General features: G+C 38.4%; 2 protein-coding genes across 2 annotated transcripts; both read left to right on the top strand.

Annotated features, from left to right (window-relative positions):
- Nucleotides 1-51,006: 51,006 nt before the first annotated feature.
- On the top strand, nucleotides 51,007-53,620 carry LOC116145200 (glutamate receptor 2.8-like). Its single transcript, XM_031430628.1, has 4 exons — nucleotides 51,007-51,858; nucleotides 51,955-52,267; nucleotides 52,714-53,111; nucleotides 53,540-53,620. The coding sequence occupies exons 1-4, from the start codon at nucleotides 51,007-51,009 to the stop codon at nucleotides 53,588-53,590; spliced, it is 1,614 nt and encodes a 537-aa protein (XP_031286488.1). The 3' UTR covers nucleotides 53,591-53,620.
- A 7,352-nt stretch (nucleotides 53,621-60,972) lies between these two features.
- Nucleotides 60,973-68,018, top strand: LOC116145199 (tRNA (adenine(37)-N6)-methyltransferase-like). Its single transcript, XM_031430627.1, is given in 5 exon segments — nucleotides 60,973-60,981; nucleotides 61,062-61,154; nucleotides 62,023-62,082; nucleotides 66,964-67,032; nucleotides 67,768-68,018. Coding segments are annotated over 5 exon segments (465 nt in total). The 3' UTR covers nucleotides 68,002-68,018.
- Nucleotides 68,019-72,089: the final 4,071 nt, after the last annotated feature.

The raw sequence follows: 72,089 nt of genomic DNA, 5'->3' as shown, positions 1-72,089 counted from the left end.
TTTGTTGGTTATAGCTTAGTACACAAAGGTTATAAATGTTTAAAACCTGATGGAATAGTAATTATCACCCCTAGTGTACAATTCAATGAATGTGAATTTCCTTTTGCAGTCAATAATATGTTTTCTTTCCCACACCCAAATCTGAACTCTTCATCTCAAACCAGTGTTGACACTTGTACAAGTCCACAAGTTTTACATTATCCTTATGACTCTAATTCTGGTCATTATCACCCTTCAGCTCCCCTTGGTTCCCCTATAGTAATTGACTCTTCTGATTAGTCTTCTTCAGACAATGCAGCAGTAGGTAAGACTTCTTAATTCGTTGTGTTTCCTCCACACACTATACCAGCTTCTACAGCACCAATTCCTTCTCCTAATATCTCCAATATCCCTACTATACCTCATTCTGACCATAATCAAACCACAATAGATACTCTTCCTATTATTCCTGCAGATTGCTCTTTCTCACCATGTCAACTTCTTGTTGATCTCACTTCATCACAAGTTGCTGCTGACTCAGATGACAGTTGTCTCTGTGAGACCCTTTGTTCCAATAAATTAGAACCATGTAATTCACCACAAGTTGCTGCTAAACCAACTGATAAGTCAGTATATGAGAATATTCATCCAATGGTGACTAGATCTAAGTCAGCTGTCCAATCCCATATGGTTTCTTATAGTCAAACTGGTGAGGATAATCATTTTGCACTTCTCATTGGTAGGTCTAGCAATACTGAACCTGCTGAATCAGAACCTGGTACAGTCTCTGAAGCTCTCTAGAGCAGCAACTGAAAAGCAGCCATGCAGTGTGAGTATGATGCACTTATAGCCAACAACACCTGGATGCTTCTTGATCCTTCTTCTGATATGAACATAGTGGGAAACAAATGGGTTTTTCACACAAAATTTAATGCTGATGGAACCCTACAGAAATAAAAGGCCCGGTTAGCTACAAAAGGTTTTTAACAGACTCTCGGTCTTGATTACTTTGAGACTTTCAGTCTAGTGATTAAACCAGCTACTATACGCATTGTTTTCACTCTAGCTGTGTCACATGGATGGGATATTCAACAGATAGATGTTAACAATGCATTTCTTAATAGAGTTTTAACTGAAACAGTCTTCATGAAACAACCACCTGGTTTTGAGAGTTTTGTTTTTCCTAATGTAGTTTGCAAGCTGAACAAAGCACTTTATTGTCTCAAGCAAGCTCCAAGAGCTTGGTTTGATTGATTGAAGGCTGCTTTACAACTTCAAGGCTTCCAAAACTTAGTATCAGACTCTAGTTTGTTTATCCTGAAACAAGACACTGGTTCTATTTATGTTTTAGTGTATGTCAATGGCATACTGATCACAGGTTCTGATCAGGTCTTTATTAAGCAGTTGATGAAAGATCTCAATGATAATTTTGCCCTAAAGACATGTGGCTCACTTAAATATTTTCTAGGCTTGGAAGCAACAAGAGATTTAGCAGGTATTCACTTAAAACAAGCTAAGTATGCTTCAGACTCATTAGTTCGAAACAAAATGATGGAGGCACATCCATGCTCAACTCCCATGACTGTTGGTGTCAAACTCAGTTCAACCGACAGTGAGCTGTTTCAGAATCCCAGCTTGTATAGAAGTACTGTAGGAGCACTACAATACTTAACCCTTACAAGACCAGATATTAGCTACACTATTAACAAGTTAAGCCAATTTTTACAAGCACCTACTGATCTTCAATGGCAAGCTTGTAAGAGGGCATTGAGGTACATTAAAGGTACTCTGGATTTTGGTCTTATGTTCAAACTAGCAAGCACTCTTCATGTTGAGTGTTATGCTGATGCTGATTAGGGAGGAAGTATAGAGGATCGAAGATCTACCGGTGGCTATTGTGTTTACCTAAGACTGTTGCCCTTTCCTCTATTGAAATTGAATATAGAGCCCTTGTTCACACAGTCATAGAGATAGCCTGGCTTGAAAATATGTTTACTGAGCTTGGCTTAACCTTTCACACTATACTAGTAATCTGGTGTGATAATGTAAATGCTGGTGCTCTTGCATCGAATCCCGTATTTCATGCTCGAACCAAACATATTGAGATTGACGCTCATTATGTTCGTGAACAAGTCTTGGCAAAAAAGCTAGCCATCCAATATGTTCCCTCCAAGCTACAAATTGTGGATCTTCTTACAAAAGCACTCTCAGTTTCTCCGTTCACTGAGTTAAGAGCCAAACTGAATGTGGTGTCATTAGGAAATGTGTGCAAGTAACTGATAGTTGGTTCAGTGCTGAGATTTTTTGTTTAGTTTGCAGCTCAGTTAATTAATCTATAGTTCTGATAAATTGGTGGTGGTTACAGATTCTCTTACTTTGTTTTTCATCTATTTAGTTAGTTGATCTAGAGTTATTAATCTGGAGTGATTGTTCTGGAGGTTGTTCTAGAGTTATCTCTGACTGTTCTGGAATTCTGATGATTTTTTTTGCTCTTGAGTTCTGATAGGTTGTTTGGGCTATTGATCTGGAGTGGAGTAATTGTTCTGATTTTTTTTTTTTGGTTGTTTTGGAGGTCTGATACTTTACTGTTGGTGCACTTTGAAGGTTCTGGTCTGGGTTGCAACTTAGTGAGTTGCTTTTTTACAGTGCTGATAAATTCCTCCTTATTATGATGTTTTTAGTTGGTAGATGTGTTCTGTTGTTACAGATCAGATGTTTTCTTCTAGTTCAATTGATTGATGTTTTCAATCCAAATACTTAGTTTGCCTTGCAATTCTACTATTGCAGATTTAATGCAGATTTGAAGTTCCTGTTTTGCAGTTCTACTGTTGCATATTTGATGCAGATTTGAAGTTCTTGTTTTTTGCAGATTTGATGCAGATTTGAAGTTCTTGTTTTGCTGTTTTGTAGTTTTGCTACTGAAAATTTGATGCAGATTTGAAGTTCTTGTTTTGCAGTTCTGCTATTGCAGATGTGATGTAGATTTGAAGTTCTTGTTTTGCAATTTTGCTATTGCAAATTTGATGCAGATTTGAAGTTCTTGTTTTGCAGTTCTGCTACTGCAGGTTTGAAGTTGAAGTTTCTTCTCTTGTAGTTCTGTTTATTGAGATTTGAAGTTTTCTGCCTAGTTGTTTTGCTCCTACAGTTTTGAAAATTTTCTTTTAGTAAGAAAATGCAGCCTAGCCATTTGGTTCAATGTAGTTAGTTCTTTAGTTTGAACAATGGGGTGAATTCCAGTTTGAGGGGCAATGTTGGACAAATTCAGCACAATGCAGACAGTGCAATGTTGTAAAGACTAGAAGATTGTAGAATGTAAAACAATATTTATGAGTAATCGGGAAAGAAAGGAAAAACAGAGGGAGACAAATTGTATTTTCTTCTTCTCTAATTGAATTAACAAACATACAGTGGCTGAGTTCTTTTATACAGAAGAGTAAAGTAAAACTGAAACTACGTTGTTTTAAGCTTTACATTATGTGGGTTGAAACTACACAGTTTGATATTTCTCAAACTCTCTTGTTATACTAACATTCCCCCAAAAAAAAAAACATTTTACATGTGTTGATGTTTCTCAAACTCTCTTGTTATACTAACATTACCCCATAAACTAAGCCTTCTTCATGTGTTGATTTTTCTTCAACTCTGTTGTTATACCAACATTCCTCCATAAACTAAGCTTTCTGTATTGTTATTAAGTACTAAACTTATCTCAACATTTCCAAGTCATGCAATATCATAAAAGCAGTCAACACACTCTGCATCGGTTGAAATTTAATATGTGAACCAGAATCAGAGAAACAATTAGCACCCTTCTGCATTGGTTGAAATTGAGTGTGTAAACCAAAAAAAAATCTGCATTGGCTAAGACTACTGAGACTAAATATGTAAACTAGAATCAGTGAAACAATCAGCACACTTTGCATTGGTTGAAACTGAAAATTGTAAGCCAGAATCAGGGAAGTATAGAGGTTACATTCAACTTTTCCCTCAGCATGGTAAATTGAGAACCTGACAATGGTTTGGTTAAAACATCAGCTTTTTGGTATTCGGAAGCAACATATTGAACAACCAAATTCTTTTCTGTCACCAACTCTCTCACATAGTGTACATCAATCTCTATGTGTTTGGTGCGAGCATGAAATATAGGATTAGAAGATAACGCGCCTGCACTCATATTATCACACCAAATTATAAGAATGTGTTTAATTTCAAGACCTAATTCTTTGAACAGATGTTGTACCTAAACAATTTCAGTGGCTGTTTGACTTAGAGAGCGATATTCAGCTTCAGTCGATGACAAAGACACAACTTTCTGTTTCTTAGAGCTCTATTGGATGAGATTATTTCCAAGAAAGGTTGCATAACCACTTGTGGACTTCCGACCATTCACATCACTTGCCCAATCGGCATCAGCATAAGCTTCAAGACGTAAATGATCATATTTACCGAAAAGAAGACCAAGATGACTAGTACTTTTGATATAACGCAAAACCCTCTTATAGGCTGTCCAATGCACAATAGTTAGGGACTGTGAAAACTGACTTAGCTTATTAACCGCAAAAGCTAAGTCAGGTGTGGAGAGGGTCAAGTATTGTAGGCCACCAATGATATTTCGATAAAGAGTTGGTTCTTCAAATAAGTCTCCCTCTTCTCTTCCAAGTTTAGTGCCGATTGCCATGCGTGTGGTCCATGGATTACAATCTGCCATTCTGGCTTTTTCAAGGAGTTCTTGTGCATACTTTGTCTAAGTAAGTAACAACCTTGAATCATTTCTTTTAACTTTGAAACCAAGAAAATAATGGACTGCTCCCAAGACTTTCAGTGCAAACTGATTGTTTAGGTCTTGAACCAGATTGGATATGAGTGAGGAATCATTGCCCTTGACTAATATGTCATCTACATATACTAACAAATACATCACAGTAGATTCCTTTTTATAAAAAAATAAACTAACATCTGATGAGCTATTATGGAAACCCCAAGTCAAAAAAGCATGTTTTANTTTTAAGCTTTACATTATGTGGGTTGAAACTACACTGTTTGATTTTTCTCTAACTCTCTTGTTATACTAACATTCCCCCCATAAACTAAGCCTTTTTCATGTGTTGATGTTTCTCTAACTCTCTTGTTATACTAACATTTCCCCATAAACTAAGCCTTCTTCATGTGTTGATTTTTCTTCAACTCTGTTGTTATACCAACATTCCTCCATAAACTAAGCTTTATGTATTGTTATTAAGTACTGAACTTATCTCAACATTTCCAAGTCATGCAATATCATAAAAGCAGTCAACACACTCTGCATCGGTTGAAATTTAATATGTGAACCAGAATCAGAGAAACAATTAGCACCCTTCTGCATTGGTTGAAATTGAGTGTGTAAACCAAAAAAAAATCTGCATTGGCTAAGACTACTGAGACTAAATATGTAAACTAGAATCAGTGAAACAATCAGCACACTTTGCATTGGTTGAAACTGAAAATTGTAAGCCAGAATCAGGGAAGTATAGAGGTTACATTCAACTTTTCCCTCAGCATGGTAAATTGAGAACCTGACAATGGTTTGGTTAAAACATCAGCTTTTTGGTATTCGGAAGCAACATATTGAACAACCAAATTCTTTTCTGTCACCAACTCTCTCACATAGTGTACATCAATCTCTATGTGTTTGGTGCGAGCATGAAATATAGGATTAGAAGATAACGCGCCTGCACTCATATTATCACACCAAATTATAAGAATGTGTTTAATTTCAAGACCTAATTCTTTGAACAGATGTTGTACCTAAACAATTTCAGTGGCTGTTTGACTTAGAGAGCGATATTCAGCTTCAGTCGATGACAAAGACACAACTTTCTGTTTCTTAGAGCTCTATTGGATGAGATTATTTCCAAGAAAGGTTGCATAACCACTTGTGGACTTCCGACCATTCACATCACTTGCCCAATCGGCATCAGCATAAGCTTCAAGACGTAAATGATCATATTTACCGAAAAGAAGACCAAGATGACTAGTACTTTTGATATAACGCAAAACCCTCTTATAGGCTGTCCAATGCACAATAGTTAGGGACTGTGAAAACTGACTTAGCTTATTAACCGCAAAAGCTAAGTCAGGTGTGGAGAGGGTCAAGTATTGTAGGCCACCAATGATATTTCGATAAAGAGTTGGTTCTTCAAATAAGTCTCCCTCTTCTCTTCCAAGTTTAGTGCCGATTGCCATGCGTGTGGTCCATGGATTACAATCTGCCATTCTGGCTTTTTCAAGGAGTTCTTGTGCATACTTTGTCTAAGTAAGTAACAACCTTGAATCATTTCTTTTAACTTTGAAACCAAGAAAATAATGGACTGCTCCCAAGACTTTCAGTGCAAACTGATTGTTTAGGTCTTGAACCAGATTGGATATGAGTGAGGAATCATTGCCCTTGACTAATATGTCATCTACATATACTAACAAATACATCACAGTAGATTCCTTTTTATAAAAAAATAAACTAACATCTGATGAGCTATTATGGAAACCCCAAGTCAAAAAAGCATGTTTTAATTTATCAAACCAAGCTCTAGGGGCTTGTTTGAGACCATATAAAGCTTTACGGAGTTTGCAAACCTGTTGTGGCTGATGTGGATGAGATGATGCAGAAAACCCTCAGAATGGAGCATAAAAACTTGCTCTGTTAAGTCCCCATTCAAAAATGCGTTATTGACATCTGGCTGCTAGATTTCGCAACTATGATGTACTGCTAAAGAGAAAATAATTCTGATTGTGGCTGCTTTTACAATCGGAGAAAATGTATCAAAGTAATCCAGCCCAGGAGTTTGCTGAAAACCCTTTGCCACCAGCCTAGCTTTATATTTCTGCAGGGATCCATCAGAATTAGGCTTTGTTTTAAACACCCATTTACACCCCACAATGTGCATACCATCTGTATATGGAACCAAGTCCCATGTGTTATTGTTTAACAAGGCTTGATATTTAGTCTCCATGGCTGCCTTCTACTCGGGAATAGCCAAAGCTTCTCTAGCATTTTTAGGTTCTTTGAGTGTGGTTTGAGTTGGGAGAAAAGCTTGAGCTGGTGATTGGTTTTTTTGGGATTTAGAATGTGTAATCATAGGATGAGTGTTATCAGTGGGAATGGAAGAACCATTTCCAAGTGAATACCAAAACAATTTTGCAGGTTTGGAGAGTTCTGAGTAGTTAAGACAGATGGTTGAGAGTCTGAAATAGTAGACAAATCTGCTGCAGTGTGAATATTACCTGTAGATGGTTGAGAATCTGAATCAGTAGATAAGGCTGTTGTAGTGTGAATATTACCTGCAGATGTATTTAAGTCTGAAGTATGTAACTTAGTTGCTGAGGAGTGTGAGAATGTAGGTACTAGACAACGAGGTATGGATGGAGTCTGTTTAAAGGATGTGCTAGAAGGACAAGTGACAGTACTAATATGAGAAACAAATTGATTGCATGGCTGTTGAGGAATAGTCCAGGATGAAGAAGTTAAAGTATATTTAGTAAACTCTGAATCATTCTCAGGACAATCTGACTGAAAGAAACTAGATTTGAAAGGGAAGTCTTGTTCATTGAATTTCACCTGCTTAACCACATACATTTGGCCAAACTTTGTCATGCATTTATACCCCTTATGACTTAGGCTATAGCCTATAAAAATGCATTTTTCAATATGAAAGTCCAGCTTGTGTCTTTGATAAGGCTGCAGATAGGGAAAATAGCTGCATCCGAAAACTTTAAGCTCATGATAGACAGGTTCTTGATTAAAGAGTACTTGCAATGGAGAATTTAAATCAAGAACTGATGATGGTAATCTATTGAGAATTTAGACCCCTATAGAGAAAGCTAACCACCAAAAATTCAATGGCATAGAAGCATGAGCTAATAAGGAGAGTCCAAACTCAGTGATTGATTTATGTCTCCTCTTAATCCTACCATTTTGCTGATGAAGGTAAGGACAAGGATGCCAAAACATGATCCCATGCTGTTGGAGATACTTAGGAAAGAACCTAAATTCCCCTCCCCAGTCAGTTTGAAGACACTTAAGCTTAGTTCCCAATTGCTTCTCCACAAAAACATGAAAATGAGTAAACACTTCATAGGCTTCAGATTTAAAGTGGATAAATCCAAGTAAACCGACTATAATCATCAAGAAAAATGATATAGTAACGGTAACCTTCTTGTGATAAAACAGGGGCTGGACCCCATAGATCAGAGTGAATCAATTCCAAGGGAGCATGTACACGTGAAGTAGAGGAGGGAAAACTACATTGCTTCAACTTGCCAAACATACATGCTTCACAAAAGGAACTTCTATTGCTATCAATAGAGTGCTTTACATTCAGTTTATTCAACACAATTTGCAAAGACTTGGAACTAGGATTTTGTAGCCTAGAATGCCAAAGTAAAGAAAAACCCATCAGTACATCAGAATTATTACAAGTATATGCTTTATTCACATTGGCAAATGCTTTATTTGCAATATCAACAGGAGAAAGACAGAAAGGTTTAGCCGCAAAGCAAAAGGACTCAGCTGAGTGATTGTTTGACTTTCCTTGTATTGTAGAAAATGAACATTACGAAAATATTGTTTGCATTAGCAGAAAATGGTGGTTGTGCAACAAAACCAATAGGACCGAGTGCAACATCAAAGGGCAGATCCAGTTGATAAAGACCATTTTGAACCTTCCTTTTGTTGTCTCTATCCTTTACCAAACACTTATTAGAGTATAATTCCACAATCACATTATTATCTTTTGTGATTTGGGAAATGCTTAGCAGGTTTTTGGCTATATTAGGTACACATAATATATTCCGTAGATGAACTATTTTATTTGAATTAAAAGATGGAAGAACCATCATACCTGTGTGAGTAATAGGTAAGGCTTCCCCATTTCCAACTTGTACCTTAGATCCTCTAGAATAACTGGTCTTGGTCAGCATGTTAGAGGAATCAGCAACTATGTGATTTGAGGCCCCGGAGTCCATGTACCAGAACTGATCTTTTACTGTCTGAGGAGTTGCCATTTGTGGATTAGTAGGCCCTGAAGTAACACTGACATCCAGATTAGGAGTAGTACTAGTCTGGACAGTACTGAGTAAAGGTCCAAAAGTGTGTTGCTAATATTGTGGATTTCCATGTTGTCCATTATATGCTAAATAATCATAGAAAGTAGTGATATTAGGATTGAAAGATCCAACAGATATAGAAGTGCTAGCAAGTAAGGCTTGAGCTGAGTGATTAGGAGCTTGTGAAGGTCTAGGATGAGCAGGTACATATCCTGCATATGGAAAAAAATCCTGAATTTGTAACAGCAGGTCAAGAGAAACCTTGGTAATCATGGTCAAATCTGTGATAGCATGTAACGCCCCACTTGAGGTACATAGCTAAGTTATGGTGTATTGCTTGAATGTTTATTGTTTTGCTTTTATTTGGGTTGATATATTGTTAATATTGGTTGGTTGGCCCTTAGTTGAATTTTTGTTAAAGTTATTTTGAGAAAAATGTGAAGAAAATCCCTTAAACTTTCATTAGGGGTAAAATGGTCTTTTCACCCAAAATTAGTTGAAATTGTGGGGAGTGAAAAGAGATAGAATTTCATAGAGAATGCATTAAAAATGAGGGCATTATGGTCATTGACTAAAGGACATAGATGAAATTTCTAAGAAAGAATAAGGGCATAATGGGAAAGTGTGGTTATAAACTAAAGTGTTAAGGGTTTGAAACCCTTATTTTCTTCATTCCACCGCCACACTCCTCCCCCATTTTCTCTCAAATTTTCATTCAATCCTCCAAGGATTTTGAGGGCTTTTAAGTGGTTTTTCTTAGGGTTTTGATTCTAGGCATTAAAAGGTAAGGATTCATGCTCTTTATCTATGATTTATTTGTGTAAAGGTTGAGTTCTTATGAAGTTTATGCTTAGGGTTAAGAGAAGATTGGAATCCAACAAGAGTAGAGAGTTTAGGAGAGACTACTCAAGCACAAGGTAAGTAAATTCTACTCAAAATCCAACTCAAGCTAAAATTTAAGAATTCAAGTGAGTAGAGATTTCTTTTAAATATGCATATGTTGTGATTATTGAGAAATTGAGATGAGATGTATGATGAATTAGGCTTATTGTTGGATATATTTGAATATGAGAAGTATATGTGATGATTTGATGATGGGTTGAAATTGGAAGAATTGGAGAAATTTTTTTGGGAGTGTGTTTGCCATGTAGGTATGTGATGCTATTCTCTCATTTCGGATGGTTTGAGAAATAAATAAAATGATAATTGAATTAGGGTTTGTTTATGCACAACTAATGTTTAATGAAATGCCTAAGTGAAAACTGCCCTGTCACAGCCGTGACCTTCTGAGTGATTTTTGGGCATCTTACAGATTGAACTGGGTTGATACCAAAAAGAAAAAGTTGTATCCCTGTCTCTAAGCTTTAAAACAAGACCAAAATTGTAGCAATCTAATGTGTATAACTCAAGTTATGCCTTCTTGAGTGTGACCTGTGCATAATGACTATCTTGATGCAATATTGCATTTGTGCATTTCATAAGTGCATTAAGTAAGAAATTTTAAGCATGAATCATCCTTATGCATTAATTGTGCATTGAGAAGTAGTTTGAGAAAAAGTAGAGAACTTTGTGAATGAGCTACTCTAAAAGTAAAGAGAATGAGAAAAATCTAAGAATGGGTTGGTGCTTTGTGAACTCCACCCGGAAGTCATGAAGAGTGGGTTGGTGCTTTGTGAACTCCACCCGGCCGTGCCTCCGGTAAGATGAGGCCGTGACTCCGGTAAGATGAGGCCGTGACATACAACAGAAAGTTAATAAAAGAGAGCTGTGTAAAAGAGAAATAGAAAGAGAAAATAAATGGGATGAGAAGAGTGTTAGGAAAGAATTAAGAGAAAGAGTTACGGGGATAGACGAGTGGAGGATTTACTTACTGAGCATTATTTTGTGCTCACCCTGTTATCCCTCTTTGTGTTTGCAGGATCTAGGTGAGGACGTGGTCGGATAGGCGTCGGCAAGCGAGGAGCAATAGCTACACTGTCCACTGTTTTTGATAACTTTTACAAATGATACCTTATTTTGTATAAAGAACGATTATATGTAGATAAAAAAAAAAAATCCGGGCCCATTTACTTTTGCTAATATAAATGTATTTTACTTGATATATTTCTATGAGTATCCAAGTATGAAGCAGTTATTACATAGCATTGAAATGCTAAATGACCAGGTTTCCCGCACACTTGGCACACTAATCTTGGCTTACCAAAACCTCTACCCCTGCCTCGACCTTTAGCAAATGGGTTAAATCCACTAGCAAATAACTGTGGTGAGGCAAACGATGGATTGTAGGGCACTATATTGTAATCAGGTCTAAAATTTCCAACTGAGTTTCCATCAACAAACTGTGAGTATCTTGTGTGACCAAAGTTGGCATGTTGAGCCTGTTGTGCTTGTTGAGACACTGAACTAGATTGTGATAAATTGCTCCTAACAGGACTCAACATATTGGAAGACTAATTTATCATTACACCAGTGTCATTGTGAGGCAATGCACTAGAACCTTCAGATGATCCATTTTTTTATGCTAATAGGGCAGAAGACATTTGTCCATGAAATGCAACAAAGCATTATTTTGTTTCTCTAATCTCATCTCATGCTTATGCAACAAGGATTGAGCCTCTTGAAATGTAATCTGATTGACATTAGAGGTAAGATTTGCAACTACAGCATCATACTCCGGGCCTAATCCATCTAGAATGTTAAACAATAACTCCTCATCACTAACATGCACACCACTTGCATTAAGTTCATCACCTAACTCTTTCATCTGTAGAACATAGTCATTCACACTTTGTGATTCCTTTTTAGTGGTCTGAAGCATATTCCTAAGGTGTAAGGTTCTAGCCTTGGAGACCGATTGGAAATATAATTCCAATGTGTGCCAAATTTCATATGCAGTACTACATTTTGATACATGCCTTAACATAGATTCAGATATTGATGATAGCAACCAACTAACCAAGAACTGATCAGTCTTCTTCCAATTAAACTACTTAGGGTTTGGTCACTTAATTGCATGTTCATTTCCTTCTAATTTCTCCATTATAAATAGAGAGGGACAAGAATTCGTACCTGTAACAAAGCAATCTAACTCATGAGAAGCTAATGCAGGTAAAACCTGAGAACGCCAGTAGTTATAGTTCTTTTCCACCAGCTTCACCGAGAGATTAGGAAGTGACGAATGAACTGTTAAGTTCTATGTACCTCTATTACTGAGTTGTTCAGCATCAACCTTGGATGTATTATCTGAGAAATCAAGAGTAGAACTTGCCATTGACGCTAGTCTATGGCTCTGATACCATGTAAAGACTAGAAGATTGTAGAATTAAAACAAGATTTATGAGTAATCAGGAAAGAAAGGAAAAACAAAGCAAGACAAATTGTATTTTTCTTCTTCTCTAACTGAATTAACAAACATACAGTGGTTGAGTTCTTTTATACAGAAGAGTAAAGTAAAACTGAAACTACGCCGTTTTAAGCTTTACATTATGTGGGTTGAAACTACACCGTTTGATGTTTCTCCAACTCTCTTGTTATACTAACAAATGTAAATAGCTTAGGCAGTCCAGTTTGAGGGGCAATGTTGGACAAATGACAAAGTGCAAAGTCATTGAAACACTGTCGATTTAGCTCAAATAATAAACATTCAAAACACTGTCTTTTAGGGTGTAAAGTCTACTGAAATTGTGTATATGTAAAACAATAGCACACTCTACTTTGTAATTAACTAAAAAGTGCAGCAAAGAAAGTGTATCTTCTCTACTCTTACTCTCTCTCTCTGTTTTCAATTCTCTATTTTTCAATTGCAATCTCACATTACATAAACTAAGGTAATTGAGTTTCTCTTTTAAGTATATTATCTAAACTTTGGGAACATTTTTAGACTTCGTCGCGGCGACGTATGCTCTGGAATTTTTCGCCGAGGCAAAGAAAAATCTTCGCCAAGGCTAAAAGCTGGCTAAAATTCTTGAGAAGATTCTAGAGAATTTTCCTTAGGGGTAAAGTGACCATTCTAACCCTAATTAGTAGTAAAAATGGGGAGTGAAAAGTAAGGAAATTTTATGGAGAACGCATTGGAGATGGGGGTGTATTTGTGATGAACGAAAGGGAAAAATGGAATTTTCTATAAAGTGTAAGGGTAAAATGGGAAAGAATGCATATTAATATGAGATATTAAGGGTTCAATCACACACACCTTCCCATTCTCTACACCCCACACGCCACTTCTACTCTCAAATTCTCTCATCTTTTCATCAAATTTCAAAGGAAGATTAGAGGGCTTTTGGTTGGAGTTTGGTAGAGATTTGATCCTAAGCATCCAAAGGTAAGAATTCTTGCTCAAGATAAGAGATTAATTTTTGAAAGTGTTGAATTCTTATAGTGTTTATGCTTAGGGTTTTAGAGAAAGAACAATTCCACCAAAGATAGAGGAATCCTAGTGGAATTACTCGAGCACAAGGTAAGTAAATCCAACCCTAACCCTTGTTTGACAATAAAAGTGTTGAGATGGTTTTATATGAATTTATATGCTTGAGATTTGTGGATGGAATTGTTATTGAGTTTGATGATGATCCATGATTGGATTTCCACTATGAGAAGGGATGGTTGTGTTGATAGAACTTGATAAAAGTTGGGTTGAATTTAGAAAGAGTTTAAGAAGATTTATGAAGTGTATTTTCCTGACCAGGTTAATTGTTGATTTAAGGGAGTTTTACTCCAATTATTGGTAGTTTGAGAAAGAAGTAGAAATATAGCCAAAATAGAAATTGAGTATGCATGCATGTTGTTTGATGAAATGTCTATGCATGAGTAGAGAAAAACTTATCTTTGTGCTACATGGCATTCTTGCATTATATGTTGCACTTAGAAAGAATTATAAGCATGAGTCATCCATATGCATACATATACATATGTATGAGAATCTAAAGAATAAAGAATTTAAAGATTAAAAAGAAAGAAAGAAAAAGCTAGAATGCTTTAAAACAAGAAAAGAATAGGTTGTTGCGATGGGGAACCCGTGAGTGACAAGAAGGAGAAGATTCCCACATGCACGCTGCCATAAGTGAGCGGCCTAAGAAGAAGACGAAGAATTTGTACGGCCCGTAAGAGTGCATTGGATGAGGGTTGTACCTAGAAGAAATACCTACATGCACGACACCTTAATTGAGTGGCCTAAGAAGAAAAGAATTTGTACAGTCCGTAAGAGTACATGTAGATGAGGACTGTACTCACTCACACAGCCATGGTTCCGATTCCATGCATCGACCGAGTCCGATCGGCAAAAAATAAGAAAGAAGAAGAAAGAAGAAGAAAGTATAAGAAAGAATAAGCAAGCAAGAAAGAAAAGAAAAGAAGAGAAGAGAAGAGAAGAAAGAAAGAACAGAAAGAATAGAAAGAAAGAAAAGAAATAGAAAGAAAGAAACATTGAAAAGAGAAAGAAAAGAGAATAAGAAATAAAAAAGAAGAAAAGAAAAATGCATCTCTATACATTTATGCATTTGCATCTCACCCATGCATGATACCATGATTCCTATCATGGTTATTGAGAACTTAGAAGAAAGAAAAAACGGAGAGAATTAGAAAGAAAGAACAAAGAAAGTTAGAATAAAATAACAGTGAGAACTAGAAATAGTTAAGAAAAGAGAAAGAACAAAGAGAGAATGAAGAAGAAGAAAACGAATAGAGTAAGGAAAGAATTCCAAGTTTAAGCAACGGAGGAAGAAGATTAGTGTAGAGGATTTACTTACTAAGCAACTAGTGCTCACCCCGTTGTTTTCAAATGTTTTTGCAGGAAATAGGTGAGGAGCGGTCAGATGGATGTCGAGAAGCGGAGAGAAATGGCATTACTGTCCACTGTATTAAAGCTATTGTATAGACTATTTTTGTTATGTAAAGAATTATATATATCAAGTAAAGAAGATTTTTGGGCCCATTACTTTTCATTTTATATGTATGTATGTTTACCATAGTATATTTTTCCAAGTATATTAGCTAGAAAGCAGTCACTACACGAGGACCCCAATCCCCGGCCTAGACTCGCCCCGTGCCCATCCCTAATTTTGTGTCAGTTGAGTCAATGACTATAGTCTCAAGAATTTTTTGTCAATTAAATTACATTGCATTAACAACAAACAGCTAATGTAAAAATATTTAAAAAAAAAATGACACTTAACCCTATATATATATATATATATATATATATATATTAAAAAAACCAAAGAAACTTTCTTGTGATCAAGGGTTTAGGCATTAAACATATAAGAATTTGTGGTTCTTTAATAGTCAACTTAATACAATATATATTACGTTAAGTATTGGTTAAACCAACTCAGGAATGCAAAAACTCTAAGTTTGAGTTTTTTTCAAAATGCAAGCCTAGTGTGATGAATCTCGTATTGGATGTGAAACTCTCAACCCATGATAAATGGTATCAGAATGGATCTAGTCCTTGTCTAGTCCCCCCTATGACGAGGTCGTTGTTTTTATTATGTCCCTGGGCCAGCTGCCACATATTAAATAGTGAGAGAGATTGATTCATTTGAATCTATTAATTAGAGGAGTTCATGGAATTCAAGGCATTACCGCATAGAATATTGTAGCCAGTGAGGCAATTAGAGAATTCAGAATTTAGATTTGTGAATCTGTTTGATAGAAAATCTAAACACTGCCGTCTTTATCATTAACAAAAACTTTTGCAAGACAATATATTACTTGGTTAACAAGAATTAATGAGTTAAAGCATAATCAAGTAATTTGTATGTCAGTCTTCTTCTACTGCTTTTAATTGGCGTGTTATATATGCAAGGGAAACCTCATTTTTGTCTTTGAATCTAAAGCCTATATGTTTGTTCATTAATTACTTTAATGTATACCAAAAAAATCCTCTCTTTAATCACGTTCATTAATATAACTCAAGATTTAATTTCTAACTCTTTTACTATTGACATCTCTATTTTCTACGTTTTCATATTACGCCAACAGTTGGGATTGGTGTCGGAGTAATACCTCTAGCTCGACGTTAGCAGTGTTGTTGTAGTTTTACAATTCTCCGATACCGTTCTAGCATTAACGAAGTATTTCTATACCGACATCGGTCTTTGGCATTGGCAATAGCGTCTCTGTAGATAGGTATTCCTATTATATATACAAAATTATCCACAAGATTCCAAGACAACATTTAACTAAAGCAATGCAGGTGCAGATGGACATCGATAAAAAAGAAGTGAATACATATATATATATATATATATATATATAAACATTCACACAAAGAGGTGCACGCATTCACATTGTGATAGAACAAATAATGCGAATATTGAACAAAAAGCAATTTGGCGCATTGATGTTGTGAATAGCAACAAAAATACAAAACAGTAATTCTCTTCCATTTCAATCTCATCCAGAAATGCAAGAAGACCATCAATGGACCGAGCATTAAATTGGTTGTTGAACTTTATAAGGCAAACTCTTGGGAAGGGATCTGTACGTTGTCTCAACTTCAATTAATCATCACATAGAATTTCAGCTAAATTAATCACGATGTACATTTAAAAACTTTTAAGACTTAAATAAGACTTGCGCTTTGTTACATATACTTTAGGATGTTTTTGGTTTAGAGAATGTTGTATTACTAAAAATGTTATATTAATGGAAAGATAGATTACCGTAAAGATTACTGGAAATGTTTAGGAAAATGTATTTGGTTAGTTGGAATAAATTAGTGGGTATGTTATATTAATATATTTGGTTGAAATGAATAAATTGATGGATATGTTATATCAATTACTAAATTGTCCACTTTTTTAAATATTAATATAATATTATTTTTTGAATTATTTTTTTAACCCCCTACATTTCAGGTTCAGCTAAAACACCCTAACCAAAAAAAAAAAAAAAAAAAGAATTTTAAAACTTAACAAAAATACCCCCACCTACCCCAAGCCACTGTTGGCAGTGGTGAAAGTGGAGATTTGGCCGTGAAAGGCCAAATATTTGGTTGTGAAACGATGATTGTTTCACAGCCAAATATCTAGCTTTTCCTAGTTAGATCTGGCTATTTTTGTCCATGGATCATAGATCCATGGCCGGGAGCAGCCTTAGTGGTGGTTGTTGATGGCTGGCGGTGGTGGCCAGATCCAGCCACCACCCTTGGGTAATTTTTTTAAATTTCAGAGGTATTTATGTCTTAAAAACTTTGTATATAAAGATAAAATAGTCAATTGGTATTTTTGTAAATTGCTTTTAAAACAAGGACATTACTGTCCTAAAATTTTATTAATAAGGGGTAAAATTATAACAAACATAAGATTACCAAGTAATCATATTACCTCCTATATTACCAATAATAACTACTATTAGTATTAGAAGGTTACTGAAATCTTATATTACTTGAAACCCAAACATGATAATTAAGTAATATAAGATGACATTACCTCAGTAATCTCCTATAATCTCTAACCATACACGCCCTTAAAGTAAACGAGAGTCCATGTGTTTATTGGGAAAGGTAGTGACATTTCTACTAATGCTAGCACTCCTTAGTTGGAGATGGATTTTCTTCTATTAGTGAAATTTTATCAAAACAATCTTGTACATATATATATGGTCAAACTATTTTAACAATTTTCTTTAATTCAATTCAATGGCTTAAATTTAGTAACATTAAAGACGACTTGGCTGGGCGTATATATTGATTAAAAGAGTTTATTTAAATTCATAATTCTGAAATTTTTTTAGGTTGTTTGATTGATCCCCAAAGTGCTTATGGGAGTGTTTATATGCTATTTATGGTTTATTGGAGAAGCTTAAATTTGAGCTTCTTCCATAACCGTTTTTTAGCTTATTTAAATGGTTAAAATATCAAAAATGCTTTTTTTTTTTACCATGCATTTTTCGGCAGAATCATAATCGCACAGTGCAAGTTCCCAAAAAAAGAAACTGGAACCGGAAGCTGTCAGTTCCAGTTCTTAAATTCAAGGAACCAAACCTGAAATGCCGGTTTCAGTTCCTTACCTGGGTACCCTGTAAAAAATTAATTACCTCCTTTTAGTTTAAAAAATAACAAAAATACCTTAAAAGTTTACAAATACACCCCTAACAAAATTAAGAAAACCTACACTTAGTAGTTTCTAACTTTTGATTACTCATTCATTTGTGTCCAATGTAACTTATAAATCCTCTAATCTCTAGGCAAATTCAATCAATTCATCACTACTCACATAAAATTTCTTAATCAAAACCAAAATACAAACAAGTTTCAAGCAGATTCCAAATTGGATACCCACTTTAGGTTTTTTTCCTAGGTTCTGGTTTCAGAACCTATAGGAACCGGAATTGGAATCGCATAGTGTCGGTTCTAATAAAATGGAATCGGAACCTACCCACACACTGTCGGCTCCGGTTTTACTCACAGGTTTCGGTTCTACCTGCTACCGATGCTCACCCTTAATAAATACTAGAAAATTCTTTTACGTTTTTTAAACAAACAAATAACACATTTTTCATAAGAACTAAATTTTCAAAAATTGTACTTCAATAAGCTATACTCAAATGAAACATATTAAACAAAGCTTAAAAATAAAAAATAAAATCTAACTTTTCTGTCAATTAAATTACATTGCATTAGTAAGTATAGTAAAACCTCTCTATAGTCATAATGGTGGGATCAGTTAATTTTATTACTATGAGAAGGTTATAACTTAATAGAGGTGTGAGTACAAAAATTATTGTTTTGATTTCCTATTTTATAAGTCATGTTTTAGTAATACAGTATTAGGATTTCAATTCATATTTGAGTAGTATTAGGATTTCCATTCAGTGCTTCAATTACCTACTTTTGAAACGGGTAGAAGATCCTATTGGAACCAATAAGGATAAGTGTCATTGATAGAACTGTAATGCAATTGATGCATGGTCCATTGATGTGAAACCACAAACAATTGTCAATGGTTTTAAGTACTGCAAAATTAGAACCCCCGATATCGATGAATTGCAAGTTATAAATGAAGTGGATGAGAAGAATAAAATGGTCATTGTAGAATTGAGTGATCAGATTCGACAATTTCACTACACTATTCCACAATTTTACTACACTAATCAAATGGATATTAATTTCTTCCTCGATCATTCAAATGAGTAACAAATCATGTATGTTTTAACTAAAGAAGAAATCATTGCTGCAATTAGATAAGAAGAGAAAGGAAATAATCTTGAGGATGATAGTACAGAAATACAAAAAGTTTCATGCCATGAACTCTAAACATGCTTGAGAAGCTAAAAATATTTTGGTTTCAACAAGAAGGTGTCCATGCTAGTGAGTTATTACATACTCGCAAGTTAAAATATTTGGTAACAACTCTAAAACATAAATTATTATCCCAAACAATTTTAGATAAATATTTTATCATCTTACACATTTAATGTAACATAAAGTATATTTTTTTGTAATATACAGATAATTATTACTGTGGGGAGACAACTTTCCTTGACACAAATTAGAAAATTTATAACTTTTTACAATGTAGTTATTCTTATTTATAACTATCACAAATTGAGACTATAATTTTTTATGACTGTAAAGTTTATTCGTATATAGAGTAGGTTTTCCTGTATTTGTGCCAAAATAATAATAATATAGAAAATGTATTTGTTTAGAACATGATCAACAGAAGATCTAGAGCCACAAGGGATGGGCACAAAGCCCAGCCCCGCAGGGACCCACCTTGACCTGGCCCGAATGGGGCGGATTTTCCCCGAATCGTTCGGGCTTTGGGCTGAGATCGGGCCTAAGATTAGCCCCAGAATTTGGGGATAGGTCGGGGTCGGGATAGTCTTGCCCTGGGCCCGGCCCGGCCCGGCCCATATATATATATATAGTATACATAATATGTTAATGCTATGAAACAAAAGTTATACATTCGACATTATATATAGTATACATTTGATATTATACATTATACATTGTACTTTAAAAATGGTATATACTATATAAGTATAATGTATATAACATATATATGTTGTACATTATAATTTATACATAATATGCTATTATCTATAATCTTACGTTAATACATAATATATATGTAATATATTATTTGTTGTTTTGATTGATTATAATGAATCAATAAATCGTTATAATTTTTTTTGTCCCTCGTTGAATCATTATTTCAATTCTATTACCTAATTGCCTTTGTTATATTGTGATAGTTATTTATTTAGAATTTATAATATATATGATAGTTATTTATTTAAAATTTATTATAATATACATGTATAATCTATCATAGTTAAAACATTATATATTAAAGAGACATTATATATGTTAATATTTATTACTTAACACAATAATACATTCTATTATATTGTTAATATATAATATATTTATATATATGTATAATGTATTATAATTATCATTTTGATATTTGGATTCATTATAATCATTAATCAAGGGCGGATCCAACACTTGTTGAGGGTGGGCATTTTAACAAAAAAAATACTAATATGTATAATTTTTGGATTTTGGCCTACCCTAACAGAATTGTTAATTGAAAAAAAATATTAATATGTAATTAGTTTTTATTTTGGCCTACCCTAATAGAAATTTTTGGATTCGCTAGTGATTATAATAAAAGTATAAATCATTATAATTCTTTTTAATCATTATAATTTATAAATAAAGTCCTTGACACCTTGTGGAGTAATGGATTATGGACCAGGACCTTGTCCTACATTTTCAATAAATTTCAAATTTTCAATTCCATCTTTCCATTACATAATTACCATTTTCCCTTGTTATGTTTTCATAATAACAATTTTGCCCTTCCTTTATAAACACAAATTATGCCCAAATCCTAGATTATATATTTAATATGTACATTATAGATTTAATTTCTTTGTTGATGATATGGTCTTCATGTTTAATATGTATATTATATATTTAATTTTTTTTTTTTTTGGTTGGTATATATAATTTGCAGAAAAGGATAATAAAACTAATAAGGATACAAAATGACAGAAAACCCCAAACGGGGAATCCTTCAATTCCCTGTTTAGGGAACGAGCTTTTTTCGGGGATTCCCCGAACAGGCCGGGATCGGGGAATCCCCATAGGCTTTCGAGCTAGAGCTGGAGACAGAGGTCCCAGCCCCGCCTCGGCCCCAGCCCGTGCCTATCCCTAAGAGCCACGAAGTCATATAAAAATTTGTGGTTCATTTATAGTCAACTTTCATGTTCTAAAAATAATAATCACATAAAAATTCTTTAGTTAATAATTAGCTCAAAATATATCTTCCATGCTAAGTGTTGGTGAAGCCATCAAATAGTGAAAGAGATTTCAGAATTTAGACTTGTCAATTCAAGGCATTACCACGCAGAATATTGTATTTAATTAGTGTAGACGTAAAAATCTACCTGTACGGAAAATGGGTCTTATCCCCTGAGGTTGAGGCCACTAATGATCTGTTGTACATGCACATGTAATGAAACACACGTGAAGCGACGGAAAACACCGGGGTGGTGTTTGGCTTAGGCACTCCGACGCTCAAGTCAGCAAGGCTGAAAGGCTGATTTAGTGAGGGCTAGGGAGTAGAGAGGTTACCAGAAGTCTAGTCGGGGACTATGACTACGGCTGTGATGTGAAGTTCTCAAGCTAGAACTCCGGGGTCTGTAGGTGTAGTGTAATCTACCTTGTGAGAGGGCTGTCCTCTGTTTAAATAGTGACTGTTTGGACTTCCAAACCTGGTGGGATCGAGAGTTCCCGTAGTAATCTGTTTCCTCTCGGGATAAATCTTCTGGTCCCATTATCCCGACATGAAGAGGAGTCCAGGTATGACTCTGACATGGACCTTGGAGGAGTTGGGGTTGTAGTGGAATACTTTACCTATGCTCAGATAGGAATGTGATATGTGGGTGACCATGGGCTCTGGATTCGTTCATAGATCTAGGAAGTGAACTGGAACTAGAAGGCTTGTGCCCGGATGGTTTAGGCCGGCTATACCTTGTATCAAATGGGCCTAATCTGGATTGGGCCACATCGAAATTAGGCCTGGTCTCTTCTTCATTGTCAACACCTTTTTCCTATTTGGGCCAATGACGGTTTTTGGCCCTAACAATTTGCCCCCCACTCTCTGAGTTAAGATTTTCTTAAGTCAGAAAGTAGGAAGCGATCGAGGCATACTCGGTCTCCCTTCCCAGATGACCGATTGTCAGCGCAGCTGACCAGTTGATGTGGGTGATTCGTGGCAGAGGGTCGTTCAGTATGCATTACTGATCCAGAGGATGTCACCATCCTGAACGGGCATGCTCAGTCGGCGAGAAGGGCCGAAGGGACTGATACCACGAGACTTCTAAGGCTCATTTGCTCGTTCGGTGTGTCCTACTGATTGGGAAAATGAGCTAGTATCCCATAGTAAGGGCGTCTGCTCGATATGCCGGGTCGAATGGAGTAGAGATGATCTCAAACTGAAGGTTTGCTCGATTAGGGTATTCAGGTGATCAAGTGGGATGGAATGGACTCGGCTGGCTTGCTAAACCGTATGACTTACGCTCGGGGTTCCATGTGGCTTTTCACTGGATGACAAAAGGCCAAATAAGATGCACAAGCTTTTGACATGGCTGCCAAGTCGTCCGCTGTGGAAGACTGAATGGGCTTGACCTCCTGCTTTGTTTATCTTGAGAGGGAATACGAGCTAGGCCGTTCTAAGCTGATCGAAAGTCACGCGCTGAGTCAGTCAGGAGGACAGGGCGGTTGAACCATGGCTTCCGTACGGTTGCCCTGGATCACTGCCACATGTACGATGGCGATCGGCCCATCGTTTTGGAGGCGAAAAACGAAGAGACACTTTGACCGTTGGCCAATCATGGGCTGCCACGTGTCTGCTTCCCTCAGATTTCTCTTATAAAAACTAGGGAGTGTACTGTTCATCTCCCATTCGCGTTTTTACTCCATTTTTCTGCAAAAAAAAAAAAATTTCTTCTACTTTTCTTCTTTTTGTTTCAGTTTCTTTGAGCAACGGAGGTTTCTCTTTCTGTAATCTTTCGAGGTCATTTTACAGTAAATACTCTTTTCTTTGGGCTGATTTTCTAGTTTGTTTTGGTTGTTTGCTAAGTTTTTGGAAGATAGGATGAAGTTTTTGAAGTTTTTAGTAGTTTCGACTAGATTTTGAAGTGTTTAGGATACAGATTTTTAGAATCGGCGTAAATTTTGGATTTCCGATGAGTTGCCAGAATTTTTGGTGTTTTTTGGACGTGATAGAGGAGACACCAGGTTATGTAGTACTCTGGCTCGGTCGGTTTGCCTGACCGAATCGAGTGACGGGCTGAGAGTTGTAAGTAGGCTATAAGTGGCCTAAGTCGGTCGTTCGTTCCATCTGGCTGAGTAGAGAGGATATCGTGTGAGTGGTTAAGTTGAACATGGGCTCGGTTGGTCTGACTGGCCGAATAAGGTTGGGTCAGGGGCATAAGTGAACTTCAAGTGAGGTAGGTCGTCTGATCCATCCAACCAGGTAGTGAGGGGATCGTGTGAGTTATTAAGTTGAACAGGGGCTCGATCGGTCTGACTGATCGAATAAGGTTGGATCAGGGGCATAGGTGAACTTCAAGTGGGATAGGTAGGTCGTCCGGTCCATTCGACCAGGTAGTGAGGGGATTGTATTAGTGGTTAAGTAGAGCAATGGCTTGGTCGCTCCGGTCGAACGAGACAAGGTACTATTGAATTTGGGATCTGGTCTGTCGATTGCGAGGGTCGATCAGGGTTTTAACTTGTGGCAAGTGGTGTTAACGAGGATAGGTCGATCGGTGCTGAAGGGCGAACAAGAGTTTGAGGGTGCTCTTACGGTGTTGTTTGATAGGTGGTGCAGGGCGAGTGGCGGTCCGACACTTAGAATTTGGGGAGTTTATTTTGTGGAATAGAATCAGTCGGTAGGGTTGGTTAGATAGGTTGAAATGTCAGATTCTGGGTCGAGTAGTTTGAGTAGGGCTGTGGCAGATGCTGGGAATGAGTATGAACGTGCCCCCACCACAGTAGTGATGCCCGAAGGGGGCGTTCTGATTGGCGTACCGACTGGTGTTAGTATAGCTGCCTTAGGGACGGGTGCCACTGGTCCGAGTGGCTCGGGCAAGCATGGGGAAAGTGGGGAAGGCTCTGAAGGTGTTGGTAGTTCACTCTCGTCCAGTAATAGCTTTGAGGCGGAGCCAAGCCAACGGGGTAGTAGGATCTTGGCTAGGGACTATCTGCCTGTGCTTAAGGATAGCGACGTGTGGCAAATCTGGACTATGTATCACATTCCAGGTTCGGTTATGATCCAAACACCACGGTCATACGAACGGGTTGATTGGGAGGCGAAAGGCTAGGTTAGTGTTTATGAGAAGTGGTTTCACGATGGGCTGAGGTTGTCTATTCCTCGCCTCGTCTGGGAGGTGTTGAACCACTTCATGATTGCCCCATCGTAGATCATGCCGAACGGTTGGAGGTTGCTTATGGCCCTGGAGGATCTCTGTGTGCAGAACCAGGTGATGTTTGGGCTGCATGAGCTGTTGTACTCGTATTTTCTGAAGGAGAACGACAAAGAGAAAGGTCGATACCTAATTAACCTCAGGCATGATCGGTCTCACCTGGTGACCGACCTCCGTTCCAGTGACAAGAACTGGAAGGATCGGTACTTCTTTGTGCGGGGTGAGGCTGTTTTGGGAAGAAAGGCCAGGGAGATATTCCGAGCAATTGGCGAGCCACTGGTGAGAACCTTTGTCTTTCTTTGTACTTTGATTACTAAATCTTATTGTGTTTTTTGCTTGCAGAGCTTGAGTACAATCGAGCCGGGCAGAGCAAAGACGGTTTGGACGTGCAGACCTAGAAGATGCTAGCCATTTCAAAGGCGCAAAGGGATTGGTGAGTAGTATTGGTAGAGGCCAACCTCAGGACCAGCCATCTCTGGGCCGGAGTAGAGGCGATTCAGCGAGGTATTCCTTTCCCTTCGTTGAAGCAGACTTGGGATGTGCTTCTGACTAGATACTGCAATCATAACATTTATGGTGAGTCTCGGTTTAACCCACTAACCGTTGGAGAGTTTGCGTTTGCAGAGACGTTGATGAAGAAGCTGACCGTCCCCAGTGCAAGTGAGTCCATCGCTCGACGTCGGGAGAAAAGGAGTAGAGAATCCTTGACCAGGGAGGATAGGAAAGTGAAGGATGTAGTGGTGACACCGCCGGAGCGGGGTCATCCTAGACAACAATCTTGGATGAAGAGACTAAGATGATCACCTTTAATACTCCGACGCAGCTTCCATGAGCAAATTGGCTGACTCCTTTCTGTTCCCGGCGGACGAGACCCGTTTGAACTAGATGGGGGTGGTCGCGGCCATTGACTGGGGGGTGTCTTGCGCTTTTCAGGTAGGGCAGTAGTTTTATTTAATCTTGTTCATCACGGTTTGTACTGATGACAATGTTTTGTTGTGCAAGCATTCACGAGCAGTCTGCATCTGAGGAAGTTCGTAGTGGCATAGGAGAAGAGGATACATGATGTGTCCAAGGTGAACTCCAGTTTGCGCCAGAGGGAGGTGGCAGCCCAGAAGGCCGAGCAAGAGAGCCAGGAGTGTTTGAAGGCGGCCGAGGGTGAGTTGGAAAGGCTAAAGGGAGAGTTAGTTGAGAAGACTACAGAGATTGAGTCCCTCAAGGAGCAGTGTCGCACCATTGCTGATGATGCCATCATTAGGGCCTGGGGGGAGCTCATGCTCGAGTATAAAGCCGGGAACACTTCCCACTGGAATCCGGATGAGGATATCCAGCTTATGCAGGAGATGTTGGAGGAGGGAGCTAAGAATATGGAGCAGCAAATTGATGAGTAGATGCTCGATTTTGCTAGTCAGCCGAGACCATTGGTTACTGGGGATGTGAACGATCAAGCTACAGGGACGGGTACTAGTGCTGGCGATGGAGTGACCGAGTCGGAGGTGGGAGAGATGACTCGCATCGATGACATTTAGCTTTATTTCTGTTTACTCATGTGTTTTGGGGCCTGCGATGTCCTTTCTTGGCGCGTATGCCTCTTATTGTATTTCCGAACTAAGCCGCATGAGGCTGTTTATATGTTAAAACCTGCTGTTCTGTTTTTGATTTTTTCCTGATGGGTGAATTGAGTTGTTGATTGCTTCTTTTTTCGTAGATACGCTAGGGGTTGAACTCTTATGCTTGTGTTATGATTTTGGTATGGCCTAGTGGCTGAGTCATGTGGACTCTCTGCTAGGCTAGATCGATGACTTATCGATTTTGAGGTGTAAGAACCTTTCACTCGGTCTGGCTGTCTGGATAGGTAGCTTCATGAACCGGGTAAGGCCGATCGAAAGTGTAATTTTGTGGATCGGGTAGGCTGATCTGAAGGTGTAATTCCATGGATCAAGTAGGGTCGATCCGAAGGTGTAATTCCGTAGATTGAGTAGGGTCAATCCAAAGGTGTAATTCTATGGATTGAGCAGGGTTGATCCAAAGGTGTAAATCCGTGGATCGAGCAGGGTTGATCCGAAGGTGTAATTCCATGGATCGAGCAGGGTTGATCCGAAGGTGTAATTCCATGGATCGAGCAGGGTTGATCCGAAGGTGTAATTCCATGGATCGAGCAGGGTTGATCTGAAGGTGTAATTCCATGGATTGAGCAGGGTCAATCCAAAGGTGTAATTCTATGGATTGAGTAGGGTCAATCCGAAGGTGTGAATCCGTGGATCGAGCAGGGTTGATCCTAAGGTGTAATTCCGTGGATCGGGCAGGCCGATCCGAAGGTGTAATTCCGTGGATCGAGTAGGGTCAATCCAAAGGTGTTCAATCCGAAGGTGTAAATCCGTGGATCGAGTAGGGTCGATCCGAAGGTGTAATTTTATGGATTAAGCAGGGTCAATCCGTAGGTGTGAATCCGTAGATCGAGCAGGGTTTATCCGAAGGTGTAATTCCATAGATTGAGTAGGGTCAATCCGAAGGTGTGAATCTATGGATCGAGCAAGGTCGATCTGAAGGTGTAATTTCGTGGATCGAGTAGGGTCGATCCGAAGGTGTAAATCCATGGATCGAGTACCGAAGGTGTAATTCTGTGGATCGAGCAGGGTCAATCCAAAGGTGTAAATCCCTGGATCGAGTAGGGTTGATCTGAAGATGTAATTCCGTGGATCGAGCAGGGTCAATTCGAAGGTGTAAATCCTTGGATCGAGCACGGTCAATCCGAAGGTGTAAATCCATGGATCGAGTAGGGTCAATCTGAAGGTGTAATTCCGTGGATTGAGTAGGGTCAATCCGAAGGTGTGAAAATAATTTGACTTAGCAAGGTCGATCTGAAGATGTGAGATTCTGAATAATACTTCATTAAATTCGAGTCATGGGGCCGACTGTCTATGAGGAGGTGGATAGGCCCACTCATTCCCTTAAAAATAAAAACAAAAATAAATAAACACTTAAACGAATGAGTTCACCTAGAAATAGTAGCGCTTGAGATGGACTGCGTTCCAGCTGTTGTTGATGTCTTTGCCTTCTAGAGTCTGGAGTCGGTAGGTGCCTTTCCCCACTTCTTTGATTATCTTGCAGGGACCCTCCCAAGTGGGCCCGAGTTTGCTAGAATTGATCTCTCTAGTGTTTTGAAAGACCTTACGGAAGACCTAATCGCCTATCTTGAAAGTTCTGATTCTGACGCTACTGTTGTAGTGCCAAGCGGCCTGTTGCTGGTAGATAACATTGCGGATGCTCGCCTACTCGCGGAGCTCATCAACGGTGTCTAAGTTTTGGCAAAGGTTCTGGCTGTTGATTTCCTCGTCCGCCCATTGGAGCTTGGTGGACGAAATTGATACTTCGGCCAAGATGACCGCTTCAGAGCCATATGTGAGGGAGAAAAGGGTTTCGCCTGTTGACGAGCGAGCTGTAGTTTGATAGGACCAAAGGACTCCGGGTAGCTCATCTGCCCATGCACCCTTCGCTTTCTGCAATCACTTTTTCAGGGTCTGTATGATGGTTTTGTTTGACGACTCAGCCTGGCCATTGGACCGGGGGTTGCGGGGGGTGGAAAAGCTAAGCTTGATCTGCCACATGTCGCAGAAATCCCTGAAGCCTGAACTGATAAACTGGGATCTATTGTCGGTGATGATTTCCTTTGGTATCCCGAACCTACAAATGACGTGTTTCCAGATAAAATCTTTTACCTCTCTGTCCCCGACTTGTGCAAAAGCTTCGGCTTTGATCTACTTAGTGAAGTAATCTGCCACAGCCAACATGAAGACTCGTTGCCCGGGTGCAGTCAGTAGTTTCCCCACTATATCTATTCCCCACTTCATGAAAGGCCAAGGTGTAAGGATGGAGTAGAGTCGCTCAGGTGGGAGGTGTGAGACATGAGCGAATCTTTGACAACTGTAGCATTTCTTAACATAAGCAGCCGAATCAGTGCGTATGGTCGGTCAGTAATATCCAGCGGTGATCACCTGGTGTGCAAGGCTGCATCCCCCAGCATGGTTTCCACATTCGCCTTCATGGAGTTCGGCGAGAACCCGTTCGACCTCCTCTGGACTTGTGCACTTGAGGTAGGGACTAGAGAATGATTTCCGGAGGAATTGGCCCCCATAGATGGTGAATCTGGCAGCTCTTGCTCTCAGTTGGCGTGCTTCGTTCTTGTTAGCTGGGAGTTCGTTGTGCTCTAAGTACTTCACTATCGGGGTCATCCAGCAGTCGGCTAGCTCAATATCCATTGTTTCCTCAAGCAACTTGTTTAGTGGTTGCTCCTTCCAGTTGGCTGGCCATTGCAGGAATAACAGAGGGATGGATGACTGGGAAGAACACTGGAGTGCTGAGCCGAGGTTGGCAAGGGCGTTAGCATGAGAGTTCTCTGCTCTTGGGACCTGGGCGATAGAGAACTCTTCGAATTGGGCCTATAGTTCTTTACCAGGTTCAAGTATGCCGTCATCTTCAAGTCACGTGCTTGGTAAGTACCTTGCAGCTGGTTGACTACGAGCTGGGAGTCAGACTCCGATTTCTTTGGCTAGGGAGAGTCCAGCGATGAGAGCCTTATACTCAGCTTCGTTGTTTGTGCACTTGAACCCACATCGTATTGCCCGCTGGATGACATCTCCCTCTGGTGTAGTCAGTACTAGTCCGAGTCCGAGTCCGCTTCCGCTTCCATTCACGTTACTTGATCCATCCACTGAAAGAGTCCACTTGGAGGGTGACCCACTTTCCATGCATAATATTCTTCCTCTGCTCGTATGGTGGTGCTCGGGGTGAAATCAGCAATGAAGTCTGCCAATGCTTGGGACTTGACAGTAGTGTGAGGCTGGTATGATATGTCAAACTCACTAAGCTCCACTGTCTATTGTGTGAGTCGGCCTGATAGCTCTGGTTTGTACAGTATCTTCTTGAGTGGGAAGGAGGTGAGTATGACTATGAAGTGGCACTGAAAGTACAGCCTGAGCTTCCTGGATGCATGGATTAGTGCGAAGGCTAGTTTTTCCAGTTGACTGTACTGTGTTTCTACTTCGAGGAGTGACTTGCTTACATAGTAGACCGATAGCTGCTTCGCATCCTCTTCCTGAACCAACACTGCTGAGATTGCTGTCTCTGAGACCACCAAATAGGTGTAAAGCTTTTCCCCGTCCACAGGCTTGGAAAAGAGCAGAAGGGAGGTTAGGTACCGGTTGCAAGGCTTTTTCGCAGGAGGGGGTCCACTCAAACTTGTTGGACTTCTTGAGTGCATGGAAGAAGAGATGGCACTTGTCGGCGGATCTGGAGATAAAACAGCTCAAGACGGCTACTTGTTCTGCAAGGCGTTGGACGTCTTTTATGCAAGCTAGGGGTGGTATACTAAGGATCGCTCTGATCTGGTCGGGGTTGGCTTCTATCCCTTGTTGAGTTACTATATAGCCCAAGAATTTACCTGACGAGACGCCGAATGAGCATTTGGCCGGATTCAACTTCATGTTATACTTCCTAAGGATGGCGAACGCTTGGTTGAGGTGGTCAAGGTGATGTTCGGCTATCAGTGACTTGAAGAGCATATCGTCTATGTAAACCTTCGTAGTGTCTCCAAGAGTTCGGCAAACATCCTGTTGACTAGCCGTAGATAGGTAGCCCGGCATTCTTCAGGCCGAATGGCATTACTTTGTAGCAGTAGGTTCCCCTCTTCGTGATGAAGGTTATCTTCTCTTGGTCGTCCGGGTGCATCAAGATTTGGTTGAACCTAAGAAAGCATCCATGAAACTAAGGAGCTCGTGGCCTGCGGTCGCATCAACCATCATGTTGATATGTGGGAGTGGGAAGGAATCCTTAGGGCACGCTTTGTTTAAGTCCGTGAAGTCAATGCAGACTCTCCACTTCCCATTCTTTTTCTTTACAACCACGACGTTTGCCAGCCATTTGGGGTAGTGGACCTCTTTGATCATATAGTTGCTCAATAGCTTTTCAACCTCTTCATTGACGATACGGTTGCGCTCTAGGGCGAATTTCCTTCTCCCCTGCTTCACTAGTTGGTGATCTGGATCTACTTTGAGGTGGTGGACCATTGCCTCTGGATTGATTCTTGTCATGTTGGCATGAGACCAGGCGAAATAGTGTTGATTCTGTCTGAGGAATTCTATCAGCTTCTCTCTTGTTTCGGGCCCTAGGCGAGAACCTATCTGTGTCTTTCTCTCAGGATCATCTGAGTGTATCTGCACTTCATCCAACTCTTCCATAGATGGTTGATCTGGCTCGGTCGGAAGGGTTGGATGGGACTGTAATTGCTATGAAGCGTTACCCTTGCCCTTGAAGGTGTTCTTGTAACAATCTCTGGAAGCTTTCGGGTCACCCTTGATTTCTCATACTCCCCATTTGGTAGGAAACCTGATTGTTTGTTGGAAAGTGGATAGGACCGCTTGCATGTCGTGGATCCAAGGTCGACCAAGATGACATTGTAGGGTGAAGGGGCGTCGATCACTAGGAAGACAATCTGTTTGTTTACTCCACTAGCATAGATAGGAAGGATGATCTCTCCGATGGTGTACTTCTGCTCAAAACTAAAACCAACTAGTAGGGTCGACCTTCTGTTGATGCTCTCTTCTTCCAGACCCATAGCCTTCACTACTGTAAGAAACAGAATGTTCGCTAATGACCACCCATCTATGAATACCTTTTTGACAAGGATGTTGGTGATCTGGAGAGAGACGACTAGAGCATCATAATGAGGGGCGACCAGGGTGATCGGCTCGTCGTCTTTAAACCAAATTACCTGATGGGAGTGTGACCTAGAAACCAGATGAATGGACTGGATCTCATGGTGGCTGCTGGCCTTGGCGTATCGTTTGGCCGATGAGTAACTGACCCCGCTGATTTCTGATCCACTGGAGATGAGTGAGCAGAATCCTTTTGGTGTGGGCTCTCGCGAGGGTAGAGATGTTTCTTTAGTGCTTTTCTGGCTGATGGTGTGCTTCCCTTTGTTTGTCAGCAAATCTCGGAGGTGTCCCATTTTCAATAATACAGCGACCTCCAAACGCAGGGCAATACAGTTTGACCTCCAAATCTCGGAGTGCCTACGGCAAATACCACCCCGGTATTTTCCGTCGTTTCATGTGTGTTTTATTACGTGTATAGGTACAACATATCGCTAGTGGCCTCAACCTCACGGGATTAGACCCTCTTTTCGTACAGGTAGATTTTTACGTCTACAGTTTGGGGTGTCATGTTCATGGTCGCCGTGGAACTCGCACCACTTGGTTGTGTCTCTCCTTGCTTCGGCATTAAGCTTGCCTAGCCACTTAACACTGGATCCCATTCCTTTCATAATCGCCACCACTTGGACTGGTTCGACGTTGAGGTTGTATTTCGGTATTTTGTATCTGCTCGGTCCGACCTGTCTGTTGTCGACTCTAGGTGGCTGGCGGTCGTACTGTGGTCGGCGGTCATATTATGGCTGGCGGTCATATGGTTTTCTTACTCTGTTCTGGTTACGAGGAGGGGGCTGGTGATGGGGTTCAATTGACTTAAATTCTGGCCATCTATCATTCTGCCTTGGGTCATACCTGGCGTGTATTATCTGATTCATCTCATCTTCTTCCCACCTTATCTGAATCACTACTCTGGCCAAGGGGTCCTCTGTCGTGGTGTAGCCAAGCTTCGTCAGCTCTTTGTATAACTCTCTATCCGGGAAGAGACCATTCCTGAAGGCATCTACGGCTGTCTCGGGGTTACAAGAAGGGATGGAAATCTTTTCCTTGTTGAATCTATTGACATACTCTCTTAGTGGCTCCCTCCTTCTCTGGTATACTCTGTATAGGTCAGCCAATAGTTTCTCGAGTTTTTTGCTGCTAGCGAACTGCTTCACGAAGGTGTCGGTGACTATGCGAATAAATCGATGGAACCGTTTGGGAGATTTGTGTACCACTGAAGTGTTGGACCAAATAAGCTTGAACCGAAACTCTTACACATGCAAGCTTCCCTCAGCGCTTGAGGTATCGAAACAGTGAACATTCGCTACTTGTACGAGGCTATGTGATCATCTGGGTCGGTTGTGCTGTCATAGGGCTTCATGCCAAGGATGGTAAATTTGTGGGGCATGTCGGCTAGGGCGATCCCATCTACAAAAGGCGAATCGTCGTAGAAGTGGGGCCTACTCTTTTTGGTAGGGATCGGCATCCTTGGTATGCACCTCATCACTGCCTCTACATCGGCTAGCCTCTTGGCTAGAATCTTTTCCATAGGAGAGGGTGGTACCACTAGGTCATCCCGTTTGACTCGGTCGGTCATTACATTCGGCAAATTTTGTTGGGTCATTCCGTGTGGTGTTGCCCGGTGGATCATTCCTTCATGTATCGCTTGGTAGCTTGGATCACTGTTCATTCATTCCGGTTGGATGACTCCCATTGTAACTGATCAAGTGTTTCGCCCTACATGGATAATCAAGGGGGTCGTTTGGTACTCGCTCGGTTCGTCGGGATGGATGGACTCGAGTGGGATGGTTTGATGTGGGTGGCCGTTTGACCTGCGAGGGTGAGCCGAGCCGAATGGGTTTGGTGTAGGGATGGTTGATTGGAGGTGAGGTGGGATGGCTAGGATTGGTGGTTCTTGTTGGAGTGGGCTTTCTGTTGCTTGGACCCTTCATCTTGTGATGGTTCGGCCGAGCAGGGTTCCGCTGGCAAATCTTTTTCTCCATGGGTTAGGACCAAATCATCGACCACCGATGAACATAGTTGACGCAACCTTTTATCTGAGGCCACATGTCTAGGTTGGGTGGTACTTGAGAAGGCAGAAGCTCAAGGTCATAAAACTAACTTACCTTCTCTTTCAGAGATTGGTTTTCAGCCCCGATGGAGGCGTTTTCGGCCTGGATTGCAGTGTTCTCAACTTCCAGTGCAGCCACTTTATCTGAGTTCTACTGCATGAGGGCAGTCAGAGCTTCCAGTTTGGCCTCGAGGCCGGGGTTAGCATTGTCAGAATTGTCAGCCATGGAAAGTCCCTTTACGTAGCAGGGTTTGTTGAACCGAATGATTGCTAGAGGCCCCATGGTGGGTGCCAAACTGTAGACGTAAAAATCAACCTATACAAAATGAGGGTTTGATCCCGTGAGGTTGAGGCCACTAGCGATCTGATGTACCTGCACACGTAATGAAACACACGTGAAGCGATAGAAAACACCGGGGTGGTGTTTGCCGTAGGCACTCCGACGCTCAAATCAGTAAGGCTGAAATGCCGATTTAGTGAGGGCTAGGGAGTAGAGAGGTTACCAGAAGTCTAGTCGGGGACTATGACTATGGCTGTGATGTGAAGTTCTCAAGCTAGAACTCCAGGGTCTGTAGGTGTATTGTAATCTACCTTGTGAGAGGGCTGACCTCTGTTTAAATATTGACTATTTGGTCTCCCAAACCTGGTGGGATCGGGAGTTCCCATAGTAATCTGTTTCCTCTCGGGATAAATCTTCTGGTCCCATTATCCCGGCGTGAAAAGGAGTCCAGGTATGACTCTAACATGGACCTTTGAGAAGTTGGGGTTGTAGTGGGATACTTTACCTGTGCTCGGATAGGAATGTGATCTATGGGTGACCATGGGCTCTGGATTCGTTCATAGATACAAGAAGTGAACTGGAACTAGGAGGCCTGTGCCCGGATGGTTTGAGCCGGCTATACCTTGTATCAAATGGGCTTAATCTGGATTGGACCGCATCGGAATTGGGCTTGGTCTCTACTTCATTGTCAACACATTTTTCCAATTTGGGCCAATGACGGTTTTTGGCCCTAATAATTAGTCAATTAGAGATTTCACAATTTAGACTTGTGAATGTTTTGTGATAGAATATTTAAGAATCAAGAAACGTCATTTTTGTCTTTGCTTATTGTTAAAGTTCTCATATAAGACACGACAATTTGCTAATTTTTAGTCACTATAGTTGACTTCTAAGTGTAACAATAAAACATACGATGAATAGCATGTAGATATTAATTTCAAAATAATTAATGTGGTGATTATGAAAGATGAAAATCTTTACAATCCACAAGAGCTTGCAGATGAGGAACGAGAGTACATAAATATTTGGGCCATTCAAGATGGGACGGCCAATAATTTGTTTATATCAAAGGTTAATTATAATATCACGGACTTACATAGTGGTTAGTAGGTAGAGGTGGGCAAGGGACCGGTCCCTTGCGGGCCCAGGCCTGGGCCCGTTTGGGACTGGTCCCTTGGGACTGGTCTCAAATAGGACCAGTCACTTATGGGCCTGGGACCGGGCCCAGGCCCATGAGAAAAACCAAGACCCGGACCAGGCCCTAGGCCTGGTCGGGACTGGTCCCATAGGCCTAGGACCGGTCCTAGGACTAGTCCCATGGGCTTGGATAATTTCATTTTCTCCCCTCAATTTTTTTTATATTTTGGGGGCAAAACAGAATTTTATAGGGGGTTTTTAGTATTTTTTAGAGGTAAAATTTATAAATTTTATAAATTTTTTGGACCTGAAAATTTTTTTTTTTATAAATTTTGTAAATTTTCATTTTAACCCTCGTAATTTATATTTATTTTAAAATTAATAGGGGGTTTTAATAATTTGGCAGGGGACTATATTGAAAAAATACAAAAAAATTTGGGCCCAGGCCTGGGACCGGAGGAGGGCCCAGTGGAGGGCCCGGGCCCTCCTCCTTAGGCCTGGTCCCGTTTTGGGACCAGGCCTCCTAGGACCGGTCCTCTCAAGGGTTTTGGAGTTGGGCTTTTGGGCCTCGTCCCAAATGCCCAGCTCTATTAGTAGGTGTAATTATGAAGAATATAATTAATGCGACACATGCATGCCTTTCATGAAGACAATGATAATGTAGAATATTCAAGCGATCAACCCATGTAGTGTGAAACCGAAGACCCATGAAGTAAATTCTCAAACTTTCTCATTGATTTGAATTGACTTTTAGTTTTGACGAAGTTGTATTAATATTATTGTTTCTAGATTTGACCATACTTATTTATTTTTTTATACTAACCCCACCCCACCCCCCCCCCCAAAAAAATTTTTTTATACCACACACTCACACACACACACACACACACACACATAACACATATATTCAATGAGTTATAATACCATCGACCTTATTTTTCTAAAATTATGATAAATTATTTGACTTAACCTCTTAAAGTTAACTCCCGATCTGTCCTTGTATTGGAAATTCCAAGATGTATAATCATATCCGACGAGTTGTAAAACCTTCCTTGAATATGATTGCATGTCTTGTCTTCTTCATAATAGGTTGAAATTAATGCATGGATTTTGAAAGATTTGTAAATTGAAAGAAAACGAGAAAGAAATTTGGCTTCAATTACTATAATCAATTGAGTAAAAGAGTGAATGAATTACAATGAGGGTTTGCAGCTACTTTAAGAACCGACAGTAGCTGAATGAAGTGAAGAGAAAAAGGGAAAGTGAACTTAGAGAAGAAAATTCGTTCAGCTTTAAGAGAGACAAAACGACTGTGTTTTGTTGTTACTTAACTAAATATCAACTAAGTCCTTATCTTCTGAATTCTATCACTTTAATCCACATGCCCACTAAAACAGATAACTCCTAATGTCAAATAAAACTTCAGTAGCAGCAGGTCATGTTTCTCCAAATAAAGCATATTAAAAACTTCCAAATAAAACTTCAGCATCACTTCCAAATAAAACTTCAGCAGATTAAAAACTTCAGCAGCAGCAGGCAGCAGATTAAAACTTCAGCAGCAGCTTGGTCAACATGCTCCCTCAAACCAAACTACTCCGTTTCTAACTTCTCATGCTATTCCAATACATAACAACATTTCTTCACAATCTGCAAAAAAATCTAAAACAATCTTTCTCTGATTTACACTCTTCACAAAGCTGCAAAACAGAAAAAACATTCCAGCACTCCACTGAATTCAGTCCACAAAACTGCAAACTATAAAACTTCAAAAAACAAAAATACATTCCAGCACTCCACTGAATTCAGTCCACAAAACTGCGAACTGTAAAACTGCAAATAGCAGTTTTCACCAGATTACTCCACTGTTAATTCAGTCCACAAAGCTGCAAAAAAGACATTCCAGCACTCCACTGTCAATTCAGTCCACAAAACTGCAAACTGTAAAACTGCAAACATCATTGCACTACCGGAAAACTGCACCACTACAAAGCTGCAGAAGATAAACATTTCACCAGAAATCATAAAATTGCCAATTCACCTTCAGCTCACACAACAACCTCTAGCATATACCAATTCACCATTTTACAAATGAATCAGCACACACAACAACCTTCAGCTCACACAACAGCCTCCAGCATATACCAATTCACCATTTTACAAATGAATCAGCACACACAGCAACCTTCAGCTCACACAACAACCTCCAGCATTAACCATCAGCATTGTTACACATCAGCATTGTTTTACACACAACAACTTCCAGCATTGGCATAAAAAGTTTAGCACAAAAAAAAAACTTTCACCATCAATATTTCCACACATACAATCCATAAGCAATAAAACTACATGGCAGTCACCACTGAAGCAGAACACTTCTAATAATAAGAACAACAATTTATCAATCAATCAGTAAGCACCATATTACAGCACTGCAGATTGCCATCAAACTGAAGCAGAAATGAGCACTGCAGATTGTCATCAAACTGATGCAAAAAAGAACAAAATTTTTGCCATTGCAAGTACCACCACATCTGAACACTTTAGAGAGCCTTTTGATTGGAATAGTGCAGATTAACAACATTAAGTTTAGCCTTTAACTCAAGAAACTAACCAGTGGAGAGAGCTTTTGTTAAGACATCTGCAATTTGCAGCTTACTAGGTACATATTGAACAATAAGCTGCTTGGCTAAAACTTGATCTCTTATGTAATGGGCATCAATTTCAATGTGTTTAGTCTTGGCATGAAATACAGGATTAGATGCTAGGACTCCTGCACTAAGATTGTCACACCATATAACAGGGGACTATGGAAAGCTTAAGCCTAATTCTGAGAAAATACTTTTTAACCAGGAAACTTCAATTGCTATATTGGCTAGAGCTCTATATTCAGCTTCGGTTGATGACAAAGCAACAACCCTTTGCTTTCTAGAACTCCATTGAATCAGATTTGGACCCAAGAAAATGCAGAATCCACTAGTTAACCTCCTATCATCAATGTTACTTCCCCAATCTACATCAGCATAGCATTCAACACTCATTGATGCTGCTGGTTTAAATTGAATACCATGATTTGAAGTCCCTTTAAGATATCTAAGGACCCTTTTACAAGTTTGCCATTGAATTTCTATGGGAGCTTGCAAATATTGATTAAGTTTGTTAACAACAAAGCTTATATCAGGTTTAGTGAGTGTAGGATATTGTAAAGCACCAACGGTGCTCCTATACAAAGTAGGATCTTGAAAGCATTCATTGTCTCCAGAAAACAGTTTAGTACCAACAGCAAGAGGTGTTGGACAAGGGTGTGCATCAGCCATTCTTGTTTTAGCAAGTAAATCAAGAATATATTTGGTTTGTTTGAGATGCAAACCTTGATCAGTTCGAGTGGCAACCTTGATCAGTTCGAGTGGCCTCTATTCCAAGAAAGTAGTGAACTGATCCTAAAACTTTTAGAGAGAATTGAGCATCAAGATCTCTAGCCAGAGTATGAATAAACCCCTTGTTACCTCCAGTAATCAGAATATCATCAACATAGATGAGAAGATAAGTCATTTGGCTTCCTTCTTGAAGAATAAATAGGCTGGAATCTGCCACTGAGTTTCTAAATCCTTTATCAACCAAAGCAACCTTTAATTTGTCAAACCATGCCCTAGGAGCTTGTTTGAGCCCATACAAAGCCTTTTCCAATTTACAAACATGTCCAGGAAATTCAGAATGCTCAAAACCCTCTGGTTGTTTCATAAACATTGTCTCTTTTAGAGTACCATTCAGAAAAGCATTGTTTATGTCAATTTGCTGAATATCCCACCCATTAGTGATGGCAAAAGTAATAATTATGCGAATGGTGGATGGCTTAATTACTGGGCTGAAGGTCTCGAAATAGTCAAGACCTGGAGTTTGCTGAAAACCTTTTGCCACCAGCCTAGCTTTGTATTTTTGGAGGGAGCCATCTGGGTTATATTTAATCCTAAAAACCCATTTATTTCCTACTATGTTCATATTATCAGTAGGAGGTACAAGGGACCAGGTTTTATTCTTGAGTAGAGCAGTAAATTCACTCTCCATTATAGCCTTTCATTCAGCAGTACTTAATGCTTCTTGAATAGACCTTGGTTCAGAAACAACTGAAGAGATGGATGGGTTGACAAGTGAGCTAGAGGTAAGAATAGTTTTAGGCTGAGGAAGACAGTTAGATTTGGTTCTAGTCACCATTGTATGAGTGTTTTGTGTGAATTTTGGAATATTAAGTGCAGTAAACTGTTGTGATGGATCAGGAACAACTTCAAGAATACAGTTGTTTGTAGATTGAGAAGACAACATTGGGTAAGAGGTAAAATCTACAACTAAGGGACAAGAGGATGTTGATTTCTGTGATGTGGCTGATGAAATAAGGTTTTCAATGTGTTGTTTCTGTACTGAGACTGATGAAAGAGAGTTATCAGTGTGTTGAGGTGCAATTTTGGTTTCTGAGGATGCAGAATGTGAGGTCAAATGATTCTGACCAATTGTTGAGCATGAACTGTTACGACCACAGGAAACTGCAGCAGGGACACTTCCATCAGTAGGATTTGTATAAGAAGGCCTTGATGATTTGACAGACAGAAAGGGAAAACTCCTAATGAGGTTGGTAGATGTAGAAGGGTTTGAATTTTTTTGAGTAGAGTTAGAGACACTAAAATGATGAGCAAAAGGGAATTCTAACTCGTTGAATTTGACATTAGGAGTTATGTATACTTTACCTACTGAACTTAAACATTTAAACCCTTTGTGTACTAAACTATAGCCTATGAAAACACATTTTTCAGAATGAAAACTAAACTTATGTTGATTATAATCTCTTAGATATGGATAACATGTGCATCCAAACACTTTTAAAGTTGAATAAAGAGGAAGGTTGTGAAACAGAATTTGATAAGGTGAAATGAAATAAAGAACAGAAGAGGGCATCATGCTAGTCAAGAAAACTGTTGTATCAAAAGCATTCCACCAAAACTATAAAGGCATAGAGGCATGTGCAAGTAGGGTCAAATCAGTTTCAACTACATGTCTATGTTTTCTCTTACTTCTACCATTTTGTTGGTGAACATAAGCACAAGAGTGCCTAAACTGAATTCCAGCATTGGTGAGGTAAGAAATCAGACCCTTATATTCACCCCCTTGATCCGATTGTAAACACTTAAGCTTCAAACTGAATTGCCTTTCAACTAAGTGATGAAACCTAATGAAAACGGACCTAACTTCACTCTTAGTTCTTAGAGGAAAGAGCTAAGTGAATCTACTATAGTCATCAATAAATTGGACATAATATCGAAAACCTTCAAAAGAAACTTAAGGGGCAGGTCCCCAAACATCACTATGGACTAACTCTAAAGGTGAGGTGGCTTTTGAGTGAGAAATGGGAAAATTGTTCCTATGCATCTTTCCTAATTGACAAGCATCACAAAATGTTGGTAGGGATGAATTAGCTTTGGGCAAAGTGATCATAATTTTCTTAAATACCTCATTATGAGGATGACCTAATATTTTATACCATGTTGAAGCAAAAGTTTCATTAGCAGTCCTAAGAGCAGAAGTGTCATTAGCAGTCCTAGTAGTTGTTATGTGCACAGCAGGTTGTATCAAATAATTAAAGTCCTTATCAAGAAAAGAACACATGTTATCAGAAACAGTTTCAGATATAAATTGTCAATATCAGAATAGCAAGAAGGCAAGGAAGACATACAATCACAGGAGGAAACATCATGCAAATTTGTAGTAGCATATTTAGTAATAGAATCAGATTTGGATTTCAATGAAGTAGTATACAAAGCATTAACTTGTGCATCATCATCAGTGGGAAAACATTCAGACAAACAAATTTCAGAATTAGAATGCATATTCATAGAACTAGAATTAACAGTGGAATGTAAATTCAACATAGCTAGCTCAGTGAAGAATAAATCTGTTTTGTTATTACTAGTCAAATCTTTACAACTATTAGAAACTAATTCAACAGGATGCTCATCACTGTTCTTATTACATGAAGGGAATATAGACTCATCGACATTATTACATGAGGAGACTATGGACTGACTAGAATGTGTATTTTCAGTACACCTGGATTTAAGAGAAACATATTTATTCTCAATAGGAGTCCTAGTAAGTATTGATTTGCCTAAGTGACACTATATTGTGGATGAACTATCAGATGCTAATGAAGTGTTAACAGACTTGGGTTGTAATGGAAAAGTTGACAGGTTCAACTGATATAATCCAGCCTTAAGGTCTCCCTACAATAGTACCTGTTTGGTAGCATTGTCCTTAACCACACAACAAGCAACAGAAAATTCAACCACAACATTATTATCCTTAGTAAATTTCTAAATGCTAAGTAAATTCTTGGTTATACGAGGAACACAAAGAGCATTTTTCAAATATAAGGATTTGGATTGTAAAGTACTAGGCAAGAGTGAAAAACCAACATGAGATATATTGAGGAAGTCACCACTGCCAACCTGAAGATGTTCAGGGCCATCATAGTGTCTACTTGCACTCAATTGATTCAAATCAGAGGTGACATGATTTGTTGCTCCAGAATCCATGTACCAGGCTGGATCCTGAATTGGTGTTGATGATATATGAGCAGAAAGGGCAGGATTGGAAAAAGATTGAGGAGCAGCAAAATATGCTTGACTTGGTATGGTGTTAGATGGTTGTTGACTAGGTAGTTAATAGGCTGAGTGTGAATAGGTAGTGTTTGGTAGAGGCTGCTGTTGTAGGTGAAGGTCTGGTATAGGCTGACTATGACTCATTGTGGATTGTTGTTGTTGCTGTGTATGTTGATAACCACCATGTTGATTGACTGAAGGAAAATCATTTGTGCTAACTTGATTACTACCAAAAACACTAGCACCGACTGGATTACCACCAGGTTTTTGACCTTCAAAGGGTGGAGTTATACCATTATACATAGAGTTGTACCTGTGATAACATTGCACAGCAATGTGCCCCATTTTATTACAGACTTAGCAGATGGGTTTTCCTTTAGGATTTCCTCTACCTCTACCTCGTCCATAAGGAATAAAACCAAGTGACCTATAGGTGGTGAAGGGAACTCCATACTATCCAATGTTGGCTGAGGAATTATACTGCTCACTTATCAAAGGCACATTCAGGTGTTGAAAATTGACAGGGGTAGGATATTGATGTCTAATATAAGGATTGGTCGTGTGTTGAGCAGTAGAATTGGAGGTGAATACTGGTGATAAATTGAAGGCACCAGTAGGTTGGTTAGGAATGATTGATGTTGGTGTTGATGTAGGTAAAAAGTTGACAGGGGATCAATGGATTCCTAAATTGCTAATAGTAGCCATATTAACAGAACTATTAACAGAACTATTTAGAAACTCAGCTGAATTAAATTTTTCAATCCTCATCTCATACTTTTGAAGCAAGTATTGAGCTTCTTGTAAAGTCACTGAATCAAACTTAGACTCTATTCTTGATGTGAGATTAACAATTACAGCATCAAATTCTAGACCAAGTCCATCTAGTATAAACTATAACAAATCCTCATTAGAAATTACTTGGCCACTAGCTGACAGACTCTCGGCTATCCCTTTAATCTTTTTGACATAATCACTAATGCTCAGATGACCTTTCTAAGTAGTTTGAAGTAAGGTTTGCAACTAAAGAGCTCTAGACTTAGAATCATTTAAAAACTCACTTTCTAGGGTTAACCAAATTGCTGTAGATGATTGACATTTGGAAACTGAGGCAAACATACACTCAGAGATTGACGCTAATAGCCATGTGACCAAGAATTTATCAGTCCTCTTCCAAGAAATATAGTCAGGATTAATTTTTTAATTAACTTTTTCTTTTAACCGAACTTCTCCTGATTCATGCAATATGTCATTATCAATAGTAATTAAAGGCTCAGGACAGGATACAAGACCTATGAGATGATCCTCAAGCTCATGAGCTCCCACGGCTGAGAGCACTTGCGATTTCCAGAAACGATAGTTGTCGCGATAGTTGTCTCTCGTCAATTTTGGAGTAACGACCTGAAGACTTGTTGGAAAGGCTGAGCTAACTGAGCTTGAAGAGTTGTGAATCATCCTTTCGTAGCTAGTTTCAGAGTGATTAGTATTTGAGATCTTTGCCATTGACGTTAGTCTTTGGCTCTGATACCATGACAGATTTGTAAATTGAAAGAAAACGAGAAAGAAATTTGGCTTCAATTACTATAATCAATTGAGTAAAAGAGTGAATGAATTACAATGATGGTTTGCAGCTACTTTAAGTAACGACAGTAGCTGAATGAAGTGAAGAGAAAAAGGGAAAGTGAACTTAGAGAAGAAAATTCGTTCAGCTTTAAGAGAGACAAAACGACTGTGTTTTGTTTTTACTTAACATATCAACTAAGTCTTATCTTCTGAATTCTGTCACTTTAATCCACACACCAATCTATAAATATAAATTTGACATCAAGTATTAATATGAGAATAATATACCTGTTTGCCAGTAATCTAGAGCTTTAATAATATAGTTCATGGCGAAACTAAACCATTGCTTCTTCTTCTTCTTTGTATTGCTAATCTCTTCATGTGAAGGAGCCTTGGCTTCCAAGGTCGACACAGTGCGAGTGGGAGTAATTCTAGATTTGAATTCTAGTGTGGGAAGAATAGCACAGAGGTATATATCCATGGCACTGTCCGATTTCTATGCTGTGAACAATCATTTTCAAACAAACCTCACTCTTGTCACCAAGGATTCCCAAAATGATGTTGTTGTGGCAGCTTTGGCAGGTAAAACCTTGGTTCATTCTTAAACTGAATTATGAACCATCAGTTTAAGTTAACTTATTAATTAGCTCAGAAAATATAATAAGTGTTGGTAAAGATGAAGTGTGAGAGGTTAGCAATTATTGAAGAAAATAGAGTAGTTTATGTTGTGTGGCAGACGGAATTATTTGAATGTGTGGCATATCTAACATATGTGGTGTCGGTAAGTTTAGAGCCATGTTACAAAAAAAAATTAAACCAATTACAAGTGATGTAAGCCTCAAGACGAGGACTTAGGGAACAATTCCAAGATGTATAATCATATCCGACGAGTTGTAAAACCTTCCTTGAATATGATTGCATGTCTTGTCTTCTTCATAATAGGTTGAAATTAATGCATGGATTTTGAAAGATTTGTAAATTGAAGAAAACAGAGAAGAAATTTGGCTTCAATTACTATAATCAATTGTAAAAGAGTGAATGAATTACAATAGGGTTTGCAGCTACTTTAGAACCGACAGTAGCTGATGAAGTGAAGAGAAAAAGGGAAAGTGAACTTAGAGAAGAAATTCGTTCAGCTTTAAGAGAGACAAAACGACTGTGTTTTTGTTGTTACTTAACTAATATCAACTAAGTCCTTACTTCTGAATTCTATCACTTTAATCCACATGCACATAAACAGATAACTCCTAATGTCAAATAAAACTTCAGTAGCAGCAGGTCATGTTTCTCCAAATAAAGCATATAAAAACTTCCAAATAAAACTTCAGCATCACTCCAAATAAAACTTCAGCAATTAAAAACTTCAGCAGCAGCAGGCAGCAGATTAAAACTCAGCAGCAGCTTGGTCAACATGCTCCCTCAAACCAAACTACTCCGTTTCTAACTTCTCATGCTATTCCAATACATACAACATTTCTCACATCTGCAAAAAAATCTAAAACAATCTTTCTCTGATTTACACTCTTCACAAAGCTGCAAAACAGAAAAACATTCCAGCACTCCACTGAATTCAGTCCACAAAACTGCAAACTATAAAACTTCAAAAACAAAAATACATTCCAGCACTCCACTGAATTCAGTCCACAAAACTGCGAACTGTAAAACTGCAAATAGCAGTTTTCACCAGATTACTCCACTGTTAATTCAGTCCACAAAGCTGCAAAAAATACATTCCAGCACTCCACTGAATTCATCCACAAAACTGCAAACTGTAAAACTGCAAAACACAGTTTTCACCAGATTACTCCACTATTACTCCACTGTTATTCAGTCCACAAAGCTGCAAAAAGACATTCCACCACTCCACTGTCAATTCAGTCCACAAAACTGCAAACTGTAAAACTGCAATCATTGCACTACCGGAAAACTGCACCACAAAGCTGCAGAAGATAACATTTCACCAGAAATCATAAAATTGCCAATTCACCTTCAGCTCACACAACAACCTCTAGCATATACCAATTCCACCATTTTACAAATGAATCAGCACACACAACAACCTTCAGCTCACACAACAGCCTCCAGCATATCCATCACATTTTACAAATGAATCAGCACACACAGCAACCTTCAGCTCACACAACAACCTCCAGCATTACCATCAGCATTGTTACACAGCATTGTTTTACACACAACAACTTCCAGCATTGGCATAAAAGTTTAGCACAAAAAAAAAACTTTCACCATCATATTTCCACACATACAATCCATAAGCATAAAACTACATGGCAGTCACCACTGAAGCAGAACACTTCTATATAAGAACAACAATTTACAATCAATCAGTAAGCACCATATTACAGCACTGCAGATTGCCATCAAACTGAAGCAGAAATGACACTGCAGATTGTCATCAAACTGATGCAAAAAAGAACAAAATTTTGCCATTGCAAGTACCACCACATCTGAACCTTTAGAGAGCCTTTGATTGGAATAGTGCAGATTAACAACATTAGTTTAGCCTTTAACTCAAGAAACTAACCGTGGAGACTTTGTTAAGACATCTGCAATTTGCAGCTTACTAGGTACATATTGAACAATAAGCTGCTTGGCTAAAACTTGATCTCTTATGTAATGGGCATCATTCAATGTGTTTAGTCTTGGCATGAAATACAGGATGATGCTAGGACTCCTGCACTAAGATTGTCACACCATATAACAGGGACTATGGAAAGCTTAAGCCTAATTCTGAGAAAATCTTTTTAACCAGGAAACTTCAATTGCTATATTGGCTAGAGCTCTATATTCAGCTTCGGTTGATGACAAAGCAACAACCCTTTGCTTTCTAGAACTCCATTGAATCAGATTTGGACCCAAGAAAATGCAGAATCCACTAGTTAACCTCCTATCATCAATGTTACTTCCCCAATCTACATCAGCATAGCATCAACACTCATTGTGCTGCTGGTTAAATTGAATACCATGATTTGAAGTCCCTTTAGAGATCTAAGGACCCTTTTACAAGTTTGCCATTGAATTTCTATGGGAGCTGCAAATATGATTAAGTTTGTTAACAACAAAGCTTATATCAGGTTTAGTGAGTGTAGGATATTGTAAAGCCCCACGGTGCTCCTATACAAAGTAGGATCTTGAAAGCATTCATGTCTCAAGAAAACAGTTTAGTACCAACAGCAAGAGGTGTTGGACAAGGGTGTGCATCAGCCATTCTTGTTTTAGCAAGTAATCAAGAATATATTTGGTTTGTTTGAGATGCAAACCTTGATCAGTTCGAGTGGCAACTGATCGTTCGAGTGGCCTCTATTCCAAGAAAGTAGTGAACTGATCCTAAAACTTTTAGAGAAATGAGCATCAAGATCTCTAGCCAGAGTATGAATAAACCCCTTGTTACCTCCAGTAATCAGAATATCATCAACATAGATGAGAAGATAAGTCATTTGGCTTCCTTCTTGAAGAATAAATAGGCTGGAATCTGCCACTGAGTTTCTAATCCTTTATCAACCAAAGCACCTTTAATTGTCAAACCATGCCCTAGGAGCTTGTTTGAGCCCATACAAAGCCTTTTCCAATTTACAAACATGTCCAGGAAATTCAGAATGCTCAAAACCCTCTGGTTGTTTCATAAACATTGTCTCTTTAGAGTACCATTCAGAAAAGCATTGTTTATTTCAATTTGCTGAATATCCCACCCATTAGTGATGGCAAAAGTAATAATTATGCGAATGGTGGATGGCTTAATTACTGGGCTGAAGGTCTCGAAATAGTCAAGACCTGAGTTTGCTGAAAACCTTTTGCCACCAGCCTAGCTTTGTATTTTTGGAGGGAGCCATCTGGTTATATTTAATCCTAAAAACCCATTTATTTCCTACTTGTTCATATTATCAGTAGGAGGTACAAGGGACCGGTTTTTTCTTGAGTAGCAGTAAATTCACTCTCCATTATAGCCTTTCATTCAGCAGTACTTAATGCTTTTGAATAGACCTTGGTTCAGAAACACTGAGAGATGGATGGGTTGACAAGTGAGCTAGAGGTAGAATAGTTTTAGGCTGAGGAAGACAGTTAGATTTGGTTCTAGTCACCATTGTATGATGTTTTGTGTGAATTTTGGAATATTAATGCAGTAAACTGTTGTGATGGATCAGGACAACTTCAAGAAACAGTTGTTTGTAGATTGAGAAGACAACATTGGGTAAGAGTAAAATCTACAACTAAGGGACAAGAGGATGTTGATTTCTGTGATGTGGCTGATGAATAAGGTTTCAATGTGTTGTTTCTGTACTGAGACTGATGAAAGAGAGTTACAGTGGTTAGGTGCAATTTGGTTTCTGAGGATGCAGAATGTGAGGTCAAATGATTCTGACCAATTGTTGAGCATGAACTGTTACGACCACAGGAAACTGCAGCAGGGACACTTCCATCAGTAGGATTTGTATAAGAAGGCCTTGATGATTTGACAGACAGAAAGGGAAAACTCCTAATGAGGTTGGTAGATGTAGAAGGTTTGAATTTTTTTGAGTAGAGTTAGAGACACTAAAATGATGAGCAAAAGGGAATTCTAACTCGTTGAATTTGACATTAGGAGTTATGTATACTTTACCTACTGAACTTAAACATTTAAACCCTTTGTGTCTAACTATAGCCTATGAAAACACATTTTTCAGAATGAAAACTAAACTTATGTTGATTATAATCTCTTAGATATGGATAACATGTGCACCAAACACTTTTAAAGTTGAATAAGAGGAGAGGTTGTGAAACAATTTGATAAGGTGAAATGAAATAAAGAACAGAAGAGGCATCATGCTAGTCAAGAAAACTGTTGTATCAAAAGCTTCCACCAAAACTATAAAGGCATAGAGGCATGTGCAAGTAGGTCAAATCAGTTTCAACTACATGTCTATGTTTTCTCTACTTCACCATTTTGTTGGTGAACATAAGCACAAGAGTGCCTAAACTGAATTCCAGCATTGGTGAGGTAAGAAATCAGACCCTTATATTCACCCCCTTGATCCGATTGTAAACACTTAAGCTTCAAACTGAATTGCCTTTCAACTAGTGATGAAACCTAATGAAAACGACCTAACTTCACTCTTAGTTCTTGAGGAAAGAGCTAAGTGAATCTACTATAGTCATCAATAATTGGACATAATATCGAAAACCTTCAAAAGAAACTTAAGGGGCGGTCCCCAAACATCACTATGGCTAACTCTAAAGGTGAGGTGGCTTTTGAGTGAGAAATGGGAAAATTGTTCCTATGCATCTTTCCTAATGACAAGCATCACAAAATGTTGGTAGGATGAATTACTTTGGGCAAAGTGATCATAATTTTCTTAAATACCTCATTATGAGGATGACCTAATATTTTATACCATGTGAAGCAAAAGTTCATTAGCATCCTAAGAGCAGAATGTGTCTAGCAGTCTAGTAGTTGTTATGTGCACAGCAGGTTGTATCAAATAATTAAAGTCCTTATCAAGAAAAGAACACATGTTTAGAAACAGTTTCAGATATAAATTGTCAATATCAGAATAGCAAGAGGCAAGGAAACATACAATCACAGGAGGAAACATCATGCAATTTGTAGTAGCATATTTAGTAATAGAATCAGATTTGGATTTCAATGAAGTAGTATACAAAGCATAACTTGTGCATCATCATCAGTGGGAAAACATTCAGACAAACAAATTTCAGAATTAGAATGCATATTCATAGAACTAGAATTAACAGTGGAATGTAAATTCACAAGCTAGCTCAGTGAAGAATAAATCTTTTTTGTTATTACTAGTCAATCTTTACAACTATTAGAAACTAATTCAACAGGATGCTCATCACTGTTCTTATTACATGAAGGAATATAGATCATCGACATTATTACATGAGGAGACTATGGACTGACTAGAATGTGTTTTTTCTAACACCTGGATTTAAGAGAAACATATTTATTCTCAATAGGAGTCCTAGTAAGTATTGATTTGCCTAAGTGACACTATATTGTGGATGAACTATCAGATGACATGAAGTGTTACAGACTTGGGTTTAATGGAAAAGTTGACAGGTTCAACTGATATAATCCAGCCTTAAGGTCTCCCTACAATAGTACCTGTTTGGTAGCATTGTCCTTAACCACACAACAAGCACAGAAAATTAACCACAACTTATTATCCTTAGTAATTTCTAAATGCTAAGTAAATTCTTGGTTATACGAAAACAAAGAGCATTTTTCAAATAAAGGATTTGGATTGTAAAGTACTAGCAAGAGGGAAAAACCAACATGAGATATATTGAGGAGTCACCACTGCCCACCTGAAGATGTTCAGGGCCATCATAGTTCTCTTGCACTCAATTGATTCAAATCAAGGTGACATAATTTGTTTGCTCTGTAATTATGAAGAATATAATTAATGCGACACATGCATACCTCTCATGAAGACAATGATAATGTAGAATATTCAAGCAATCAACCCATGTACGGTGAAACCGAAGACCCAAAGATAAATTTGTTCTCCAAAACTTTCTCATTGATTTGAATTGACTTTTAGTTTTACCGAAATTGTATTAATATTACTGTTTCTAGATTTGACCATACTTATTTATTCTCTCTCTCTCTCTCTCTCTCTCTCTCTCTCACACACACACACACACACACACACACATATATATATATATTCAATGAGTTATAATATCATCGACCTTATTTTTCTAAAATTATGATAAATTATTTGACTTAACCTCTTAAAGTTAATTCATGATATGTTCCTGTATTGTATAGTAACACACCTATTTGCCAGTATTCTAGAGCTTTAATAATATAGTTCATGGGGAAACTGAAACATTTCTTCTTCTTCTTCTTCTTTATATTGCTAATCTCTTCATGTGAAGGAGCCTTGGCTTCGAAGGTCGACACAGTCCGAGTGGGAGTAATTCTAGATTTGAATTCTAGTGTGGGAAGGATAGCATAGAGGTATATATCCATGGCACTCTCCCATTTCTATGCTGTGAACAATCATTTTCGAACAAACCTCACTCGTGTCACCAGGGATTCCCAAAATGATGTTGTTGTGGCAGCTTTAGCAGGTAAAGCCTTTGTTAATTCTTAAACTGAATTATGAATCACCAGTTTAAGTTAAATTATTAATTAGCTCAGAAAATAATATATTAAGTGTTGGTAAAAGATATTTGTATAAATTATAAGCCTAAAATCTAGTAGAGTAGATGAAGTGTGAGAGGTTAGCAATTATTGAAGAAAATAGAGTAGTTTATGTTGTGCGGTAGACGAAATTATTGAGTCAAGTATACGTATATAATCAATCTTTGGTGCGGTTTCTTTCCTAGTGATAATTAATGGTTAATTATCATTGACTAATTCTAAAAGGTAAAAAATTATCAGATTTTTTTTGTAATGGAAACTGTAAAAATTTCTATTTTTTTAGTATTTATTAGATATAGTCCAGATTGTAAAATTTGTCATATATATATATATATATATATCATAATTTAAATTTTGACTTAATTTTTCTTGTACTCCTTATAAAATATTTATTTTTATTCATTTAATAGTGTTGGGAGATATTGAGTTGACATTAACTATTTTTAACGTATAGTATTATTATTGCATTAAGTCTCTTTGTAAACACTTTTAGTTGTTTCTCAAAATTTTAATTATATTATTAACTTTTTGCAGCTTTAGATTTGATGAAGAATGAAAAGGTGCATGCAATCATAGGACCTCAAAAATTAGAAGAAGCTCAGTTCATAATCGATCTCGGAAGAAAAACTAACGTCCCAATCGTCTCATTTTCTGCCACAAGTCCCTCTCTTTCTCCCACCAAGAACGAATTTTTCATCCGCACTGCCCATGACGATTCCTTTCAAGTAAAAGCCATAGCCGACATTGTAAAATCATATGGTTGGACGGAACTCATACTCATCTATGAAGATACAAATTATGGAAATGGCTTGATCCCGTACTTAACCAATGCCTTGCGAGAAGTTAACGCTCGAGTACTTCATCAATGTGTCATTTCACCGGGTTCCGATGACAGTGAAATTCGGATGAAGCTCGAGAGTTTGAAAGAAAATTATGCGCAGACGAGAATTTTCTTAGTTCATATGACTGCTTCCGTCGATTCCAAGCTCTTTTTACAGGCAAAGAAATCAGGAATGATGGACGAAGGCTATGCATGGATCGTCACTGAAGGGTTATCGTCTTTGTTAGATCCTGTTCATTCCAAAGCAATCAATTCAATGGAAGGCGTATTGGGTTTAAGGCCGTTTATACCCTCTTCAAGGAAGCTCCAAGTTTCCAAATTGAAATCTTCAATTAAGGGACAAAACCTCTTCGGATTGTGGGCATACGACACTGTTTGGGCGGTGGCTGCGGCGGTTGAAAAGGCTGGCATGGCACATTCAGGCTTTACGATGTCGAATACTGGTGAGAATGAAGTTGATATTGCAGCGTTGGGAACATTTGAAGATGGCCGAAAGCTGCTTAACGCTTTGCTAAACAGAACATTCGACGGCGTAAGTGGAGAATTTCACTTGGTCAAAGGGCAATTGCAACCTTCAACATTTGAAATATTCAATGTCGTTGGAAAGCATGAGAGAATTATCAGATATTGGACTCAAACGAAAGGACTTCAGCGAGATTTGAATGATAATGGTAATAAGGCAGTAAACTCAAAGCTAAAGAACCCAGTCTGGCCTGGAGACAATACTATAAATCTGCCCAATAATAAATTCAGGATCGGGATTCCAGTGAGAAATGTTTTTACTGAATTTATCAATATGGAAAACGAAACTGATGTGAACGATGAGCATAAAATTTCAAGGTTCTCCTATGAAGTGTTTATGGTAGTATTGGATGTTCTGGAATTTTCCCTCCCGCATAAGTTCATCCCCTTCGGAAAAAATGGGACGATAGCGGGGACTTACGATGAACATCTCTATAAAATCAAATATCAGGTTGGTGCTGATGAATACTAAAAATAAATTTTCAGTTTTTTCAGTTACGACTGCTACATTTAATATTTTCCTTTAATTATAATCATACTGTTGCAGGAATATGATGCTGTAGTGGGGGACACAACAATTGTAGCAAACCGGTCAACTTATGTTGATTTTACGTTGCCCTATTCAGAATCTGGAGTGTCAATGGTGGTTTTGGTGAAAGATGATGAGAAGAAAGACTTCTGGATATTCTTAAAGCCATTGAGTTTGGATCTTTGGTCAACAACTAGCTTAGTCTTCATTTTAATAGGTTTGGTTATATGGGTTCTTGAGCATCGTATAAACACCGAATTCAGAGGACCTCCAGAGCATCAACTTGGCACAATATTTTGGTTCTCCTTCTCCACACTCGTCTTTGCTCACAGTAATTAACTTCCAAACTGATTACATTTCTTTCTACTACATAAAATTGAAAGGTTTATAATGGTTTATATTGAGATATTTTGGTTCGTTTTATTGTTAATGGAGATCCTTTTAGGAATTAGAATCAATTTTAGGTTATGAGAGTTCGGCATGATGGATGATGTACAATAGTTGTTTAAAAATATAATAGATCACCAAATCTATAATATTTAAACAAGTTTATGCTAATATTACAAGGGAAAATTTTCTCTTATCTATGGATGTAAGTAGGTTTTGTAATTTATATTTATATATAACCAATTTTAGGTAAAAAAATCCCACATTAAATATTGCGTCTGGTTATGTAATATAATTTATATTCATACGTAATCTCAATGTTTGTTATCACTTCTAGCATGTGATATCTTAGAAGTTTATTAAAAATAGTGTTTTTATGTGTGGTTTCAGGAGAAAAGGTGGTGAACAATTTGTCAAAATTTGTGTTGATTATATGGATTTTTGTGGTACTCATCTTGACACAAAGTTATACTGCAAGTTTAGCTTCAATGTTAACAGTGAAGCGGTTGCGGCCTTCGTTTGATGATGTGCAAGAGATCAGAAAGCATGGCTACTTTGTAGGATACCAGAATAATTCTTTTGTGAAAGATCTCTTAATGAAACAACTGAGATTTAGTGAAGACAAATTGAGGCCTTATAACACCCCAGAAGAGTATAATGTAGCATTGTCTAAAGGAGAGGTGGCTGCAATTTTTGATGAAATCCCATACATAAAGCTCTTCCTTAATAAGTACTGCTCCAACTTCATGATGATCGGACCTACCTACAGAACCGGCGGATTTGGCTTTGTAAGATTCTTTATCCATTACTTATTACACATGACTTTATTCATGTTATAATATTCAAACATTCAATTGTCTATAAGTTGGCCTTAATTTGTATCCTTGCTTCATATATAAGATATACATACATGGTTGATTAAAAAAAAATGCGAACTTCCACAATAGATTTATAATGGAGACATCCTAGAGTTGTTAACATGCAGACTATAAGTCAACGACTAATCTCTAACTTAGGGAAATGCAAAAAATCAAAGTCAGGGATACAAGGTGCAAAACTCAAAACCCATGTTTAGTCGTTAGCCTTTAGTTTGTACATTTAAAATTTCAGGATGTTCGCACTTTAAATTTCTCATATATACATATATTTACAATATTTTGTATGATCACTATAATTCCAATGAATTAATATGGTGATACATATCTTCTTGTTTCAGGCCTTTCAACAAGGTTCCCACTGGTTCCTTACATGTCAAGTGCAATTTTGAAGGTGACTGAAGATAAAGATACAATGGAAGCAATCGAGTGAAAGACTTTTGGCAGCAAACCAACTTGTGAAGATAAAAGTGCGACAATTTCTTCGGGTAGTAGTCTCAGTGTGTACAGCTTTGGGGGGCTCTTTCTAATCACAAGAGTTGCTTCCATTTCTGCACTCTTGCTACATCTCTTCAAGTTGGGAATAGACCAAGAAAAAGAGACAGGAACAACTGGCAAGGATTCAGATGGCAAGGATTCAGACGACGTAGTTGTAGATGTTGAAGCAGAGTTGGAGGAAGTATGAAATAGGAGGTCAGACTCATCAAAACTAACACTCTGACATGTATAAACTCGACCAGAAGGATCTAAACACAAATAACCTTTATGTTGAAGACTATACCCAACAAACGTACATTTAACAGTATGGAAATTAAACTTATGAGCACTATAGGGTCGAAGAAATGGATAGACTGCATAACCAAAAATCTTGAGAGCAGAATAGTTTGGAATAGTATGAAAGAGTTTCTGGAAAGGACAGAGATTATCAAGAACAGGGGACGGAAGTCTATTTGTAAGATAAACTGAGGTTTGAAACGCAAACCACCAATACTTCAGTGGCATACCAGCTTGTGCAAGAAGAGTTAAACCTTGTTCTACAATTTGACGATGCTTCCTCTCTACTCTCCCATTTTGTTGATGGGTATGAGGACAAGGATACCTAAAGATTATGCCATGATCCTTAAAATAAGAGACCAAACTCCTATACTCCCCTCCCTAATCAGTTTGGACAAATTTGACAGAGGCATTAAATTGTTTTTCTACTAGTTTGTGGAACTGAGTAAAAATGGTGTAATTGTCAGATTTGTTCTTTAGAGGAAAGATCCAAGTAAATCTAGCGTGGTCATCCAAAAATTGTATGTAATATCTGAAGCCTTCAGGGGAGGTGATTGGTGAGGGTCCCCAAAGATCTGAATGAATAATTTCAAGTGGTTTGGATGCATGAGAACCAGACTTGGGGTAGGTAGACTGATGTAGTTTGCCATACTGACAGGCTTGGCAAAATTTGATGTCTGGTTTCGCAAGATGAGGTAATTTTAGAGTTTTAAGAATGTTTGTGAGTACTGAAATGTTAGGATGACCAAGACGTTAATGCCATAGCATAAAATCAGTTTTGCAGGTTGGAAAAACATTCAATTTATTGCCAATAGAGGTATCAGTTACAACTGAAATTGAAGCAGACGGATTAACATGACCAATACAAGACTGATTATTGACAGAAATATTCAAAGGTGTACACTTATTGAAAGTGGAATACAATTTTTGAGTTGTAGACAGGATATCAACATTTTTATTAGAGACTCTGACATAAGGAACAAGACTGTTGCCGATGGACTTTAAGGAGATTGAGGGATCCAAAACTGCACTAGATGAAGAACACGGTGAATGAACTGGGACTTGAATGCGATAAAGTCCAGCTCTAAGTACCCCGTGAAGAAGAATGACCTAAGACATTTTGTCCTTAACCACACAGTGATCAGTAAAGAATTCCACAAGAACATCATTATCTCTAGTGAGCTTGGATACACTAAGTAAATTCTTTGTGATATGAGGAACAAAAAAAATATGTTTGAGGTGCAAAGTTTTAACAGGGCAGAGTAATGTACCAGAACCAGTATGAGAGATTGATAACAACTCACCATTACCAACCTGGAGTTGTTCATTTCCGGTGTAGGGAGAGCTTGTTGTAAGCTGTGAAAAATCTTAAGTAACATGATCCGTGGCTCCTGAATCCATATACCAGGCTGCATCTTGAACAAAGGTTGGTGAAGCAACATAATTGATAGTAGCAGGTGTTTGATTAGAAGATTGAGATTGTGCCATGAACACTTGATTAGATTGACTGGCATTATGAGCTATTGGCTGATTTGCAGTAGGTGTAGAAAGTGGACCAGCATTTGGCAAGAATTGAGTGTGGTATCCAGGTTGATACGATGGTAATGGTCCAAGAGATACTGTCTTGTGTGTAATGAGGAGGAGGAGGAGAAGGAGCAGAAGTGTAGTGTCCTTCTGTTAAAGATGCAGATGATCTCATAAAAACAGGTGGATTAAAGTTGCCTCTGACATAAGAATTATGTCCAGTAAAATTTACATCAAACCGATGATAGCAGTGTAAGGCAAGATGTCCAGCTTTTCCACAAACTTAACAAAAAAATCTGTTTCTACCTCCTGTACGAACTCTACCTCGGCCACCACCATATCCTCCAGAAAATTGATTACTAAAATAAGGTTGAACTGATTTCCAGAAAGATGTGGTGATTGATCAGGCTCAATTTTCTTGTTCTCATTCACCACTGAAACACTAGCAACATTAGCTGAACTACTATGAAACTCATTATGAATCATTGTGTTCATTACAGCATGTGATTTCTCCAACCTAAGTTCAAGTTTTTGTAAAACAATTTGAGCTTCCTGAACAGATATTGGATCAACCTTAGATTCCAGTCTGGTTGTTATATTAACCACGACAGCATCATACTCTGAATCCAAACCATCCAGAATATAGTTTAATAGCTCTTCATCAGTAATAACAACTCCTCTCGATGACAAGTTTTCTGCATAGTTCTTCATTTTTAAGAAGTAATCATGTATACTCATATCATCTTTCTTTGTGGTTTGTAAGAGGTTTTTAACATGAAGTGTCTTAGCTCTAGACTCAGTCAAGAATTCTTTTTCTAATGTCAGCCAAATATCAGTAGCAAATTGACACTTAGAGATCATGACAAACATAGATTCTAAAATTGATGACAACAGCCAGCTAACTAACATTTTGTTAGTTTTATTCCAAAGTAAGTATTCTGGATTAGGTTTTTTTATTACCTCTAATTGTGTACCGTCTAATAAAGCTTTCACGAAAGGAGCTGGACACGATATTAAACCAGTGAGATGTTCTTCAAGGTCGTGAGCTCCTACTACAAAAAGAATCTGCAATTTCCAGAAGCGGTGGTTGTCTCTCGTTAGTTTCGGTGAAATTACAGGCAATGTTGAAGATGACACTATAGCAGAATTGATAGGATTACTTGAATCAAAGGTGTGTTTGGAGCTCGACCTATTATCTATTTTGTGAAGAGGTGAAGGATTTTGTGAAGAGGTGAAGGATTTTGAGAGATATCAGCCATTCTTGACGTTTGTCCATGGCTCTGATACCAAATTAAAACACTAACAGAAAAAGCAGGACAGAGCAAAAGAGAGAGAAAATTCAGATCTGTATTATTGATGATGATTATTAATGATACATGCGTAAAGTGTTTTATATATACATGCGCATTGCATGCATTTTGCATGTGCACTGTAATAGAAATAAAACTAGCTCCCTGACACGTCATCTACAATCAACGGTCAGATTTCATTACTTCCTAACATCCCTTCATCAACAAAACGTCCACACTTCTTTACCTCACACTTCTTTACCTCACACTTCTTTACTTCTTCATTATGTTCTTTCATTACATTCTAACAGTTCACACTGGCCTGTCTTGAATGACCACCATCTTCACTCTGAACGATCCTTCCTAGCAAAGATCGTCGATTTGATAAAGCATTTTGACAAAAAGGATCACTCTTCATACCATTTCAATGGAAGTGAATCAAGAGTATATCCTGCACAAAATCTAGAAGCCAATGTTGTAACTTCAGTTCCTAATCATATTGTTGATATGCAAAACCATTAAAGGACTTTTTTCGAAGGAGGAGAGAATAATGATACATCTATTGATACATTGCACACATCTTAGACGTATAATGTAGTGATTAGATATATTCTCCATGTAAAATAGTAAATTATGTCGGGCATATGGTTGCAGATTATTATGTTTTATCTTTTTTAAGAGAGTAAACAACATTTTCCCTCCCAGATAATAATTTAATGACACTTTGTCACTTACATACTTTTAAAATATCACTTTAATATCTAAAATTATGTTTCGTTTCCGATTTTAGCATCGTTGCGACCCCACACCACCACCATTCTCTTTCCTGATCATCACTCACCAAAACTCGTCAAACCCTACTCCTATCGACCTTGCCAATTGTTGGTAATCGAGCGATTAGGTTTTGCACAATCACCTCTCCCAAGTCAAATTCCGATCAATCCCAACTACCAAAATCTAACCTTCCACCACTAAAAAACTCATCGGTCTCTTCTCTTCAAAAGCCCCAACAATCTGAACTAAGTTTGTTCTCTATTTGCAGTCGAATATATATTAATTTGGATATTAAAGTAGTATTTAAAAATATGTGGGTGGGAAAGTGTCATTAAGCCATTATTTGGGTGGAAAAAAGTAGTTAACTCTTTTATTCTATTATGAAAATTTTCTTAGTGCAAATGTCAGTAATTTAAAAAAAAAAAAAAATTAGACTTTTGTTAAATGGTGTGGTTGCGAATCAAACTTGATTTAGGGCTATGTGAGTTTGGGTTTTCTACTTACATTTGACTTCCTTGTTGCTGGTCAAATCTATTGGCCCAATTTTTGTTTTTAGCCCAAACTACGCTTGTATCGACACTGGACTATATATCGTCATCGATCCAGAAGAACCATGGCCTTAGAGCTTTAAGTAAGCTGAAAATTTCTTCTAGAAATTTCCAGGGTCCAAGTCTCTGAACATGAATTTGACTCATGTACTTGTAGACTTTATCCAGTAGTATGAATATTGCGCAAAATGCGGCAGAGGCAGACAATCGGTGTTGACAAATGAGAGAAATCTTGGTGGCACTGGACATTAGCTGCGTGTCAGCTACAAAACAGAAATATCAATGGCTTCATGTTCAAGATTCTATTGAATGCACAAAACTGAGCGATTCATTAATTGTTGAAATGCGGTGATGGTGATCAGCGATCAAGATAATGGGCTATTGTTGGTTCATAAATTGTCTGAGCCTGAGACACAATTAATTGCTCAGGATATCTTTATGGTCTTCTCTGGGCTCTGGCAAAAGTAATCACTTGGATCTCTCCAGCCACCAATAAGAAATATAAGGATAATAATAGTAGAGCTGCATTTTCGGTTTCAATGTACTTGTCAGGATATGGCAACAGAACTGTATCAGATTCTTCGGCTTCATTAATTCCTTTGTACTAATTTAACAGATGGTTTCTTGCCGCAAAGCTACGGAAACATGGATTCTTAAGCAAAGTATTAAAAAGAACGAGAAAAATATTATATTTCTTTGTACAGATGGGATTGTCTTGCCTTTCCCTGCAAGTTCTGTATTAGCATTTTCCAAGATGCACAAAAAGGTTTGTTTAATTTAGTTTTCAATACAAACTTCTATTGCTTTTGCACAAAAAATCTTCAATACATTGTAACTAGATCCGTACACACATTAGTTTGATGAGAGATTTTTTCTTTATTTGAATGTTTAAGTTTGTAACTAGATAGATTATCTCATGCGAGATTTTCTTTTTTCTGGAATCTTCCCAGGAATTAGTAATTTTTAGAAACTATAGGCCAATAAGAGTTTCAATAACCACTTTTATCAATAGTTGAAATAAACCGAACTTAAGATATCTTGAATAATACACTTAAAAGTCTAAATTGATTATTAAACCAAACTTAAGATATCTTGAATAATACACTTAAAAGTCTTAATTGATTATTTAACCAGCCAATAATTGTTACTTTTTAATGTTTATTTGCATCTGAATAATTTTTGTCAAATGAAGAAAAAAAAAAACTTTTAAATTGATGCTAAGAAATCAATACCCAAATAGCCTTTACACCAATTACTGAATATAAATTCATTTGAGTATAAATTCTATGCTAAAAATAATAACAATAATAATAAATAAATAAATAAGAAAAATGTGCTAGAATCTATAAAGTATATTATAATAAAATGGAATAAATACAAGTCAAAAGAATTATCTTGACGAATTATTTCAGTTAAAAGAGAAAAAACAAAAGTAGAAACACCAAACCAAGTTTCGAATATGATTTTAGAAAGATACATCATACACCCACTTTCTTTATAGTGGTGGGCCCCCGGAAGAATCAACGCGCGGACAGTTTTCAATGTACGTGTTATAAACGATATTGATGGTCATAATTACCCCTATTTTTTCACATATTTACTAAATAACCATATGCCCTATAAAGGGGGTGTTTGTCTGAGCTTATGAAAATTAGCATATAAGTAACAAGTGCTTATAAGCATTTGAAATTTTAAGCAATTACATGTTTGGTTAAAATACTTATAAGTGACTGATAAGTAGTTGACGTGTTTGGTAAAATGTGGCTTATAAGTATATTTTATGATAAAATGACTAAAAAAGGTACTACATTAAACAAGGGTATACTAAAAAATTTTAAAATTAAACAAGGATAATGTGGTAATATACTTGGTCAAACTAACTTATAAGCAGAGTGCTTATAAGCCAAAAAAAAAAAAGTACCTCCCCCCAACTTTTTTTTTTTTGGCTTATAAGCTCAACTTATAAGCTCAAAAAAGTTATAAACAAACATGTCAGCTTAATTTTAGAGCTTATAAGCTAGTTTGACCAGCTTATAAGCTTAGACAAACACCCCCAAGATTTGTGTCAATGTCACAAAACTTTAACAAATTTAAAAAACATTTTTTCTTGAAAGCTTAAATTTAAACTAATTGATTTGATAATTTTTTTAATTAATATCAACAAATTTGTGATATGATAACAAATCATTAACCTTAAACATAATGGTTTATGTTCAAAATTTCTTATTTAAATTAACAAATAAAAGATAAGAAATTTATTGAGAAAAAATAAGTTTATGATCATATTTGAAATTCTCGGAAGTTTTGTTAGTAATAATACAAACTTCAAGGAGATCGATGAAATTAACCCTAAGGGTGCGTTTGGTTTAGAGAATGTTATGTTATATTAATAAAAAATTAGATTACCTTGAAGCTCATTGAAAATCTGTAGAAAAATATGTTTGGTTAGTTACAATAAATTAGTGGATATATTATATTAGTATGTTTTGTTTGAGAGAATAAATTGGTGGATATGTTTTATAAATGACTAAATTGCCCTCATTTTTTAATATTAATATAGTATTATTTTTTTATTAATTTTTAAATAATTTGTTTGGCCCCAATATTTCATATTTAGCTAAAACGCCCCCATCTTATATAAAACTTTAACGTGTAAAAAAGTCATCTCCACCCACCACACGCCACTGCTGGCCCCTAACCACCACCGCCAGCTACTGGCTATCGCCTACCACCACCAAAAGTTGTTGGAAGTCGCCGTCAGTGGCCAATATGGCCAGAAAATGGCCGTAGATCTGGCCGAAAATGGCCAGATCTATTCTAGCCATCTCTTGCCAGATCCATGACCATTTATGGCTGTTAACGTCCATGGCTAAGGTAGGCAGTACTGTACTTTGGTATAAACAATTGTTTCTTACCATCTTTAAATGTCTATAAAAACTTGGCTTTATGCCTAGGTGAGTGTACCAAGACTAAAAGGTGAAAGGATGGGAGTCTTTGCTACACGTTCTCCACACCGGCCTTGCCCAATTGGGCTCACTGTTGCAAAGGTGCAAACTTTTGACAAGCATGAATGTTTCCTATATACTGATGCAAGCGTGTATAAATCTGTAGCTTTTTAAGTTTACTTAGGTCTCCATGTGGGGGTTTTACTTTTGTGAAACTCGGAGAAAGGGAATTTACCATGATCTTTCACCCAAATGCTTACAAGAAGGTTTAGGAAAACTAAATTCTATGGACGTTTCGTAATGGTTTGTTAGCAGCATAATGATCATCTTTCGGTATGATTGTAGCAATCAATTTTAAACTATATTGGTAGCGAGCATTCCTCAAAATTTTCTTTAAAATTGATTGGCTACATTTCTCTTTTGAAGGCAACAAATATTCAAAGTGTTTGTTTTGTTGAACTTGTAGTTGGCCATGATTGATTTGCTCAACCTTTATGAAGGATAATAGTCCATAATGTCTTGACTTACACAAACATGAGGTTTTTCTATCTTCGTGTGTGTGTGTGCAAGTGTGCGTTTTGCATTTGTATGTAGCTCTAGGGCTTTGTTTGGTAGGAGAGAAGTGTGGGATGGAAATATTATTTTTTTCTTTTGGTAATGATGGAAAGGATTGAAAATGGGGATGGGACACATTTTTCACCCCTATTGTCATTTCTAGGTCCTCTCAGATTAGACTGACAGGGAAGTGTTTACTAAAGAGGTTATAAATAAAGCCTTATATACAAATTGATCTTTCATCGCTTTGTTTTCATCTCTTTAATATTTCCACCCCTTCTACCAATTTGATCATTAAAGATTCAATTGGAAATTGTATCTAAATAAAACCATTCTTGATTTATGGCTCTTACAAAAGACAAAATATGCATGTAGAAAGGGTTATATATTAATAAGTATATTCTGTGTCCCTTAGGTGGAGGCAGTGTAAGGAAATATGGTTCTGTTATCTGGTGTGGATCTGGTTGATGGGACTGTAAGTTTTCCATTGCTTATGTTTACTACTCAAACTCATCTAGATAATGAACAGATTCGCCTGTTTGTTGGTTGTTGGTTTCAGCCAGAGATAACAAGAGAAAATAAAAACAGAGCACCGTAAAAGTTTTCCAAAAGAAGCTTATCATATTCATTGAAGAAAGATAGTATATAACACTTAACAACTCTCTGCTAATTACACCAACTACAGCAGACATTACAGCTTTCAAAATTCAAATTTCATCACACATATTACTTCTAATACACTTTACTTAAATACCCTTAATTTTCTAAACAAGTTATTACACAAAAACACTCCCATGCATGTTAAGAACACTATTGCATGTAACCGTCTGCATCTTCCAAACACAAACTTGCAGACTTGAGCATTTGAAACATTTCCAGCAAAGCATCACTACATCAACACTCCCCCTTGATGCACATGCTGGAAACACCAAGTTTGAGTCTAAGTTCCTCAAACTTGGTTTTAGGCAGACTCTTAGTCATAATGTCTGCAATCTGGTCCACACCCCGGCAGTGCAACAAGGTCACTTCTTCATCATTTTCAGCTTCCCTAACTGCATGAAATTTAATCTTGATATGTTTGGTTCTACCGTGGAGGACTGGATTCTTTGCCATTGTCACGGCTGATTGGTTATCACACCATATAGAGGTTGGCTTATCTTGATCTTGCTTCAAATTAGATAGGATTTTTCTGAACCAAACAGCTTGGTTCACAGCTGCTGCGACAGAAATGTATTCTGCCTCTGCTGTGGATTGAGCCACCGTGTCTTGCTTCTTTGACAACCAACTAATGGCTCCTTCATTAATGTAAAACACATACCCTGAGGTACTTTTCAAGTCATCCAAAGAACCTCCCCAGTCACTGTCTGTGTATCCCTGCAAAACCAGTTTTTCTGTCCTTTTAAACCAAATGCCAAGGTTTGAAGTTCCTTTCACATACCTTAACACTCTCTTTGCTGCTCTATGATGTGATTCACTTGGACAACTCATAAATCTAGAGAGATAACTTGCTGCAAACATCAGGTCTGGACGTGTGGCTGTCAAGTACAGCAGGCAGCCTACCAGGCCTCTAAACATACTCTCATCCACTTCTTTTTCACCATCATTTTTACTCAGCTTCAGGTTAGAAACCAAGGGTGTATCTGCAGGTTTACAATTCTCCATTCCAAAATTGTGAGAATTTCATTTGCATACTTTTCTTGATGCACAAATATTCCACTTTTGGACTGAAAAATTTGCATACCAAGAAAATATGACATCTCCCCCAAATCTGTCATCTCAAATTCAGATTGCATGGATTGTTTGAACATCTTCAATTGGTCTGAATTGCTCCATGTCATCAGCAGGTCATCCACATACAATGACACCACAATTAAATCACCTTCAGCTTCTTTAACATAAAGGGTATGTTCGTTTGGACTTCGTACATAGCCTAGGCTATTAAGGTGCTCATTTATCCGGTTGTACCAGGCCCTAGGTGCCTGTTTTAGGCCATACAAAGCCTTCTCTAGCAGGTACACCTTCACTTCTTCACCCTTTACCTGATAACCTTCAGGTTGGTCTACAAAAATTTCCTCATCTAAGTAGCCATTTAGGAACACAGATTTGACATCAAGTTGGAAAATTTTCCAACCAAATTGAGTTGCCATGGCAAGGATCAACCTTATAGTATCATGTCTAGCTACAGGAGCAAATTTGTCAATGTAATCCACCCCTTGTTGTTGTGCAAATCCTTTTGCTACAAGTCTAGCCTTGTGTTTGTGGATTGTGCCATCAGGATTTAACTTTAGTTTGTAAATCCACTTTACCTGAATTATCTTCTGTTTTCAGGTCTTTCAACGCCTCCATGTGTTGTTCTTCCAATCATGAGAATCCTTCTTGCATTCCATTCTTCCAAGCTCTGATCCAGCAGCTTCAGCATAGTGCTTGGTTCCACACAGCCACATTGCACCTGCATAAACATCAGCCCAAGGTCTTGGTCCCCGAAACTGATATCCTCATCTGCTTCAATTTCACCTTCATCAAACACATTTTCAATCGGCGCTGCCATGTTCCTGTCAACCTCAATCTGTTTATCCTCCCAATTCCACATTGCATTTTCATCTATCCTCACATCCCTGTTATCACAACTTCTTTGTTTCAGGAATATACACTCTGTAACCCTTTGATTGACTGCTGTACTGATGGAGAACCCACTTCAACTTTATCATCTAGTTTAGTTTTTCTTCACTGCTAGAACCATGACATAACTCACACTTCCGAACATTTTAAATACCCCACTGTAGGTTTAATTCCAGTCCAAGCTTCAGCTGGAGTTTGTGCCTTGACTGACTTTGTTGGCAGCCTATTCAGAGATGAACTCCAGTGTTTAAGCTTCACCCAAAAACACTCAGGAAGATGTTTTTCTACCATCATGCATCTAGCCATCTCCATGATGGTCCTATTTCTTCTCTCACAACTCTTTTGCTGTGGGGTGTATGGTGTAGTGAATTGATGCCTGATTCCAGCTTTAAGACAAATAGAACTGAATTCTTTTGAAGTTATTCAGTTCCTTGTCACTTCTAACACTTTTGATCCTTGCTCCAACCTCATTTTCCACATCAGTTTATACTTTCAAACACTGCAGAACCTCACTTTCAGCTTCAAAAAATACACCCATGTCATCCGTGTATAATCATCTATGAAAAAGTAGGAAATACTTGCTTCCACTCAATGATGCTGTCTGCATAGGACCACAAACGTCTAAATGGATTAGCTGAGTTTGTTGTTGCTCCCAGGACTGATCTGAAGGAAATGCAGGTCTACTCAATTTGCCTTTGACAAACACTGCAGAGGTATTCTTTTCTTCAATCTCTGGTAAGTCGGGATCTGTTCCTTTTCTTCAACTCTCTGAGGGCATTATAATGGTAATGTCCAAGCTGTTTGTGCCAAGGTTCTGACTCTTCTGTCTAGTTAAGAAGCAGATTCATTGGTGGTTTTCCACTCAACCGAAAAAATTTTTCTTAACATTTTTACCCCACTCAATTCAGCTCCTTTAGGATCAAGTATGGTACAAGCTTGGTTCTCAAATGTAATGAATAACCTCTCTCTAACATCTGCCCAACACTCAATAAGTTTTGGCTAATTCTAGGAACATATAACCATGAGAGATTATTTTGTACTGACCAAGTTGGACAAACAACACTCCCCATGCCTTTGACCTCCATGAACTCACCATTTCTATCTTTACTCTGGAGCAATATGATCTATCTATGTCACAAAATTTTGTAGGTTTGTAGCCATGTGATTTGTGCAGCCGTTGTCAATTAGCAAGCTTCACTGCTGTTTTGGTGCCGTGTACCAAGTGGCCACAAAAGTTGTTCAGCCTCCTGACATTGTTGCTGATCCTCTCCAACTTTTGCTTGTTGTATTGGTTGGTTTGCCTTTTTCTTGCACACCCTTTCAATTGCCCAATTGCTACAACTCCGTGCACTGTATACTAGGCCTGACCACATCTCTCTTCGGTGCCCTTTCTTTACAGTGAGTGTAGGCTGAAATTCCTTAACACCACCAGGTCTTTCCCATGATTGCTACTCTCCTTTCCCCTTCCTATCCCAGCATACTTTTGTCTGTGCTTGTGTAGGTTGCTTTTGTAGCGCAACTAAAGCACCTTCACTAGTATCTTCTTGCCTCAAAAGCCTTCTTTGCTCTTGAGCTTGGAGAGCTGGAACAACAGCTCAACGTAATTTGAGTCATGTCTTTAGAGTCCTCTAAGGAGGAGATTTTGGACTCAAATCTCTCCGGAAGAAACTCACCAAAACCTTTTTCACAACCCTAAGATCATTCAACTCCACTCCCAAAAGCTGATTTTGTTGACAACATCATTAGTCTATCAACATAATCCTTTACTTTTTCAGTTTCTTGCATTCTTGCATCTCAAATTCTCTTCTTAGATTAAGAATCTGTATTTCTTGTTGTAGTGCTCCCCATGTACCTTCTCTCAATTATCCCAAGCTTCTTTGGGATTTTTCGTATGCCATGATCTTGTAAAAACAAGATCAGTCACAGCACATGTATGTGAGAAAGAGCTCTCGAAGCTTTGGTGTTTCTTCCTCATGCAACCCAGCTAGTTCAACGTGGGATTCTGTCCAAGTGGTGGTGGCTGCCGGTTTTCTTCCCATATTGCCACAGTCCCTGCCACGAAGGAAGCTTTTATCTTTACTGCCAGATGTGGTAATGTTCTCGTTGAACATCGGTGGAGCCATCATTGCAGATTGCGTTGCCATGCCCCTGTTTTTCGTGTCTGTCGCAAGAAGAAGAAAGAACAACCACATGTCTATCGTTTTAAGATTGAAGATGGTTTTTTGGAGATGTGATCGAAGGTTTACAATGCCAAGTTTCTGGATTTTGTGGTGGCTCTGATACCATTTGTTGGTTTCAGTCGGAGATAACAGAGAAAAATAAAACAGAGCCACCGTAAAAGTTTTCCAAAAGAAGCTTATCATATTCATTGAAGAAGACAGTAGATAACCTTAACAACTCTCTGCTAATTACACCAACTACAGCAGACATTACAGCTTTCAAAATTCAAATTTCATCACACATATTACTTCTAATACACTTTACTTAAATACCCTTAATTTTCTAAACAAGTTATTACACAAAAACACTCCCATGCACGTTAAGAACACTGCTGCATGTAACCGTCTGCATCTTCCAAACACAAACCTGCAGACTTGAGCATTTGAAACATTTCCAGCAAAGCATCACTACATCAACATTGGTTATAATTTGTCTTACTGTGAACTAAGTGCATTTATGTCTGCTGTTGATGATTTTAGTTATTAGGTCATGCTCATTCTTTATGCTTTATCAACAGCCAATACTCGATATCAAACCGTATCTACCATACTGTGACAGCATACATGGAGCAGCAGTGCCAGAGTGGGTAACAGTATAATATATACAATCCTTTAGGTTTAATTTTTTTCTTTTTATATATATTGGAAGCTATGTATTTGAATGTTATATCTTCCTTGTCGTTTTCGTGCTTTGTTATTCCCAATACTCTTAAAAGGCGCTGCTTATAATTGGGATATAGATCTTTGATATCCAGGGGTTTACAAACACATTAGACTTGGCCCTAGGTGGCTGATTTATCTACAGCTGACATATCCTGCTTTAGATGTATTCTGGTTCATAAATTGGTTTAAAACTATTGTGAAGCGTTCATAAATTAGTTATTAAGAGGAGATATCATGTGCTTTGACAAGCTGTTGCCATTTTTTCCATTTCATTATCTGTTATTCATCATTATTCCATGCTGCACATGAACTGAAAATCTCAGGCAAATATGCCTTAGAGGTTATAATAGATGAAGTAGAGAAAGGGGGTGAGGGTGGAGCTAGTGTTGGGTTCAGTTTGACGTTTGGTGTAGAATTGGGCAGGCTGTATCCCAAACCCACCTTTTCTTTCTCTTAAACGTTTTTGTTGAAAAGATATATATCAATTTCACGACCTTCACCTCTTAATGTGTTCATCAAAGCATGTACTGGTTTTGCTTCTTTTTTGTGTTGGAGGGACAACTTTCATAGACTTAATTATCTGTGTGATATTAGATGAATCATCTCTTTTTTCCTTTTCATTCTGAATAATTTGCATTTCTTTTTTCTTTTTCCAAAAGGTAGACAGTGTATTGGGTAATACTTCAGATTTGGATGACGACCAAGATGAAGAGCAAGTTCCTATTCCTTCTGAGAACATACTTTATCATCTGATTTTGGAAGGACTGGATGTCTCATATAGAATTGATTGCAACAGCAATGTCATTGTCGAAAAAGCAAAAATTTCATCCGAATTCTTTAGTAGTAATAGAAGTCGGTGTAACTACTTAATGTGGAGAGAGCAACTAACTTAATTGATTCATTGTTTTGAACGCCTGATGTACTTCCAAATTCCAATGTATAGAGTTCTATATGCTGCTTTTGAAATAGAGATATCTTTTTATAATGTGCCACCTTATGGGGCTGGCCATAAATGCAATCTAGTAACTGGAATCATCAAAAACTGCTCAAGCTTTATCATAGTAATGTAATTGCTATTAATTAGTGTAATAGCATTTCAGAATCAGTTTACATTAATGGGTGATTATTAATGGCACCACCACTTTTGTTTGGATCATTACAACAAAGAAATCAAGTAAAAAAGAGTTCCTCGAACCGAAGTTGCCAACATGCTTTAGGAACTGGATAGCAGTATGGCTTGGTGGACCTCAAAACCTTAAGAACAAATGGAGTCCTGATAAGGATGTACTTGGAGAAGAAGCTTCAACCTTCATATGTGTTATGCCTAAAGAATACAGGGTTGACGTAAGGTCCAGTCAGTATACAAAAGTCAGAGCCTGGGTATACCCGCAGTCGAGTCACGTGAGGAAAGGAGCAGCATGCTCTTATCAGCACAATGGGTGCGCGTCAGACCAGCTAGGAGCTGGAAAGCTTCCACATGTCCAAATTCCTACACCAAATCGCGTAAATCACTCTGGAAGGTGGGCAATGTGATGTAAATGAAGATTTATACGGATAATCCTACCAACTCAAAGATTCAGTAATGATAACCTTAATCCATCCTACTATAAATTGAGTGCTCCTCTCTCATTTGGGGGATTCGATTATTTTACCCTTGATTAGCTACTCTCTCTTAAGAAGATATAGCATTCACTCTCTCAAGAAGATATAGCATTCACTCTCTTGTATTATCATTTGTAAGTCAGTCCGCTGACGTGACCTGACCTCTATCATTAATACAAACATCAGTGGACGTAGAACTTGCTTCCTTAGCATCTGAACCACTTTAAAATCTGTTCCCATTATGTTTACTCTCATTTTCTTACATTCACGTGTGTCTTCTGGGCTAGTTCAGCATTTCACACGTGCGTTTCGTTGGTGTCAAAATCATGCATCAATAGTTTGGCGCTAGAAGGAGGGCATGATTTAGTGTTCATCCTTCATCAGGAGAATCTCTAACTTATGGGTCCTACAACAGCAAATGACCTGCCAACCTGAACCTAAGCGAACCAACCAGGGTGCTGAGGGGATACCCCAAGTCCAGGAGGACACCTCTTCCAAAATACCTTCGGTTCCACAAAATGCCGCGGGTGGTATCCCATCAAGTTCACAACTTAACCCTGCCATTAGAAGCTACCTAGAGAGGTTTGACAATACTCTCTAGACGGTCAACCAAAGGTTAGACCGTTTGGACCAAAGCGTGCCAACCAAATCAGCTAGGGCAGTGCAACCGCCAAAAATGCTTGCAAGTCACCCGAAAGCATGAAAAAAGGAGATAGCCCGTGCCACAAGCACTGTAGCGCGTCGAAGAAAGGGCAACCAAGTGGCGAAGAATGGGCCTAAAGGCTCCAAAGGGCCAGCGAACACTGACCACGTCCCGAGTAGAATACTTGTGGCGTTGAGACTCGGTGAAAAGTCACAAGCCGAGTCGTCCCATGCCATGTCGCATGCACACCCCCATAAAAGTGCTGGGCGGGGCGATTCTTATCACCACCAGCAAGACGACCCTAATCGTCATCGTGCGGGAGGTTCCCACACTTCGCAGGGCGGTTTGTGCCACCGCAAAGGTTGTGACAATTCCTCGCACCATTCATCGCCATCACACGGCTTTAGCCAGCATGTGTTGAGGGTGGCCAGAATTGTCGGTCGAGGTGAAACAGAATCCGACCTCCAGACTGGGACGTCTAGCTGCGACCTCCCAAGTTGATCGCCCTTAGATTCGGTCTTTAGCCTCAGGTGAACAGCCGATGGCTAAGAGGCCCTCGCAAGTCGTATTGGTGCGTCCTCCAGAGGTTAAGGCTGAGAAGTTCCGGAAGGTCGTGCCGGGGAGCCCGATGAAGCACCTTCAGCCGAGGGACAGGCAGGAGCAGCATCGGTAGACCTGGCAGTCCTTGCCCACGAAAAATTGAATTGCCTTTGTCGTGGCGGCTTTGACTCCTTCGGAGGCATGGTCTCTGCATGCGAGCATCGTTAGCAAAAATAATTTATTGCATGACTAGAAAAGACCTAGTTAGCAAGACTTACGCAATGGGGGATCTAAGGATGCGTTTGCATTGAAGAAACCGTATTTTCGCAGATTCGAGGTCGTCATGAGCTTCTTCGCGACTAGCTTCGAGCAAGGAGCCCAAAGCTACAATCCTGTCTGGATCGAAGAGCAGCCTTAAGTCAGTCGACTTGTTAACTACCAGAAAGAAACAGGTTGTTAGGAAAAGAATGCACTTCAAATTTAATGACTTTGCCAAGGGAAAAGAACTTACTCCGATCCTGAAAGCGACAATGGACGTTATAACGAAAGAAGAAAAACTTCGTTTCGTAGGCCCCCGCGTTGCTAGTGTAGCTGTGTATCCCCGCTTCTATAGTAAGTCACCTAGACAGGTAATAAGAATCCTTGTGCTTGCTCTTTTTCAAGTAATACGAGCAGCCGAGCTCCACCGTTGTTAGTTTGCCCAGCCCATTCTCACGACATGCGATGTACATGGCAACAACAATCACATACGCGTTCAGCGTGAGTTGCATCGGCGTGATCCTAAAGTGATCTAAGAACGACCTGACAAAAGGGTGGAAGGGAATCAAACTCCCACCCTTGAAGATCTCCTCGGAGAACGTGACCATCCCACTTGATGGGTATCGCGATGAGCGAATCCTATCGCGGAAAACTTCCACATTGACACCATACTATTTTATCACCCTCTCAAGCTCTTCCCCGATAAGTACCGAGTAGGCCTCAAGAGTGACATCCGGAGCACCCTACTAGGATGAATCAGTTCCTTCCCCGGATCTGATCGTTAAGGGGTCCATTCTACTGGTCCGCAAAAGCGACAAGCATAGGGCTCATTTAGCCATTGTACGCTATTCCGTACGATGATGTGGAAGGAAACAAACTCCATAAAACCCAGAGAAAACCCTAACAAAATGATTCGAGCTGCCATTCATGGCTCGAACCTGACATGAGCGTCTTGTCTCCGATTAGCTACCAGAAGACTAACACCATTTACCAACCACGGGGAATAAGAAAATAAAAACAGAAAACAATTCTTACTTCTCGGAATACGACAATGACTCCTTCTGCTTCAAATATCAGAAACACGTTGATTTGGAAGGCAAAGATTCCAAGCTTGCGAAAGTCTCTTGCTCTCTCTGGAAAAGACGCAGTGTGGTGACATTGCCTGAGATGGATCTGAGTTTTTATAGCAAAGGAAATGACGCTCGGTTTTCTTGAAATCAAAACAATGTTTGGGCAAAAAATATCTCACCATTGATCACAACCACGTGTTGCAGATCAGTGAGGAAGAGTGACCGTCACGATTAAAGAAAACCAAACCTTCATCCTTTTTCATTGAAAAACTCAAGCGACGGCACTCTATCTCTCCCTCAGCATTAATTGCACCCCAATATGCATTTAATGCTCTGATAAGAGGTGCTGTTTTAGCATGTCATGCATTTAATGTTCTGATAAAGGGTATCGTGTCAAGCATACTAGGCATTTAATGCGTTTGGTTAGCAATTATCATGCGCAAGACTAGTCTGTTAGGGCAGAAGCTGCTTCATTAAATGCATCCATATCGAAAGTACAATAGGTAACGCTTGACAAGGTCAGGTCGCTCATCCTTAACAAGCAATGACCATGCGAGGTTGTGTTCGCAAAAAGCGCTACCCCGACTTCCTTTAAAACAGGTCGGAATCACCAGAATTTTCGGAAAGCATCCAGTCGCGACATGAATTATAGTTTCCAAGGTTCAACCTTAAACCTTAAAAACTAGGGGACTTCTGTTATGCCTAAAGAATGCATGGTTGATGTATGGTCCAGTCAGTATGCAAAAGTTAGAGCCTGGGTATACTCGCAGCCAAGTCACATGAGGAAAGGAGCAGCATGCTCCTATCAGCACAGTGGGTGCGCGTTAGACCAGCCAGGAGCTGGAAAGCTTCCACATGTCCAAATTCC

This window comes from Pistacia vera, unplaced genomic scaffold, assembly GCF_008641045.1.
Source record: "Pistacia vera cultivar Batoury unplaced genomic scaffold, PisVer_v2 Contig460, whole genome shotgun sequence".
Lineage (NCBI taxonomy): Eukaryota > Viridiplantae > Streptophyta > Magnoliopsida > Sapindales > Anacardiaceae > Pistacia > Pistacia vera.
Note: the sequence above shows the minus strand (reverse complement) of the source record. Positions and strands in the feature narration are given on the sequence as shown.

Bases quoted from the DNA above. Each gene is read 5' to 3' on its own strand.
- LOC116145200 (XM_031430628.1), top strand. From the start codon at position 51,007: ATGACTGCTTCCGTCGATTCCAAGCTCTTTTTACAGGCAAAGAAATCA. The intron at 51,859-51,954 runs GTTGGTGCTGAT...ATACTGTTGCAG, and splicing joins TCTATAAAATCAAATATCAG to GAATATGATGCTGTAGTGGG. The intron at 53,112-53,539 runs GTAAGATTCTTT...TTCTTGTTTCAG, and splicing joins GAACCGGCGGATTTGGCTTT to GCCTTTCAACAAGGTTCCCA.